At 23.7% G+C, this 72,089-nt stretch overlaps 3 protein-coding genes across 3 annotated transcripts; all 3 read right to left on the bottom strand.

Annotated features, from left to right (window-relative positions):
* Positions 1-29,529: 29,529 nt before the first annotated feature.
* On the bottom strand, positions 29,530-35,774 carry LOC145829047 (uncharacterized). The gene is made up of 7 exons (XM_082936785.1): positions 35,745-35,774; positions 34,998-35,121; positions 32,818-33,285; positions 30,828-30,979; positions 30,437-30,640; positions 29,934-30,038; positions 29,530-29,728 (listed from the first exon to the last, which is right to left on the bottom strand). The coding sequence occupies exons 1-7, from the start codon at positions 35,772-35,774 to the stop codon at positions 29,570-29,572; spliced, it is 1,242 nt and encodes a 413-aa protein (XP_082792911.1). The 3' UTR covers positions 29,530-29,569.
* A 10,886-nt stretch (positions 35,775-46,660) lies between these two features.
* LOC145829046 (serine/threonine-protein kinase pim-3-like) lies at positions 46,661-48,242 on the bottom strand. Its single transcript, XM_082936784.1, has 5 exons — positions 47,933-48,242; positions 47,608-47,748; positions 47,302-47,447; positions 46,995-47,126; positions 46,661-46,756 (listed from the first exon to the last, which is right to left on the bottom strand). Exons 1-5 carry the CDS (start codon positions 48,240-48,242, stop codon positions 46,661-46,663), a joined length of 825 nt encoding a protein of 274 aa, XP_082792910.1.
* A 3,136-nt stretch (positions 48,243-51,378) lies between these two features.
* On the bottom strand, positions 51,379-58,831 carry LOC145829045 (uncharacterized). Its single transcript, XM_082936783.1, has 2 exons — positions 58,171-58,831; positions 51,379-51,557 (listed from the first exon to the last, which is right to left on the bottom strand). Exons 1-2 carry the CDS (start codon positions 58,829-58,831, stop codon positions 51,379-51,381), a joined length of 840 nt encoding a protein of 279 aa, XP_082792909.1.
* Positions 58,832-72,089: the final 13,258 nt, after the last annotated feature.

The raw sequence follows: 72,089 nt of genomic DNA, 5'->3' as shown, positions 1-72,089 counted from the left end.
AAGGTCATTATTTGAAACTTGTTCTAGATACTCTTAAGTTGATGAAGAGCAAAAAAGGTCTTATGTGTTTTTATGGTAGTTTTTGAGTAAAACCTGTTATAAGGGGGCCATAGGTTTTAAATTTTTTTAAAGTGGGTCATTTGAAAAAAATGTTTAGGAAACCCAGCCCTAAACTAACAAATTCAAGGTTATTTTAGAAATCAAGGTTACATGGCAACCCTGTTTATAGTAAGTGGAAAACTAATTAGGTTAAGTATTATTAAATAAAATATGATCAAAACCTATAGAATATCTAAAATAAAAATTAAAGTTTGGATTTCTGTTTAAAATTAATTAAGGCTGAGGTCATTATAAAGTAGAAAAATAATGTAGTAAGGGGTCAAATCTGAAAAAAACTGTGGTTATGGTAAACTTTAGGTGAGCACCAATATCAAGCTGAAATTAAAATACATTTGATGTCTTATTTTATTATAATTTTAGGCTAAAAATTTATCTTTTAGAAATACATGAAAACTGTTAACCTAGCTATAATACATTAAAGATTTATGGCAATAGAACTTAAAATTAAAAAAAAAAAAATTTTGTTATAAGATTGATTATCAAAAAATAAAATTGTTTAAAGTTTACAAAAAAAACAAAATTTGAAAAAGAAGAAATTTTTTATATCAAACCTCTGTGTTTCTTAAACTTTTAATTAGTCTGAGGTTGTGACAAACAAATAATAATTCTAACTAAGTCATATCTAATAAACTTTAGAATTGAAATATATAAAAATATAAAATACCTTTTGTTGATGTAGATTTTCATTATTTTCATTGCATTTTGTTAACAGTTGTGTTTGAGAATATAATTCTATCTGAAAAATATAGAGTTCTGGCGGTAAAAACAGAACAACAGCCAATGAAATTAAGTAAGCAAAAGTGTTATCGTAAATAATATAAATTTGTTTTTTTAACATACAATTTTAATTCTGTACATTTAAAAAACTAATAGTCTAAAATAAGTTGAAAAAACTAACAAACCGCATAATATATTAAGCAACTAAGTTAAATAATCTTATACTAGAATTTAAATATTGCGAACAAAAAGTTCGAAAGGATGTATACTTAAATTTAGCTGTTATATTTTGCATACGTAACGACCGCTTGTTATATATTAGGATCTAGTTGAATTAGTTTTAAACTATAATTCAACAAAAATCGATTAATAAAAGTCGCAAATACGTAAAATATTTGTATTTTTAACTACGAAATACGAAATATTAAAACGGAAAAAAATAACAAGTATAACTTTTGTTTAGGTGCTGATTTGTATTAATAACAATATATCTTATATATAAAATTGTTCGTCTCAGGCTAATACTTTTGTTTTTTAAGCTAAATAATATACCCAAAAATAAGTACTTTTAAAAACTTGGAGGAAATTTTGAATCCTGGAGAAAATCTTCCAAAACGTTTCGTAACCCTGTAGCTAAGAAGTTTACTGCATAATTAAGGTATTTAGTAATTAAATGTAAAAATAGATAAATAACAAATGTATGTAGTGTTAGTAGTTAATTTTTCTTATCTCTTACTAATCTTATTTATGGAACAAATGATTTATAAACTTAACGCTTTATTTATCTAGTAGTATATATTAAGAGTATGAGTGTAATGATGCTATTTTTAATGGTGTAATTTTTGAAACTCAATAATTTTAATTACGCAATTTATTTACCTGACCAAAAAAATGATTGTCTTGATTGTTTTTAATGTTTTTTTTAAGCCTGAAAACTTTCTTAGCTTCAAAAAGATAAAGTATAAAACATACGCCCCTGAATTATAATAACACTTTTACGTGAAATGCAACCATTTTTAACAACTTTTTAGTTTAACAAAAGCAAGATTGAAGAACTAAAGAAAATAAAAATAATAATTTACAAGTATAATATTCACCAACAGAGCTGGATTGGACAGGTTGTCTCCATATCAGCCAGACGATTAAGTTTTATTTTACAGGTTTGTAGGTTATATTGAAGTAGAAATTAAATTATTTTTTAATTAAAAAACTATTATTCTTCTTGTTTAGGGGATTATATTGTAATAGTTTTAAAGTTTTACATTTAATAAAATAAGCTTAATTATTTTACATATTGGAGATAACATTGAAATTAAATTTAAACTCAACATTTATTACAACAAATTCAATTGTTTGACATATTGGAAGATTAAATTTAAACAAAAATTAAATTTATCATTTTATTAAAATAAACTTAATTATCGAACAGATTTGATGATCGTATTTTGATAAAAATAGTGTTTATCATTTAACAGATAAAATTCAGCTATTGTACCTGTTGGGAGATAAAATTAAAAAATTGTTCAATAGAATTGATTCAATTATTATACCGTTTGGGAATTTACATTTAAAAAATATATTTTAATAAAACAAATTGTCAAAATCGTTTGGTAACAGACTTCAACTAGTTTATAACGCTCAAGTAGAAGTTTGATGGGATTGCAGAAGATGATGTGATTGTTGGCTCATTAACAAAAAAACCGTACTCAAATGAGATTCACATAACTTTAAACTCCATATATTAAAATATAAGTATATTAACAGAACGAACCAAGTAGAGAAAAAGACCTTAAAATATTTTTACAAATCTATTTATTTTGTTACATTGTTCAAAGTAGGATAAGAATACAGCTCTACGACCCAAAGAACTAGTACATTTAAACAACTTGTTTATAATTGTTTTAATTGTTTTTAACTATTCTTGTTTAGAATTTTGATAACATTTTTGGAAAAATAGATGTATAATAATAATGGTTGGTCATATTACGGAAAGAATTTCTAAGGACAAGAAAAATCAGTTGAATTTAAGTGCACAATTGTAAAAATTTTCTGATAAAAATAAGACCTAAAATACATTAACTATTTATAAATCAATAATTAACGACTATAATTACTTGCTTAATTCTTAGTAAAATAAAAGTTATTTTAATGTCAATGAGATATATAACATAGTAATTTATAACACCAGTTTTGTTGACATTTTAGTTAAATATTTTACTTTAATGTTTGTTTAATTATTGTAATATGCTAATAAAAAATAGACTGTTATCTGAAAAATAATTTATAAACAGTTATTTTTATATGACTTAATTAAAAAACAAAATTGATATCTAAAAATGATGTTTCACCAGTTAAAACCGTGAAGAAAACGCTCATGCTATTTTTAAAGACCAGTTTTCGACAGTTTATATGAGTATTCTCCGAAACTATTTTTTTAAGGCGAACAATGACATTTTTGTAATGTTATTTTTGAACAAAACATGTCAGAAATTAAAAATCTAAAAAGATTTGCAAAACTACAGACCTTCGGAAAGACGCTATACCATTTTTAAGACCTTTTTTTACTCTTGATTATGACAATTCTCCGAAACAATTTTTTAGGGCCAAAAAATGCTTTTACGTCATTTTTGAACAAAATACGTCATAAATTAAAAATTAATTACTGATTTGCAAAACTAAAGACTTTACGAAAGACGCCCATACCATTTAAAAAAAAACTATTTTTCACTCGTTGTAGGAAAATTCTCCGAAACAAGAAAAAACAAATACTCGGCAAATACTACACTAAATGCTGCAACGTGCAATTTTGTATCTGTTAACACCAAGATTTTAGAAATTTTTATATGTACTTATTCGAAAAATAAATTCACTAAGCGATTATTTTTAACTAGTTTTTAGTATACTTCATGATAAATTATATAAAAATATATATTTTGTCTTTTAAACTTCAACTAAATTGATATATTTTTTTTTAATTTAAATTAAATGTCGATATGAAAAACAATATAAAAACTACTGATAATTTTTTAAACAACTTTATTCTTCTATAACATTTATTATTTAAAAACACACAATTTAAAAATCGTTTTCAACTAGCATATATTTACATTTTCATATTAATTACCAACAAAAACATCGGCGAAAGTCTGCAGAGCAGAAACCTGGACTATCGTATGTCGTGAGACAAGCTAGAGTTAAAAAAAAAGAGTTGATCATGCCAATTCGATCTATTCGGCAGAGAACTCGATCTTTAGACCGAGTTTTCGGTAGACTAAGACCAGTTCCGTCCTAATTAGGACTCATCAGTTCGTCACATCGGAAAAACTTTTGGTCTGATAATCAAATTGGTATGATCAACCCTTTTGCTAAATTAATTGTCAGCAAATAACTTATTTAAAGATAATAAATTGCCAATAATTTGTGTCCTATTAAATTTAACTATAAATAATAAATTAAAAAACTTCAGTTAAAATAAGTCAAAAAAGGATAAAAAGTTCAAAGTTTTATTTAAATAAAAAAGTTAAGTTTATTATAATCAGATGTAATAAGAAGTTATTTTTTTCAATCGTTACAAAAACATACTGTTTAGTCATAGCACTAAATTCACGAAAAGAAGTAGCTTTAACATATATGAAATTTTAACATTTTTTAAATAAAAATTTTTCTATCAAATATTTTAAAATATATTTAATAATAAACTGTCTTTTTTCATTTAAGTTTAATTATACGACGATGGTTCTGCCACCGTATTTATTTTTCCGGGTGTAGACGTTTTATATGGCTTCGCAACGACTTCAAATGTTTAAAAGCTTTTTGACATTGATGACATTTGTGACTTTTTACATTGCTGTGAACTTTCAGGTGAGACGTCAAATTTTCTTTCCTGTAAAATGATGACGCACACTCAGGGCATTTAAACCGCTTTTTTCCAGTATGAGTGATCTTGTGTCTTCTGAGGCTTTGTATGGTTGCAAATGTTTTGAGGCAAACATCGCATTGAGGCCTTGTTTCGTCCGTTTTTGAATCTGAAGCAAGTTCGCTTTTTTCTTTCGCTTCATTTGTATCATTACGACCTAAAATTGATTTTGAGTTTATTTTCATAATGAACTGAATAAGGTATATAAATAAGTAACTTTTTTATAGGATTTATTAATAAAAAATTAAGCAAATTTTGTTTTAAACGCCTTATATCATATCATTTAAACAAGTTTAATACTAAAACTTTAAAAGAGTTATTTCAAATAAAATACACACAATATTTTAGTTAAGTAACAAATTTATAACCATAATAAAAATAAAAAGGAACTTTGTGGTAAGTTGATAAATTACAATCAGAGTTAAAATTCCGTTTTAGTAGAATAATGACCATTAGTTTCATAATATTTGTCAAAAAAATATAAATATAACCAAAAAGCACTTAAAAAACAAATCATTTAATCTAAATATATTTACCTTTCTCTTCAACAGGCGTATCATCAATTTCCATTTTTTCTGCTTTAAGTACGTTTCCTTTCGGACCTGATTTTATTTTATGCTTTATTACTATTAAAATAAAAAGTAAACATTTTTTTAACTGTCACTTTTTGAATAGTTATTCAGTTTATATGTAAATTGAAAACAAATATTTTAGAATTAGCTGTTTTGTTTTTTACGCAGAAAATAAATTCTGTTTAGCTTTATAAATAACATTACAACCTGAAAATTTAAATAAATACCTGAATATAATAAACTAAAAGTATATAAACCATAAAAATAAAGTAACTGTTTTGTTTTTGTTGCATGGTACTTTTCTGAAACATTTTTTTAATGAACTTGTTTATATTTAACATAAAGTACTAAACAAAAATCATCAATTAAAGTATACAAGAAAGTTTTACTATAATTTCGAGTTTATTTATTAAACTTAAATTATTATTTTTTAAACACCAGCTTTATTAACGTAATTAAGTTATCAGGAAATTTTGGGTAAGTTTATGAACTACAAGAAATCAACTAGAGCTTTAATATAAAATGACATTTTTAAACTAGTTTGTCAAAAGCCTAACGATTATACCTCAAAAAAAAAAAATTCATGAAAATAAAATGTAAAATTTACCTTTCTTTTTCACAGGCAGATTATTTAATGTAGCTTCTTTCGGTTTAGATAAACTTTCTTCCAAGCCTATATTTGTTTTGTTGTTTAATTACTATTTGACTTTTAATTTGAACATCAAAGCTTTTATAATTTGTTTAATGTAAATACGTTAGGTAATGTAATATGTAATTTAGATACTGTTTAGGTAACTGAAGTTTATTGCATTTAGTTTATCAAAGTAATAAATTTATGCTTATATTACCACGCACAGTATAAAATGTTAGTTATTTCTATTCTGGATTTCGTAAATAACAAGAGAGTTTGAACATTGACTTTATATTAATTTTTTTCATACTATTTTGGAAGTAGTTAAAATCTTTTTACATGTCTAATTTTAAACTCTACCAATGTTGAACAATTAAATTAGACTTTTTTTTATCAATTCTAAAAATGTAATATTAGAATAATTAATTTGTTGAGTAACTAACCATTTGTCAAAAAAATCAACTTATTTTATTCATATATATTCATTTACATAAGCAAATGTTTATTATTTTGTTGGTATTATTACAAAAGAGAGCAAAAACTAAATAAGAGTTTCCTAAAATTGTTTTTTATAATTGCCTCCTTCAAAGAATTTTAAAAATAGTAGATCTCTTCGTTAAATGTCATATTACATTATTAGTATTACCAACATTATTCTTTATTGTCCCTATATTCAAAATAAATCCAAGGAGACAGATATTGTCCATTTTCGGAATCCTATCCTAGACACTTTTTTGTTTGAAATGAGTAAAAGAGCTTTATAATTTTTTATCATTACCCAAAAAAATATTGAACAGCAATCTAAAGTTAATTCAAGAGCAAGCCTAAATGTAAAAGTATTATAACTGCCAAGAATTATATAGTCGCTTTAAAGGTCTTTCGAAAATAGACCTTTATCTTTTTTTTACAAGGATCTTAACATGAGAGGCTGATTTGTGGATCAGATTGATCACTAGTAAATATTTTTGTTTTATTAGCTTTTGTAACTCTTAGGGAGTTATAGAATGTACCATAATATAAAATTTTGTCTATTCTTCAACTTCTAGTAATGTGAAGTTCAAAAAAAAAAAAAAGCTAATATAAAACTAATGCTAACTTAAAAATGATTAATGCTAACTTGTTAAGTCGTTGAGTGCAACATTCTTTTTATCTTTGTCATTCACATATTCGCCAATATCACTACTGCTTTGTTCGACTTTACTCCCAGCTCCGTAACTTGGTTGTTGTTTATCGATACTTGTAGTTTGTTTATTTAGTTCACCTTTGGTTTTGCAAGTAAGACTTTCATCAGTTTCAGAAAGTCCTTTCTCTGCAACAGGCGTATCATCAGTTTTCATTTTTTCTGCTGTAAGTACGTTTCCTTTCGGACCTGTTTTTATTGTATGCTTTCTTACTATTAAAATAAAAGGTAAACTAATTTCAAATCTATCACTTTTTGAATAGTTATTTAGTTATATAATGTTATTTGAAAATAAATATTTTAGAATTAGCTTATTGTTTTTCTCGCAGAAAATAAATTTAGTTCAGCTTCAGCATTAAAAATAACATTACAGCCTGAAAATTAAAATAATTAATTTTAAGCTGAATATAATAAATTAAAAAGTCTATAAACCATAAAAATAAAGTTACTGTTTTATTTTTGTTGCATGGTACTTTTCTAAAAACATTTTTATTTATTTAAATGAACTTATTTATAGTTAACCTAAAATACTAAACAAATAATCGTTATTTAAAATATACAAAAAGATGTAACGATAATTTAGAGTTTGTTTAGTAGATTTAAGTTGTTTTTTTCAAACAGATATGTTTTGTTTAGTTAACTGAAGTTAATTACATTTAACTTATCAATGTAATATTTTTTTGTCTATATTGGGACAGTATAAATTGATAATTATATTTACTCTGGCTTTAGATAGACAACAACAGAGTTTAAACATTGATTTTATATTAGTTTTGTTCATACTTTTTTGGAAATAGTAGTTAATGAAACTACAGTTTTACTTGTCTAATTTAAAACTCTACCAACGTTTAAAAATCAAATTAGCCTTACTTATCTCAATTCTCCAAAAATAATATCAAAATAATAACTTTGTTTAGTAATTAACCATTTATCAAAAAAAAGCAACTTATTTTATTTTTATATATTCAATTACATAAGCGAATTTTTTTTATTTTGTTGTTGTTATTACAAACCAAAGTAAGAACTAAAATAAGAGTTTCCTAAAACTGTTTTTTTTTATTGCCTCCTTCAATGAGATTGAAAATAGTAGATTCCTTAGTTAAATATCATATACATTATTAGTATTACCACATTATTATTTATTGCCTCTATATGTAAAATAATTCCAACGAGACAGATATTGCCCATTTTCGGAATCCTATCCTAGACACATTTTTTGCTTCAAATGAGTAAAAAATACTTTTATATCGTTACCCCGAATAAATTTAACAGCAATCTGAATAATAAAAGCAAGCTGAAATGTAAAAGTATTATAACTGCTATTAATTATATAGTCGCCTAAAAGGTAAAAAAAGATCTTTATCTTTTTTTTACATAGAATCAAAATTGATCTTAGAATGAGAAGCTGATTTGTGGATCAAACTGATCACTAGTAAATATTTTTATTTTATTAGCTTTTGTAACTGTTAGGGAGTTCTAGAATGTACCATAATATAAAATTTTGTCTATTCTTCAACTTCTAGTATTGTGAAGTTCAAAAAAAAAAAAAAAGCTAATATAAAACTAATGCTAACTTAAAAATGATTAATGCTAACTTGTTAGGTCTTTGAGTGCAGCATTCTTTTTTTCTTTGTCATTCACATATTCGCCAGTATCACTACTGCTATGTTCGACTTTACTCCCAGCTCCGTAACTTAGTTGTTGTTTATCGATACTTGTAGTTTGTTTATTTAGTTCACTTTCTGTTATACAAGTAAGACTTTCATCAGTTTCAGAAAGTCCTTTCTCTGCAACAGGCGTATCATCAGTTTCCATTTTTTCTACTTTAAGTACGTTTCCTTTCAGACCTGTTTTTATTTTATGCTAAATTAACATACCTTAGTAAAAAATCTTGTCTAAGCTTCAACTGCTAGTAAAAAACATGAAGTTAAAGATACAAAAAAAAGACAAAAGAATGATTAATGCTTACCTGATAGGGCGTTGAGTGCAACTTCTCTTTTTTCTTTATCAATCAAGTATTCGCCAGTATCACTACTGCTGTCTTCTGTTTTGCTCCCAGCTCCGCAACTTGGTTGTTGTTTATCGATACTAGAAGTTTGTTTATTTAGTTCACTTTCCGTTTTGCAAGTAAGACTTTCATCACTTTCGGAAAGTCTTCTATAAAACAGAGTATACGCATTAGAGTCCAAAACATACTTTAACTCAGTTTCTTTTACCTTTGTATCGTTGTAATTATTCCACTGGCCATTAGGTTCTTTGCAGTAGGCATAATAATGCCCGTTATTCTTGCTTCGATCGCCCAAAAAAACTATAACGCTGTACAGCTCATACAAAACCGATTTTTCCTGTTTATTATGTACATACGAACTTATGTCAATAATGTTTTTGAACTTTATATGTTCCCAAACTTGCACAACCAAAACTTGTGGGCAAGATGTGATTACTGTTTGTTTAGTCCGGCTTGTTTCTTTGTTGCACTGATCACAAAATTTTTCTGCGTCCAAATGTTTTACAGTAAAGTATTCATTCAGGTTGTCTACAACATCGCCTTTACCTGAGTAAAGGTGAGTAAAGATGATATCAGTTTTTATCTCACTACGGCACGTCTTACATTGACTTATGTCTTTTTGCTTGCAATCAAAAATGTCTTCCAAAAAGTTTTCAGAACAGCTTTCATCGGCGACCCCTCCCATTTTGTCTTTTAAAAGATTTAGAAACTCTATTGGGCAATTTTGCTCATTTAGTTTCATACCAAAACTGTTACCATCAATAATTTTTTTTAAACAGGCAAGTGAATTGATGGGGACTTGCCTCAGTTTCCGAGTTGTATTCAGTTTGTTTGAATTGAAAAATGTTTCTTTTAAATTGCAGTGGAGGCAGCCTTTTTCGCAATTGCAGTTATACTTCAAGAAGTGGTTGTAAACAGAAGGTGTATGCATAAGGGTCTGCATTAAAGAGTTTGCATAGCAATTGTAGTTATGGTTTACCAATCCTGGCATTCTGTTCACTGTTGTTAGATCAGATGGCCATTGCGATTCAATTATTTGAGCCATTTCAGTCTAAATACTTCATTTATTTATTGTCTGTGAACAACATATTTTTCTTAAACAGTTTTAAATATACTAGTTGATTGATATTAATACTATAAACGTTTATACCTTGACTCTATGTTGAAATTTTCGGAAAACTTTCATTAATGATATTTAATTGTATTTTTCTAGTTATAAAAAGTAAAAAAGTATTGAGAACAGATTAAAAGGAAGTCATTGAGTATTGTAAAAAAAGCGATTTTTCAGCTTATATGGAGTGTATAATATTAGTTATCTTTTTTGATAATGTCAATGTAGATCTAAGTTTAAATTTTTGTTAAAAATGACACTAATATTACCTGATCATAAAAACTAATTTAAGTTATGTACAGTTAATTCATAAAAATTACGATGTAGAACTTATTTTCGTTTATCAAATAAAGTCATAGCAGTACAGAATTTTTAAGTATTTGTAATTTTTACTCAACTAAATCACCTTAGTTTACTCGGAATAATTTTTTATAATATCCAGTATATTCTAAAATTGTATGATACTTTTAAAACTAATAAGTTATTTATATTTCAAGATATTTTATTAAAATAAGAAATATTTAATTTAAGACTGATATATATGTATTTTTTTAACTCAAAATAGTTAAACTCTTAATTAAAATTTAATGTAAAGGTTTATTTAAAAATATAAATACGCACATACTAAGATCCGAGTAAAATTCAAAATTTTATTTTAGTTGCCACTTATACTATAAACAAAAATTCTAGCTAAAACCGAAAAAGAAAAACTCAAGCTAAATTGTGTAAAAAATTATATAACCTAAATGCTGCTTAAGAACATCAAAAAGTTTGGTTTTATTACTATGTAACAAGAAAAAAATTCTTAGAGAATGAAAAAAGAAAATAACTATCTACTGGACAAACCCTTTTGTTTCAAATACTTTAAAAGTTCTGTTACTTCTTTGAAAGCATAATATAAATCAACTGAAAAAATTCTATTTTATACACTTGTATTGTAAATTTTAATCTCATAATTTTAAAGTTAAGTATAAAAGTTTTAAAAGTTACCCTTGAGCGTAGTTTTGTATCAAATTTCAGATAAGTTTTTTACGTTAAATGAGTGATACGTTAAATATAAATATAGTTTAGTATTCCTTATTAGATTTTGCATTAAACTAAGGTATGCATTGGTTTATTATTATTATCATAAATTAAAGCTGTCTATTTTTTGTTTTGTTTATAAACAAAAATGAGTCTGTTCAAGCAGATTACTGGTCTAAATTTTTTTTATTTCAATATGTTTTTCTAAGTTTCGATTTTAAAAGTGAAATATTAAAGTTTATAGTTAAAATGCATCTTACCGATACAAATAAAGATTTAACTTTATATAAAAAGTAATTTCAATACTAATATTTAATATTAAATCTGCGTTTTCTTTAGTGTCAACTAAATTTTTAAAAGTAAATTAAATTTTTAAGATAAATAACCTCATTAACAATAAACGTTTTTATGAAAACAAATATAAAATTGAAGTTTTAAATAAAAAACTGTTATGAAAAGAACAGTAGCTATAATATTTTAATAGATAACTCTTCTATATTATCTATTATATTCTAATATGTTTTAATGGATGAATCTTTGTTAGAAATGTCACTAATATCACCTGATTATAAAATTAGTTCAACTTATAAACATTAAATGTGTAAAAAAAATTATGTAAAATTTTATTCTTTTATAAAAATTGAGTACAAAACTTTCAAAAATTTGAACTTTTTACTTTAACAAATTATTTTAGTCTGCAGAAATTTTTTTTAATAAGAATAACACAAGATATTTTCATATTGTATGATATTTGAAACCCAATAGGTTAATAAGATTTAAATTTATTTAAATAAAAAAGGAATTTCAATTTTAGACTGATACATGTTTTTTCAACTAAAAATAATTAAACTCTAAATTACATTTTAATGAAAAGGTTAATTCATAAATATAAAGGAGCATACCCTATTTTCCAAGAGAAAATTGCAAAAATCCATTTTAATTAGGACTTATATTAAAAAGGAAAGTTTTAGCTAAAACTGAAAAATAAATTGCATTATAAAATTATAAAACCTAAATGTTACTAAAAAACGAAAAGGAAATAAGTTTTGTATCTTTGAAACTAACTTGAAAAAAAAAACTAACCACTGTACAAACACACTTATCTAAAATACTTTTAAAAGATCTCTTACTTCTTTGAAAGCATGACAAGAATCATGTGAAAAAGTACTATTTTAAACACTTGTTTTGTTGATTATAAGCCTTTAACTTTTCTTTAATATTTATATTAAATAAATTTAAGTTAGCCTAGGGCGTTGTTTATGTATCAAATTTCAGATAATATTTTGCGTTCAAGAGTTGTGCATTAAATAAACGATTTAAATAAAAATAAGTGTAATATGAGTTTACAATTTTGGTATTACTAATTGAATTCGCCTTCAACCACCATGAAAAATATGGTATTAAAAATAATTATTTAAATTAAAACTCTTTCATTTATATTTTGTTAGGTTTATAAACGAAAAACGGGTTATATTCGTTATTACAACTATATAATTTTAGTATTCGCTTTTCTTAAGTTTTGATAGCACAAAATGAAATACCATAGGTTTATGTAAAAATGTATCTAACTTAAAATTTTAGGTTATGTTTGTTATAAAAAATATTTTCAATTCTTATGTTTAATATTTAGTCTGTAATTTCTTTAGTATCATTTGAAATTTTAAAATAAATTACATTAAATAAAATTATACAATTAGCAGAAGATGTCTTAATGAAAGGAAAATTCAAACTTTATTTTCAAACAAAAAACTCTTATGACAGGAATAGTAGCTATAATAACTTAATAGATAAGTTTTTGATTGAAATGATGCTAATATTTAATGAATATAAAAATCAATTAAACTTATATACAGTCATAGCAGTACAGAACTATCAAATAATTGAAATTTTGTTTAAAATTATAAAAAAAAAAGTAATCCAAGATAGTTTAAAACTTCATAATAATTGAACCAAAAAAGATTCAACATTATTAGTTATTTACTTTTTATAAGAAAATCTTAATTTTAGAAAGATAAATTATTTTTTAACTCAAAACAATTAAATTTTATGTAACAATTTAATATTAAGGTTAATTCTAAAAAAATATAGAAGTATACTCTTATTTCCAAGACAAACTTGTAAAACTCCATTTTAATTGTAACTCATAATAAAAAGTAAAATTCTATCTAAAAAAAAAACAAACTCAAGCTGAATTGCACTAAAATTTTTTTATAACTAGCAAGCTGCTAAAAAAACTTCAAGAATTAAGCTTCGTATCTATATAACTAACTTGGATAGAAAAAATGAAAATAACTAACCACTGAACAAACACTTTTACATAGAATACTTTTAAAAGATCTCTAACGTCTTTGAAAGCATGACAAGAATCATCTGGAGAAATACTGTTGTAAACACTTGTATTGTTGATCTTCTGCTCTTAATTTCTCCTTAAAGCTTCATATAAAAATTTCAAAAGTTAGCCTAGCATAATGATAGTATCAAATTTCAAATAAGTTTTTTTGCTAAAAAGATTTGTGTGTTTAATAAACCATTAATTTTTTTTTATAATCTTAGCTTATAGTTTTAATATTGCTAATTGGATTTGTCATAGAAATCATCTGAAAAATTTCTGTTTTAAACACTTGTATTGTGATTTTAAGCTATTTAAGATGTCAATTTCTCCTAAAACATAATATTAAAATTTTAAAAGTCAGCTAATCTTAGGGCGATGTTTTGTATCATGTTTAAGATAAGATTTTGCTAACAAGATTTGCTTGTTAAATAAGTAAAGTAAAGATATGTATAATCTTAGTTTACAGTTTTAAAATTGCTTATTAAATTTTCCAAAAAAAAGCATGAAAAAAGGTATAAATTTTTATTTAACATAAACTATTTTTATTAGATTAAAATTTCCTTTGTATTTTGATCGTTTTATAAACAATACAATTTACCATAAACACTTATCAAATTTCTAATTTACTCATAAATAAACGAAGTTTTAAAAAATCTATGCGTTAAGCATTAATAGTATAGAACAACGTAATGACTATTCAAATGTAATGAGTCAAAAATGTGCAAGTCATTAAAAGCTGACATTAAAATTTGTAGATTTAAATTATACAAACCTAATTAAAAACAAAATTGTATATTGTACAAAGAAAAATAGTAACTAACGTACAGAAACAATAGAAATGTAAAAAAAAATAAAATTTAAAAACTAAGTTAGATAAAAAGACGAGAACAAAACTTATAATAGTATATCGTAAATTAGCACCCTCGAAAGGAAAATGGTTAAAGAAAGTAATCATTTATTAACGAGGTAAAAACAAAAACACATAAATTATCAATACAACATAAGACTAAATAGTAAAATAAAAATTAAATAAAAAACGACAAAGAAAAGAAAAACCACCGAAACTTTATCAACGCGGCCAATGCATAAACAAAAAACAAAAACCATATAATATCAGTTAATCAGTATTCTAAAATTTTTTAAAATTCTTTTATATTTAAACTAAATAAGTTTCAAGATTTTATGATATTTACTTAAGATAAGAAAATAATAATTTTAGAAATATAAATGTTTTTTTATTTCAAATCAATTAAACTTTAAGTAACAATTTAATGTCAAGTTTAATTCTAAAATATAAAAAAGGCATACCTTAACTTCCAAAATAAAATTGTAAAACTTTAATTTAATAGTAACTTATAATAAAAAGTAAAGTTCTATCTAAAAAAAAACTCAAGCTGAATTGCACTAAAATATTTTTATAACTAGCAAGCTGCTAAAAAAACTTCAAGAATTAAGCTTCGTATCTATATAACTAACTTAGAATTGAACCAAAAAAGATTCAACATTATTAGTTATTTACTTTTTATAAGAAAATCTTAATTTTAGAAAGATAAATTATTTTTTAACTCAAAACAATTAAATTTTATGTAACAATTTAATATTAAGGTTAATTCTAAAAAAATATAGAAGTATACTCTTATTTCCAAGACAAACTTGTAAAACTCCATTGTAATTGTAACTTATAATAAAAAGTAAAATTCTATCTAAAAAAAAAAAAACTCAAGCTGAATTGCACTAAAAATTTTTTATAACTAGCAAGCTGCTAAAAAAACTTCAAGAATTAAGCTTCGTATCTATATAACTAACTTGGATAGAAAAAATGAAAATAACTAACCACTGAACAAACACTTTTACATAGAATACTTTTAAAAGATCTCTAACGTCTTTGAAAGCATGACAAGAATCATCTGGAGAAATACTGTTGTAAACACTTGTATTGTTGATCTTCTGCTCTTAATTTCTCCTTAAAGCTTCATATAAAAATTTCAAAAGTTAGCCTAGCATAATGATAGTATCAAATTTCAAATAAGTTTTTTTGCTAAAAAGATTTGTGTGTTTAATAAACCATTAATTTTTTTTTATAATCTTAGCTTATAGTTTTAATATTGCTAATTGGATTTGTCATAGAAATCATCTGAAAAATTTCTGTTTTAAACACTTGTATTGTGATTTTAAGCTATTTAAGATGTCAATTTCTCCTAAAACATAATATTAAAATTTTAAAAGTCAGCTAATCTTAGGGCGATGTTTTGTATCATGTTTAAGATAAGATTTTGCTAACAAGATTTGCTTGTTAAATAAGTAAAGTAAAGATATGTATAATCTTAGTTTACAGTTTTAAAATTGCTTATTAAATTTGCCAAAAAAAATGCTTGAAAAAAGGTATAAATTTTCATTTAACATAAACTATTTTTATTAGATTAAAATTTCCTTTGTATTTTGATCGTTTTATAAACAATACAATTTACCATAAACACTTATCAAATTTCTAATTTACTCATAAATAAACGAACTTTTAAAAAATCTATGCGTTAAGCATTAATAGTATAGAACAACGTAATGACTATTCAAATGTAATGAGTCAAAAATGTGCAAGTCATTAAAAGCTGACATTAAAATTTGTAGATTTAAATTATACAAACCTAATTAAAAACAAAATTGTATATTGTAAAAAGAAAAATAGTAACTAACGTACAGAAACATTAGAAATGTAAAAAAAAATAAAATTTAAAAACTAAGTTAGATAAAAAGACGAGAACAAAACTTATAATAGTAGATCGTAAATTAGCACCCTCGAAAGGAAAATGGTTAAAGAAAGTAATCATTTATTAACGAGGTAAAAAAAAACACATAAATTATCAATACAACATAAGACTAAATAGTAAAATAAAAATTAAATAAAAAACGACAAAGAAAAGAAAAATCACCGAAACTTTATCAACGCGGCCAATGCATAAACAAAAAACAAAAACCATATAATATCAGTTAATCAGAATTCTAAAATTTTTTAAAATTCTTTTATATTTAAACTAAATAAGTTTCAAGATTTAATGATATTTACTTAAGATAAGAAAATCTTAATTTTAGAAAGATAAATATTTTTTTAACTCAAAACAATTATATTTTAAGTAACAATTTAATGTTAAGTATAGTTGTAAAATATAAAAAAGGCCTACCTTAATTTCCGAGATAAAAATTTTAAATTTTTTTGTAATTGTTACTTATAATAAAAGGTAAAGTTCTATCTAGAATTAAAAAAAATAAAAACTCAAGCTAAATTGCACTAAAAAAATTTATAACCTGAATGCTGCTAAAAAAACTTCCAGAATTAAGCTTCGTATCTAGAAAACTAACTTGGAGAGAAAAAAAGAAACATAACTAACCACTGAAGAAACAATTTTAAATAGAATACTTTTAAAAGATCTCTTACGTCTTTGAAAGCATGATAAGAATCATCTGAAAAAATACTGTTGTAAACACTATTATTGTTGACTTTAAGCTCTTAATTTCTCTTACGAACTTAATATTAAAATTTTCAAAGTCAGCTGAGTTCTGGGTGATGGTTAGTTTCAAATTTCAGATAAGTTTTTTGCTAAAAAAATTTGTAAAATAAACTACTTAAATGAAAAAGTGTATAGTCTTAGCTTACATTTTGTTGTATACTTTTGTTACTTAACACATAAATTTATAAGTGTTCGTTTATTTATGAGTATATCATGGTTTCAACAAGTTTTTAATGTAAATTGCCTTGTTTATAAACCGAACAAAACACAAAGGAAATAGTTTTAATCTAATAAAAACAATTTTAAATATTTTTTTTATACCTTTATTTCATGCTCAACAACATCCTGACTTTAAAATTATTTCAATATCCAAATGTAATAAGTCAAAAATGTGCAAGTCATTAAAAGCCGACATTAAAATTTGTAGATTTAATTAAAACTAATCTTATGAAAAAAAAGAATTAACAATAAAAAAAATACATTGTTACTAATGTACATAAACTTGGAGACTAATTTAGAAAAAACGATGAAAAAAAAAATTATAATAGTAAAGCGTAAATTAGCACCCTCGAAAGGAAAATGAATGTAAAAAATAACAATTTATTAATGAGTTGAAAACAAGAAAAATAAATTATCACAACAACATAGGACTAAAGAATAAAAAAAAAATTCAAACAAAATACGACAAAGAAAACAAAAACCACCGATACTTTATCAACGCAGCTAATGCATAAACAAAACCCAAAAGCATAGCATTGAGTGGATGATTAAAACAACTAGTCATTTAAACTAAGTATAAAAACTTCAAGCTATTACTAATGGAACCATAGTATAGTAGCACTTGAACAGGACAAAAACTAAATAATACAAAAGTAAAAAAGCAAAAGGTAAACTATTTATTATGAAAATAAAAAAAATACTCAAATAGTAAGTATTTTGTTTAATATTTTCTTTTATGTTGTCTTACATTTTAATACTGTATTTTGAGCTTTTTATGCTTTTTTAAACTTTGTAAATTTTATATATTTCTGTTAAATACTTTGCAAAGTAATAAAAATAAAAGAATGAGGTATAAGTTAAGCCTTGAAATCCAAAATTCTAATTGATATTTACTATGCTATTAGATGAATGGTAATTTTTCACGTTTAAATAAGTTTTAAGTTACCCTTAAAAACACAACAAAAAAAGGTTTGTTAGTTTTAAGTAGACAGCTCAAAACATTCTCGGAAATTTGAGTTTATTTAACAAAAACAACTTCTATAGCGTAATTTAGACTAAATTTTCAACACATACTTAGATAAGGCAAACTATTAAATAAACTATAATTTATATAATCACTAAAAAAACTGTTCATAAGCTGTTTTTGCTAATTAGGACATAATCTCTTCAAATGATATTTTTATTCCATTACTGACATATATATCTCGGGTCCGATTGTAAAATAACAGGGATTTCCCTAATATTTGCTAAGTCAGCAATATATTTTTCTTTAAATTTTTACTTAAGTTATACCCTAATCCCTAACCCACCTTACTTAAACAAATTAAAGTTTTACTAAAAAACAAATTTTTAATATCTTAAAGTTAAAAAATTCTGAACTAATTTTTTGCTGATTCAGCAAATTTTATGGAAAACCCGTCAGATTAGAATAATACTCTAATATCACTCAGTAAGTTTGTTCTATTATATATGTTTGTATTTATTCAAAATTGTATATTTTTTCTTGAATTATTTCTTTAATATAGTTTAAAGTATATTAAATTCCAATTTAAATTTCTTAGTACTAAAATTTTTGATCAAAATATTTTAGACTTGTCTTTACTGCCTCTGAAAATTAAAAAAACATCTAATAGTAGCACTCGTTTTATTTAACTGCTATAATGAGCATGAACTTGGCTTGAATGTTTTTTTTTTGTAATTTTTTTTTTAACCAAACTTTTAAACCAAATATTTTAAAATAATTTAATGCTAACTTTCGATTTTTTTTTATTCTAAAGAACAGTCCTTTGTCTTTATTTAAAAAAAATCCATCGAATTGGTGTTTGACTTTTTTAGTGGGGCAAATTTAACAATTTTGCGTTTTTTTTTCAATTTTTTTAATTTTACAAGTTTTGCTCTAAAGTTAATGTATATATTTTCAATTTTTTTTTCTAATATATTTGTTAAACTTAGTTTAAATTTGTAATTAGTTTTTTTTTCAGTTTTTTTTTACTATAAGCCTAAATAACCATTTCAGAAAAATTCCAATTTTGCTCGATTTTCGATTTTTAGGTTTACAGACTTTTATGCAAAAGTATTTTTTTTTTACTTATTTTCATTTTAACAAATTTGTATAGTTAAATTTTATGATTTAATTATATTTGTCTCCCAATTAATTATTGTTTTTAAATATATGACCAATACAAGTTTTACCTGAATTCTTAACAAAGCTATATGAGGGATTTCTTGCTTAAGTGCTAAGAGCTTAAAACTAAATTAAAGAAAAAAAAACTATTAAAAAAGAATAGTTTTGATAAAAGTCTGTAAACCTAAAAATCAAAAATCGTGCAAAGTTGAAATATTTTTTTTTAATTTATTCAATTATTTTTTTAATTTTATAGGCTCATGGTAAAAGAAAAACGAAATTGAATAAAAAAATTCAAGTTCAAACATAGTTTAATAACTATGTTTAGAAAAATGTAAAAAAAAACATTTTTGGAGAAATACTTGTAAAATTAAAAAAATTGAAAAAAACGCAAAATTTTTAATAGGGCTCCACTACAAAAGTCGAACCCCAATTCGATGGATTTTTTTAAATTAAAGACAAAGTACCGTTCTTTAGAATAAAATGAAAAGTTCCAAGTTAGCATTGAAGAATTTGAAAGTAATTGGTTTTTTTTACCATTATATTTAAATATTCTAGTTTCATTACTTTCATATTTTATAAAAAATATCAAAAACTTAGTTTTAAATCATTTTGGAAAGTGTTTCAAAAAAAAAAAAATTAAAATATCTTCTTAAAGGATTTAAAAATCAAAGGATTATAAAAAACAGTTTTTATCATTCAGGGTACTTTTTGACAAAAAGCATAACAACTATAACTTTAGAAGTAATAAAGTTAAATAAATGACCAACTTTAACTGAGTTAGTTCAGATGACAGTTTTTAAATTGTAATTGTGGAATTGTATTTAAATATTAGAATATTGAGATGACATGGTCTTTAATTGTTAAAGTATTAGATATTAAAGATGTACAGACTAAAGATAGATAAAATTTAAAACATAATGCTTAAATTTATGTCTGTACCTGCTTTATTTTATTTGAATATGAAATCTGCTTTTATATTATACCTTTTTGAAAATTTTACAACATATTTCATTTAGTTTTGATTGTATTATTAAAATATTCTTTGATATGATTATAAATAAATTGATCATAGAACTTAACTGTTTTTCAAGCCAAAGTTTTACAAAGGTTTAAACATACTTTTTTTTTTTTGATAATATAATTTATTAAGTAAATAAAAAAATATTTTTATTATTAACAAGGATAAAAAAGATTATAGAACTTTACTATTTCTCAAGATGGACATAATTTCGTGTAATTTTTTTTTATCACTGATAGGCCATCTCAAGCTAGTTTGAAATATTTTAAAACTCAGGAAAACTGAAGAAAGTTTTTATTGTTTCACTTCAGGATGAATTTAATAATTCTGCAAAATCTTAGTCTAGTTTTTATCAAAACTTGGAAATCTCTTGATTTAAAATGCTTATTTATTTAAAATTTACATAAAAATTTTTGAAATTAAATCTATTTTAAATGGATGTAGAAAAACTTAAGGATCACTAAAAATAATTTAAGATGACTAAAGACAGTTTTTAGTAATTAATTTTATTTTTTGCCTTAAAAGTGGGAATCCTGACTTAAGTAGTGAAAAACAACTAAAACAAAAACAACTGGTTCAAGTTTAAGATCATATGACAGATTTTGTTGCAATTATATATCAATTCAAACAATATTATTATATAGAATTAATATCTGAAAAAAAATAGAAAATTAAAAAACTAAAAATAAATAAACTAATAAAAATGCATTCCTTTTTGTTATGTGAACACCTGCTTTAATCTATCTGAATATGAAGCTGACTCAAACAAATATTTTTTTAATATTTGCTTTAATAACACAATTTTTAGTGAAAAGTCATTAAAATTGTTTTCTTTATCAGGACTACAAAGTTATAAAAAAACTTTACTATTTTTCATGCAGAATATAGTTTTGTGCAAGTTTTATTTCTACCATTCATAGAACACATAAGCTATAAAAAAATTATGTCCCAGTAATTTATGTTTTTAAACACCTGGTAGTGAACAAAGTACTTGCACTTATATTCTTATTTGAATAAGCTTTTTTATTTCAGTAAATTAAACAATATTAAAAGTTAAGACAACTAACCAATATATATAATATAATAAATATAAAAAATTACTGCTTTTTGTTCAATACAAATATTTTTAAATATCAATATTAGTTAGCATTTCATATGACTTTTCCACATTTTGGACAGTATATTTTTTTCATGGTATTAATATATGTTTGCCATTTTAATTATAGAAATCCAGATAAACCTCTAAGCAGAGTATAAATTTTTTTTGTAATTTTTAATAAGTTTTTAAAATTTAAAGTTTAAGAAAGAAAATACTTTAATGGTATTTCAAATGTATTTTAGAGTGAATAATACTCACAAAAATATTTAATGTTTGATGTGTATTTGATTCATTTCCTTCACAATTTCAATTTTCTCTTATTAATACTAATATTATAAGAAATCCAGATTTCCTATAGTTTTTGCTCAATATTATAATTTTTTTTTCATTTTTTGTATGGTTTTTCTTTACCAAATTTTCTAAATGTTTAAATTATTATTTTTAGGTATTAAGTTCAGACTACGTACATTGTACATATTAACTTTAAGTATACTTGTATTTTTCTGAACTAAAAAAACACTTTAGTATGATAAATTTTATTTGAAAACTATAAACTTTATTTAAATTTCATTATAGTGATAGAATTGCCACTGGTTTTTGAGAAATTACTTTCAGGTTTTCTGAATTTTCTTTAGGTTTTTGAAAGTACATGTTTTTAAGTCTATTTTTAGTTTAAAGTTAAGTAAAAGTTAATAAACTTTGTTAAATAGTATAAAAACATTAAAAAGATATTAGAAAGCTACATCAAATGTGTTTTTTGAAGTAAATTTTTAGGTGATGACTTAATTTTTTTATCTATATGGTAAATTTTTTGTGTCAAATTAATATTTTTTACTTAACATTTAAAAATTGTTATAATTCAAGTAGAAAAATTTTAATTTGACACAAATAGTTTACCTTATATATAAAAAAAAATTGTGTCATCATCAAAAGATTTATACTAAAAATAAATTTAAAGTAGCTTTACAGTATCTTTACAATGTTTTTATACTATTTAACACAGTTTATTACAGTTTATTACCTTAAACTTAACTTTTGAATAAAAAAAGACCCAAAAACATGTACTTTTAAAAACCATGAAGTAATTTCTCAAAAACCAGTGGCAATCCTATCACTATAATGAAATCTAAATAAAGTTTATAGTTTTCAAATAAAATTTATCATACTAAAATGTTTTTTTAGTTTAAAAAATACCAGTTAACCTTAAGCTACTATATACAATGTACATAGCCTGAACTGTATACCTTAAAAATAATAATTTTAAACATTTAGAAAATTTGGTATAGAAAAACCATTTAAAAGTATAAGAAAGTTATAATATTGAGCAAAAAATATGGGAAAACCTGGAATTTTACCATATTAGTATTATGAAGATAAAACTAAAATTGTATTATCTATATAGTAAATTTATTGTGTTATATCAAATTTTTCTACTCAACACGTAAAAATTGTTTAAAATTCAAGGTTTTTCCTTTTTTTTTTTTCAAAATTTCACAAATTCCAGGTTTTTTTACCCAAAATATCAATTTTCAGGTTTACAGGTAAAGTGGTAACCCTGTTGTAAAAATCACTCTTTAAACCAAAACAAAATCACTAAAAAAAAGATTAAAAATATATATTCAAATTTTTCTGAATAATAAAAAAAAATTATAGTAGAAATTAAGTTTTTGAATGCCTAATCTTTAAAATATTTTAATAATTTTCACAGGACTTTATTTAAAAAAAGGAGGGCATAAAATAAAGTAAAATCCATCTAATATGATTTCTTAGGTAAAATTTCAAATAAAAAAAGTATAATTTAAATAAAATTTAACAAAGAGCATATTTATATTAATTTACAAGGTGAAAAAGTCTTCATAAATTTATGTTTTGTTATGCATTAATCAAGCAGCATAAATAAGTAACTTACATTATTTACAAAATTGACACAAAATCAATGCAAATTATTATTGTAAATTATAAAAGTTTTGCCTTGTCAATGGAGTAGGAACTAAGAAAACTTAATTTTCAGCGATATGGGACATTTGCACAAGTATTTTAGAATTAAAGCAAACATTGTACTAGAATGCCTCTTACTACAATTATAAAATGCTTAAGTTTTAAAAGTAAATTTTAAACTAATTTGTTATACATTTTTATGAAACTTATGAAACTTATGTGTTATTTCCTTTAAATTTAATTTAAACTTTAGCACGGGGTGAAACTTTAGCACAGAGTGACACTTTAGCACGGAGTGATATTTTAGCACGTACTGACACTTTAGCATAGAGTGACACTTTAGCACAGAGTGACACTTTAGCACAGAGTAACACTTTAGCACGGAGTGACACTTTAGCAAGGGGTGATATTTTAGCACGTAGTGACTCTTAAGCACGAAGTGACACATTAGCACGGAGTGACACTTTAGCACGGCGTCATTTTAGCACGTAGTGACACTTTATCACGGAGTGACATATTAGCACGGCGTCAATTTAGCACATGGTGACACTTTAGCACGGAGTGACACTTTAGCACGGGGTGACATTTTAGCACGTAGTGACACTTTAGCACGGAGTGACATTTTAGCACGGCGTCACTATAGCATGTAGTGTCATAGAACGGCGTCAATTTAGCACAGTGTGACACTTTAGCACGGAGTGACACTTTAGCACGGGGTGACATTTTAGCACGTAGTGACACTTTAGCACGAAGTGACATTTTAGCACAACGTCACTTTAGCATGTAGTGTCATAGCACGGCGTGAATTTAGCACAGTGTGACACTTTAGCACGGAGTGACACTTTAGCACGGAGTGACACTTTAGCACGTGGTGACATTTTAGCACGTGGTGACACTTTAGCACGGAGTGACATTTTAGCACGGCGTCACTTTAGCACGTAGTCTCTTATTATCACGGAGTGACATATTAGCACGGTCTATCTTTAGCACATGGTTACACTTTAGCACGGAGTGACACTTCAGCACGGCGTTCTTTTAGCATGGACTAACACTCTTTTTTATGCCTACATGACATTTTTGGTGTTGTGTTTAAAATTATAAAAACAAACTATGCACCATGTAAAATGAAAGTTAAAAAGTTTTAAATATGTTTAAAGTTAAAGCTTTAATTAAAAACCTATCTTATCTTTTTTGTAATAATATCAAAGCAGATTAAAAAAATTTATTAACTTAATTACCAAAACATTTTAACGAAGGCATTTTTAAAACTTTTAGTTTTATGTTTTAAACATACAACTATTTATATAAACCTAGCCACATAAATAAGCTCAAGGTTTTTTATACCATTTTAGTTAGAAGATATAAATATTAATAAATGCTGATAAATAAACTGCCTTCGTTTTTTTTTAAACACCGATAACTAAAAACTTCAAATGCATATAATAACATATTTTAATTTTGTTTTCAACCTAAAAAACCATAGTTTTTCAATATTTAATTATCAAACTTCAATAAACAAAATAGATAATGTATTTTTTTTAAATATTTATAAGTAGTATTTTTATGCAAAAACTTTTAAGAGATTCAAAAATTAAGTATTTTTTTATTAATTTTTATTACTAAAGTCCTCATAAAATACTAAAACGCTAACATAATTAAAAAAAATTCAAATGAGTGGCAACTCTAAGCAAAGTTAAGTAAGTATTTGTTAAAGCATATTTTTTTTTTGATTATATTCAGTTTTGGATAGTAATATAATGTAACATAAAAAATATTATAGCTTAATTAAATCAAAATCGTTAAAATTTTAACAAATCATCTAACTTAACTTTTAAAATTTCTAAAGCTTACCTGAGATCAGACATGGTATAATCAAGATGGCAGTTAAATACAGCTGTTTTAATTGTAAACACGCGCTTTAAAGCTCTATAGTAAATTGAGAGAAATTTGGAGAAATAAAAGAAACTAAAGTGAAAAGTGAGTGGTACGCTGGAGCGCGCTCGAGTTATTCTCTTCATTTATGAACTTTACAAATAGACGCAAAGTTTTAGCGCAAAAGTGAGAGAGCTAGAAGAAAAAAGAAATTTATAAGCCAAAATCGTACGCTTGAGTAATTCACTTAATTTTAAAACTTTAATAATGCATGTTAATTTTTTAAGTTTTAACTAACTTTCACGTCTTGTCTTATATTTCTTAAAGTCAAAATTTTTTTTTGTTCCTGCAAAAATTTTATTAAAGTGAAAAACTACATAAGTGTTTAATTTACAATTTACTTACTTATTTTAACAATTTTTTTTCTTATGAAAATTTTTATCAAAAAATTATTTGTTTATATACCTTAAATTTTTATTAAATGAAAAAAAATAAGGTCAGTTTAACTGGTTTGTTAAAGATTTAAGCTTAATTTACTTTTTTAAACTAAATTAAAAATATTTTCTGCTATAAGTTTTATAACAATCTAATTATACTAAAGCTTTTGCAGTAAGAATATTCGCAGCTAAAAATGTTAACTTAGTGAAAAGATATTTTATTAGATAATAATGACTATGATATAAAGCAAAGACTGAAATTGTACATTTAAAGGAATTCATGTTAAACTACTTTAATTTGTTTCATAAAATAAAACTTTATTTAAGAGAAAAAAAATCTAAAAGGTTACTAGTATTACTTATTTCATTTATCTTTAAGTTTTAAACCATTTTCAATGTTTAATTTGTAAGTATAGTTAACTAAAAAGAAATTTATTTTTGTAAGTTGCTTATGTACTTCTAGGTTTATTCATTTAATTCAAGTTTCAAAGTTTGTGAAAAAATAAAAACTAGGATATATTGTAATTAAAAAAATTATACAAACCTTCGACACTACAAAATATTATACTAATACAAGCTATATACTCTACATACTTTTTTGATATATATATAAAGAGCTTGGATTAATTTTATATGTTTATTAATAAAAGAACAAGTGCATAACATAAGGACAGTTTACAGCACTATGACTTAAACTAATTTGTATTGCAATAATTAGCAGTTATGGCAATTAAAAAAAAATCTATATTGGTAAATAAAGAAGATTGTTTAAAAAAAAAGCTGATTTGAAGTAAAAATGTTTTGTTTAAAAACCTAAAATTTTAAATAAAAATTTTAAAAAATACAAAAGTTAATACGGAAATTTAAAATAACAATTTTAAGTATTAAAAAATACTTAATAAAAACTAAGAAAATGAGAAATTTTAAAGTTTGTAAGGCAAAAGAAATTTAGCATAATACTCATATGATAAAAAATTAGCGCGATTAACGGTTGGATTATTATTGAACTTATTATTGTTACTACAAAAAATGTAAAAAAGTACAAATAGTCTAAGAAATTTTAGCAATTAATGTACAAAACTTTGTAAATAAACAAATTTGAAATTTTTGAATAAAATACAGTCACAACAAATTTAAACAGTAGAATGCTTTAACAGTCACTCAAGTAAAAGTGTTTTTAAAATAGTGAATTGACTTTAAATGAAAAGCATTTTTTTTTTTGAAAAAAATTAACTGCTTTTTAACACGCAAAAATTTTGTTGAAATTTTATATTACATTGTTTGCTGCAAACATTGTCAAATTTGAAGGTTTAAATTTGCTGTACTCTTCGTTTGTCAAGATTTCATTGACATCTTGGCTTCTTGGTTTGTACAAACTAGACTTACCAACTTCTTCTATCAATGTATCTGAAAGTGGAAATTTGTCACAGCATAACTCCATTCTTTTGCAGGTTGATCTGAGAAAAATAGAATTTATTATAATTTTGGGTAATAATTGGCTTAAGAATGTAAAAAGTAATTGTAGGAACTTTTTATTACTAATGTTTGAATTGAACCTTTGAATGAAAAAGAGTAATTTATAAACCATACATTGAGTTATAATTTTGTACTTTACCAATATTATATTTATGATAAAAATATTCAACAAACAGATTAACACTATACTTTACTTTATCTAAAAAGACAACAACCTATATAATATTTAAATGATAAGCAAACGCCAAGCTTTTTAACCTTGTACAAATAGTTTTAATTAGAATAAAAAATTTAAAAAACTACCTAAACTAAAATTTGTTAAAAAAGTTCTAGTAACTTTTACTAGTGATATATATTATTGAATTTTACTGATAATATACCGATAAATTTAGCAAAAAAATGTTTCAATTCTTATTATGCATTTATTCTTCCCTTACATTTAAAATAAAAGAAAAAAATTATATAAAACAAATCGTTGTAATACAAAATATTAATTTAATTGGATTACATTAAAAAAAACAAGTTATTAATAGGGCCTTTATGTCTCCTATAATAAAATATGTTTTTTAAAAATAAAAATCAAAATGATAAGGTTTGTTGAATAATAACAAAACAAAATTCAAAAATTTCTTGTTTCAAGGATCCGGGTACACAAAAAGACCTCTCGGTCATCGAGTTGCATACCCAACTTTAACTAAAATTAAATAATCTAAATAATGATTAAAAACTTTACAGTTTAAATAACACATTAAAATTTCATTTCTATGAAATAAATAGTTTAAAATAAAAAGACATAAATCCAAATACATTAAATTTTTACTTACCTAATAATCATTAAGGAGTTTAACAAAATATGGCCCATATTAGATTGTCTATTGTTTTTCGAGATATTCATCAAGGAAAAGTCTCGCTCGATTTGCGCATTACTAAAAGGTATCGTTTGTAGTTTCATCATTAACTCCTTAAGTTCTTGGTATTCAACGCGAACACTGCTCCAAAAGTTAACGTTTGTTGATTTATCTGTTAAGAATAAACTGATAACTTTTTATGTACATAATCAATTGTAAGTGTACTCTTACAATAATAAATCATGTTTTTATTTTATCAGAACTTAGTTTTCGGTAGATTTACAATGTTTACTAAATTACAAAACTTTTTTAACATTAACACTGAAAATTTTAATTTATATTTAAGTAGTAGGTTACTATTGTTATTTTCCTTTAGCTAACCGATACTTGTTTGATGACGTCCATGCAAACTTTTGTATTGAAGTGAGATAGTATCTCTGTGGTTTCCTTCAAACAATTTTTTAATTTTTGGATGTTCTAAAAACTTCTCAATATCCGGCATCCGTCTATTTAAGGCCTTTAAAAAATTATAAGTTTTAATGATATTTAAATAAGTTATTTTATTTTTTGAAGATATATTTAATACCAACTAACATCGTTTACAACTTCATACTGAGCCATAAATTCAAGATTTTGCAGCATTCTTTTTTCCAATTCAATTATAAACACTACAACAAAACTTTGAAAAATATTTTTACCTGTATTAAAACAATTAATTATACAAATGTTGGAATTATAGGAAAATTAGTTACAGATTAGAACCGTAGCGTGTCATTAACAGAAATTTTTTTACGTGTAATACACAACATTAAGTAAATTACTTAAGTAAAGTATGAGAATTTACTGAAAAAAAAAAAAACGATTATGTAAAAAAAAAACACAGTTATTATAATAACTTGTATTTTGACTTAAAATTTTTTCAAGTAAAGTAAAAAAAATTTCAGAAATTATTCTCATTAAACAAATCCTATTTAAAAAAAATCAATTAAGTTTAGTTGTTAATAAACCCAATTGACTAAACAACGTGAATTTTAATTAGTTTAACCTCTGCCTTCTTACTAATGGATAAATTTGCATAAACTTCGTTTACTTCTACATGAAAGATAGGTTCTTCCAAAAAGTTAGCTACAAAAAAATGTAAATTTTAGTAACTACAACTTAGTTTATATAGCAAAATAATAATTTAACAATTAATTTGGTAAAAAAATAAAATATAGATAATAATTACTTATATCGTTTACTTTGTATAAAATCCAATCTAAATTTGAATCTACTAAACCTTTAACAAAATGTTAGTAATGTTTTGTTATAAGAACGTTATTGTACGTTTGTTTGCGTTACTAATTAAAAAATAATGTTTATTTACGCCAAAATGTTGTAGATATAAAATCAAACGAAACTTTATTATTAATAGCCTAAAATTAAAAATTATTCTTAGTTGCCTTGTGATCTAAATTAAGCTTACTTGAATTTGGTTGGTAAATGAGGTCTTTTAGATGCTGTATAAGTTTTGTTATTGCTAATCCAAACTTAAAAGGTTCTACTTTACTTTTTTGTAGAAGAATATTAACAGAATTTACCTGATGAATAAAAATAATTAATTATTACACTGTAAAAATTTAGTCTTGCTTTACATTTAATACTTACAGCTAAACTTGGCATGACTACAAAATAAGTAATTAAAAATAAACATTTAAATCAAATTAGAATGATTGAAATTAGTTATGTTATAGTGCTTAGGGTGTTAATTCATTATTAAGCAGATAATAGGTCTTAGAAACTAACTTTCTCTAAAATTTTGCCCATAAATTTAAAAACAAAATTTAATCTATTGCTATTTAGCATTTTTCGAATACTTTCAGCATGTAAATCGTTTCTTCTTCTTTCTGGCTAATATACAAACAAATGTTATAGGTAAGAATAAAAATTTCGATAACAAACATCATTATAGTTAATAAACACTAATACTTATAAAACAAGGCTCATTAACAAAGAAAGTTTTGTTTAAAAAGATATATATTCTTATTAAATCTATGTTAATTAATTTGTGCTTTTAAACATTTATTATATATCTTCTGATTATATATTTGATTTAATAAAATGTTACCTTAGTAAACATATGATTACTAAGTTTCAGGGCAGATTGAATTTTAAATTTATAGATATTTGTAAAAATATAATTGTAAAAATGCTAAATAATTTAAAACAGGATTGTTTTAAGTTTTATACTAATAATTTTTCTAGTTATTAAAGCGTCTTGAAGTTTATAGTAATAGTTTAATACCTACTTCATTAAAAAAAGCTTTGAGTACTTCCCAATTCAATAAAATTCTTTCAATGCATGGAAAGTGTGATATCCATCTAGTTTTGCTTAAGGCTTTAAATTTTAACGGAATTTCACCCGTCATACACACACCTAAATTTTCAAAGTCACTTCTTCTTGTGTTAGATAACTTGAAGTAGTTGAACGTTTTCTTAATAAGCTCCTCAACCTTATTTAATTTAAAAGTATACACACTTTTATTCAACAACAATGGTTTTTTTTAATACTAAAAATAAATATAAGATAAAATAAATAAATATAAAAAAACAACTTTGTAACTTGAATAAATGCAGCTTACTAAAATTCTCATTCAACAATTGAATTAATAATTTATATAAAATAGTTTTAATACTTACTTCATTAGGTATTGTAGCTTTGGTTGCATTTAAACATGCATTTTGCAAAGCATGATTTGTACAGGATATTGTTATAAGCCTGGGATTATCTTTTTTCAGAATTTGTCCTACTTCATTCTTAACTCCTGTCATGGAAGCAGCTCCGTCTGTACCTAAAAATATATTTACTAAGTTAAAAAAAAAAAAAATATTTTTCTTAAATTATAAGACCAGTTCGTGCTTAAATTTATACTTTTCTTAAACAATTGAATTAAATCAAATTAAGTCTATTAATAAAGATAGATCATTGTAAGATATTAAAACTAGTTTATAAAAGTTAGCAAGAATACACAGAGAATAGCTGAAATAAACAAAAATTAACTTACTATCAATATCTAAATTTAAAATTAAAAACACGTTAGTAGTACATATTTAATAAATACATAACTAGAATACAAAAATGAAAAAAACAGTAACAGTTCATATATACTTACATATTGAAACTACATTTTTTAACTGAACATTATACATCTTTAAGACTCTTTTGAATGCGTTAGCAATAGATAACGCTGATTTGTCTCTTCCAAGGTCTTTGAGGTGTAAAAATGTAGATACTGAAGTTTTCTTTATTTTGCTTAGATAACAAATACTAACACCTGTGATTCAAACATAAAGCTTTCTAATTTTTTTTATTATAAGTTTAACAACTGTAAAATTTTGAATGAAAAGAACTTATAATCTGTATACTTTGGAATAAAAAAAAATATAATTTTTTTAAAATTATCTGTTGGTAACTACTACTCATGCTTTTTTAAATAGATATCTAAGAAAGTTAAAAAATACCAAATATAGTCGAACTTTTAAGTACAAAAAATCTGTGAAATTAAAGGACTACCACTTTGTTCTAGTTAAACAACTGAAGGTAGTAGAACAAAAGTTTAAGAAAGTATAGCTTTAATTGTAATTACAACCGCTATATATAAAAGGAAAACTGTTATAATCATTTGAACATAAACTGCTTCCGGTTAACCACTCGGTATTTTTAAAATTTTTTCCAGGTTTTCTAAATTTCTTCCACGTTTTTAAAATTACACATATTAAGGTCTGTTTAAAGTTAATAGTTAAGTTTAATGTTAAAACTGTATTAAAGAGTATAAAAACATGGAAAAGGTACACTAAAGCTGCTTTATAAATGGTTCATTAATAAAAAAAAATTGATGATGACAAAAAACTTTGAAAAATAGGGTATAATTTTCTATTCAAATCCAAATTTTATTACTATACAAGTAAAAATTATTGAAAATATCAGGTTTTTCAACGTCTTTTAAAGATTTATGTACAAAATTCCAGGTATTTTTATGCCTAAAATTTTAACTCCATGTTTTTCCTGGTTTCTAGGTGAAGTGGCAACCCTGCTCGTTAAAGCAACAAATTGCTAATTTATTCATTATTTTCTTTATTAATTAAAATTTTTGCTGTTTAATAAATATTATAATAATTAAATCATTCCCCTTATTAGAAAAATAAAATCAACAATATTTTGACATATTTCTTAAACTATTAAATAAAAGTCAACACAAAAATCAAATATATGTTAGAAATGAAACTGACTTAGTTTACTAGAACGAGTTTACTGTATAATTATTAAAAAAAATCAAAGTAACTCTAACTTTAATTTTATGTAAATTTTAATTTATTAACCTATTAAATTCTGTAAAATAAAAACTTTTTCCTTTAACTGTCATTAAACCTACTTACATCTGAATAATCTAACAATGTCCAACTCATTGCATAACAAAATATTTTCTTTTACAGCTAACGTGTTACAAGAATTAATCTATATTAGAAAAATAAAACAAAGAACAATGTGTTTAAAGCTTTATTCATGTTTGAAATTTAAATTTAATAAGCTTTTTGTATTAAAATATTTTTATATTCAACAGAATGTATGTAAATTAATAACAAACTTAAACTTAATTAAATTAACAAAGCTTAAAAGTAATTTTCTTACCTAGAAAACTTTGTCCAGCAGTATCTGTACTCTCATCCAGATAGAAAGAACAATGCTTCACCATAAAATCAGTTATGATTAGTCTTCTGCAAATTGGTGCGAGAGTATTGCACAGAATCATTTTTGCTATCCTCCTTTTAAGCGTTGCTGATTCGTGAGCTGTCCCAAGTGTCTTCATGACATCTATCTGGTGTTCGCCTGCTAGCAAGTTCCCGTGAAGAGCTTGTTGCAATGCTAACCGGACTTCTGTCTGGCGTACGTTTTCTTTAAGGAAATTGTTGAATTGCTGTTTAAAAGATTTTTCCATCCTAAACTGATTTATTGAGTTGTGGTTATTTGTGACTGGAGATGCGCGTTTATGTCGGTCAGAATAAGAATGAACTTTTAAGTTGCTCTTTTTTGCTTGTAGTTCTACATTGCACCACTTGCAATAAGCTTTAGTTTCACAATTTGTTGGAGCAATCCAATCTAATAAGTAAAACAGCATTACACATAGTTGACATAACAGATATAACTAATAAAACATTAAACACTATTTATATTTGTTTATAAATAAGTTGTGTATCTAATATTTATTTTATTAATAAGTGAACAATTGAGATTTCAATGATTTAACAAAAACGTTTCACAATAAACTAAACAGTTTAATAGATGTAATAGTGTTGCCTTGTATTTTCAAATTTTTTTCAAAGTATTTCAAAATTCTTACAGAATTTTAAAAGTTCACAATTTTAATCTTTATTTGGTCGAAAATTAGGTTCAAAGTAAGATACTGTGTTAAATAGTATGACAACATTAAAAAGATACTTTAAACTTACAATAAATGTGTTGGTAGATAAAAAATTTTTAGATGAAGAAAAAAAAAATTATTTATATTATAAATTTTTGTGTCAAATCGAAAATTTAACTACTGACAATGCTTAAAATGTTAAAATTTCCAGGTTTTTTTTTAATTTGAAGTTTTTCCGATTTTTTTTCAAAAATACAAACATTCCTGGTTTTTTTTTTGGGTTAATTTGACAAATTATAGGCTTCCAGGTAAAGTGGCTAGCCTGATGTAAGCATCACAGTTCAACTTGAGCTAGTTAAGTATGTATTTACTTTTAAAACGTGCTTTTTAAAGTTTTGTTTCACTACAAGACCAATAAATAACAATTTTTTTTTAATTTATTTATTCTTAATTAATAAAAGCTTTAGTTAAATCTATCTTATAAATCTAAGCTTACAAATGGGATAATAAATTTGCTTATAATAAAATTGTTATTTATATCACAACTTTTATCAAAAATTTATATTTAAATTTAATCAATGCAGTGAAATAATTCTTTTTTGAAATAAAAAAACTAAGTAGATCTGTCTAGTAATTAAATCAGTCAAAGCTAATCTTCTTAGCATTTATAAAATAGTAAATAAAAATTTTCTTTTTGTATTTGAAAGCATTATACTAAAAAGTTTTATAAAGAATTCTTGATATTACCACAAACCATTTGTCAGAAAAATGTTTTTAATATTCAAATAAATGTATTTTATGACAAAAATTAAAATTTTTTTTTTGTTTAACAAACAAAAATCATGATAATTTGTAAGGTGTAAAACCAAAAAATTGTTGTAAATAAATAATTTGCCCATCTCACCGCCTTATGGCCTCTATGAACCATTTTACTTAAATAATAAAATTAGAAATTCAATTTTTGTCTATGAAGCGAACTTTGTTTTATACTAACAAATTTTGGTTTTAATTTTATAATAAAATTAACAGTTTAATTTGTGTGTTGTTATTATAAAATGTATTTTAAGTATATTTATTTAAATAAAGTAGTCAAAGGTTAGTACTAAAGTAAAAAAAATGTCATGCTAAAGTATTGTTAATTATTAAATTATTAAAACAAAATGTTAATTTTTAGGTAAAAAGTGAATTGGAATTTTTGACTTTAGATGATAAAATTTTTTGTGCATTATTGAAATAAAATTACAAAAAATACTTTAAAAACTATTTAAAAATTATTTTTTTTTCAAAAATTACAATGGAAAAATTAATTTAATTCTATAAAAACATGAGAACTTTCCTTTATAATATTTAATAAAAAAGCTCAGTATTAAAAAAAAATTGTTGTTGAATTCAAAATTGAAATACTCAAATGTGTATTCTTAAATACTACAAATTGTTAGAGATAAAAAACCTTTTAACTTATAAACAGATTCCCAAGATTTCTGGTACCTCATCTTTTTAGGTGGTGGAAAATCTAAAGTTGGTAAATCTTCTTGGTCTGGAGTTTCATCTAAAATAATTTCAACGGTTGTTACCTACGAAAATGTAACTGCTAAAGTAATGTGTTTAGTGTGTAACTTAATAACTATTTGTAAATCCAAGAAAAAAAAAACCATTAGAGACTTACCTTAACTACTACAGAATAGCATGGTTGCCACAAGTCAAGCTGAGAAATTTTTCCTGACTTTTTCCTGACATTTTACTAAAGTTTTCCTGACTTTTTTCAAGATTTTTCTGACTTTTTACTATAATTTTACTAAAAAAGGCATTGAAAATTAAGTAATTTTGTAAAATTTAAGGAAAATTTTGCAATTTTAGTCTGACTTTAAATAATTTTTAATTAATTTTTCACTAATCGAAGGCTTTGAAATAAAAGGAAATAAATAAATTTGAACTGACAATATCTGAGGTTTTTATAAATTTTTTTCCTGACTTTTTCCTGAATTTTTTCAAAAACCCCCCATTTTGACCTGAATTTTCCTGACTTTTGTCATTTTTCTTAGTTTTTCCTGATTTCCTGAATTTTCCTGACTATGTGGCAACCCTGAGAATAGCCACCTGATTTTTATTTAAATTTTTTACATGATTTCAAAAAATCTTCAAAAATACACATTTTAGAGTCTAGCTTTAGTTTAAAGTTAAATTTATTGTAATAAACTGTTTGGAATAGTACAAGGTTGCCACTCATGTTTATAAATTTTTCCTGGTTTTTCAAATCTCTACAAGGCTTTTAAAATTACATGTATTTTGGTTTATTTTCAGTTTAAAGTTATGTCTAATATAAAAAACTGTGTTAAATAATAAAAAAACATTGTATATGTACTATAAAGTTAATTAAAATGTGTATTATAACTAAAAAATTTTAATTGAAATCTTATTTATATGATAGTTTTTTTGTGTCAAGTTAAAATTGTACTACTTAACATGCTGAAATTGTTAAAAACTGTATGTTTTTCTAAGTCTTTGGTTAAAAATTTCTCAAATTCCAGTTTTTTTTTGCCTTAGTTGTTAAGTATCAGGTTTCCAGGTAAAAACAGATTTCCAGGTAAAGTGGCAACCCTGATAGCATAAGCCATTGAAAAATACTTAAGTTTATTGAAATGCGTTTTATGAAAAAAATTTTTTTTTGCTGATAAAAAAAAACTTATTTATATGATAGATTTTTGAATCAAGTTAAATTTTATTACCGAACTATGTAAACTTGTTAAGAATTTCAGGTTTTTTAGGTTTATTGTTAACAAATGTAGGTTTTTTTTAAATTATATCTAATTTCAGCTTTGCTAAAGTTTTAATTGCCTTAATTGTAAAAGTACAGAATTTTTAATTTCTAGGTAAAATAGCAACCCTATAGTTATTATCCACTCTTTAAACAATTTCCTGACTTTTTATTACAATTTTCCTGACTTTTCTAAATCAAATTATCAATTTAAACAAATAATATGATACATATTCAAACACTTGGAATTAATAAAGCCTTCAATTTTATATTTCAGTTTATCAATATTTATAAAATTAGTAGTAAATATTTTACCCTTATTTATGTAAAAAATATTAAAAAACAACTATTCTACAATAAACTATAAATAATTAAACTTAACCATGAAGTTCACCTCTTTTATAATTTATTTTAAAAATTTAAACAATTTAAAAACAAAATTATAATGAGGTAAATTATAAACATAAACTTATTACCCAAAACACTAAACCTAGTGATTAATTAGAATGAAATTATTTATTTACTTAAACAAAAAACAATTCAATTCTAACATATGCTAGATAAACAAACTTATGTGTATTATCATTGTTTTACTAAAAAATGCTACAGATTATCAAACTGCTTACAAAAACTGTTTGTTCTAGTAGGATAGTTTAAAAAAATTTTAATAGAAACATTTTGCAGTTTTATAAAGGATAATCATTTAATTTTACCAGATGAAGGCATTAAGTAATTTTGTAAAATTCTTGGAAATTTTTTCAATTTTAATCACACTTTGAAGAATTTAAATTAATTTTTTACCATTCAAAGACTTGTTTTTGAATATAAGGAATTCAGTGAATTTAAACTGACAAAATCTGGTATTTTTTAATATTTAGTCAAACTTCCTGACTGTTTAAAAAAAAAACCATACTATTCTTGTTATTTATCTTTTTTTTCTGCTTTTCCTGAGTTTTTTGACTTTTCCTGACCTTGTTTCAACTCTGCTTAATTTACAAAACTAGTTTTAAAAACCTTGAGTTGTACACTAAAACTTTCAAGTATAATTTTTTTTTTAGATAAACTACCTAATTATAATAAAAAAAGACTCAATAAATTTGTCACATTAAAAATTTTAAATAGATTTAATCTAAGCAAATAGTAGTTTCAAGTTTGTAAACAAAAATAATAAATTATATTCAAATTACTTTTAAGTGAAATCTATGTCTTAATAAAATAATTTATAATGAATCTTAAAAAATTATAATAATCAAACTTTATTTTTAAGTTTAAAAATTCAAATAATTTGATAAAAGTAGGATATAAGAAAAAATAATTTGTCTATTGCATCTAATTTTTGAAAAAAAAAATCAAATAATAAATTAATTTAACATCGATTAGTTCCAAAGCTACAATGTTTTTAGTTTATTAACCTTTTAAATAAGTGGAAGATACTTTTCTTTAGTTTTTCTAACCAAACATTACCTACTACTACAAGGTTAAAAGGTAGTTATGATTAAATTAACAATACAGTGAATAATATTAACCTTATGAAAATAAAAAACATAAACTTACATTTAAGGCATTCATACTTATAAAAACTATATGCTTTTAAATATGTTGGTGTAATTGAATATATGAAACTTTTATGTTCTCAACTTGTAAAATACAGCTTTTGCTTCTTTCATAAGAAATTTTAATTCTATTGCCATGCTTTTTATTTTTTATTCTACTGCGGGGATTTTGTGCTCTGCGATTTTACATCTCTGCCTGAGATATTCAGAAAATGTGAAATTAAACTAACTTTAGTTGAGCTACAAATTTTTAAAATATTAAATTATATGAACTTTGACTGGGCTAACTAAAGGTTTATGATTTCAAACTAACCTGAGTAAGTATTGTGACAACCCTGAAAACCTTTAATTCAATTTTGAATAAATAAATAGTAATACTTTGTCTATTTATATTTAAATTGTTTAATAATTCTATTAAGTTAATAATTTTGGTGCTAAAAACCTAATAAATGTACTAAATTTTGTTTATAGTTAAAGTGTTTAGTTAATTTCCCTTAATGTAAAAAAATATTTATCCTGTTTATTTACTTTTAAGACTTTTCAAACTAAAAGTTCACACATATCTACTATTTCAATTTTGTTACTATTTAGATATACAAATATAGAATGTACAATTAATTTTGCTACAATCTAAGGTAGGTATTTTAACAGGTAAAAGTTTAAGCATGTTAATGAACACAAAAAAAGAAAAGAATATTATAATTTAGGAAAAACAAGTAAATTTTAATCATTAACAATAGTGATAAACCTAGTATTTAAACTAGTTCGTTCAAAAAATTGCGAAATTTAGATTAGACATCAAACAACTATTAATTAAATAATTTAAATTTTAATTTTCGAATAAAATACTTTATAATGCACATTACAGTATTTTTAAATAATTTTATACTATTTGTTTTTTTTTATTATAATTTTATTACAAAAAAAAAATTACAATAAACTATACTTAAAATAGTCAGAAAACCTAGACTTTATTTCTTAAATTACAGTCAACCTTTATTTTTAAAAATAAACATGAAAAATTCTTCTAAATTTTAAATAAAATTTCAAATATAAGTTTTAAGTTATATTTTTTTATAAATAATTATAGTTTTAATATTATAATGTTAAAAAAAAATCTTTTATTCAACTTCAAATGTGATGTACAATGAATAAAATAAAGGAAAACATAATTCTTAACTTTTTTTTTTTTATAAATTTAAGTTTTACTATTAATATTTATTTAATGTTAACAACTCAAGTAATCTAAAGTTGTTGATGATTTTTGATCACAATTATATATTTTTTCCAGACTGAAGATTTAATAGCTATTTTCGCCTAATTTTCTAAATTTAAGCTGAAAGCTTCATTCAAAATATATTTTCATATGTTATATTTAAAATCACGTAAGGAAAAAGGGTTTTGTTTTAAATTCAAACATTATTTTAGTAGTCAAACTTAAATTTTTTGTCAATTATTTTTCTGTTATACTTTTTTGCAATTCTCTTGTAAACAAAGTATTTAATTCATCTCAACTACTACAAAATATTTTAATGCTTGAAATGTTGTCTAAAGCAATTAAAACTTGTTTTTAACTTTACGTAGGTAAAAATAAAATAAAACTTTTTTTAGAATATAACTTTAATTTATAAACAATTTAACAATTCCAGAATAAAAATAGTATATTTTAGAACACTAATTGTCCCTTTTAAATTAAAAACAATTAAAATCAAAGATAAAAAAAAATTAATGATAATAAACTGTTAAAATAATGATGTAGTGTTACTTAAAATGTGATTTGTATTTAATAAAACTGTAAATATTTTATAAATCCTTGTTAAATCTAATTAAAATCTCTTATATACTATAACTTTAGTTTCTTTAATATACTAAAATTATTTTTAATTCCAGGGTTTTCCATGATCTTTATAAAAAAATTCCACTTTTTAAAAATAAAAGTATGGTTTTACTCAAGTAAAATTTAACTTACCTTTTTAATTCTTTTTTTTAAGTAAAATTGTCACCATAGCTGTTTACTTAGGCTTACCGTGAATTACTATCATTTTAAACTATAGATTAAAAAAAAAGTCTAGTACTGTAATTATTAATATAAATTTAAACTTCTTTTGAACTTAATCTGAATAAAACAAAAATCACATAACTTTACAAACACAAATAAAAATTTAAGTTTTATTTGGTACCTCATTTTTAATAAGAAGAAAGAAAATATGAATTAAAAAAAAACAAAACTAACCAAAGAAATATTTGAAAAGTCCATAAAAGTATTTTGTCATGGCATGAATTTTGAACAAAAAGGAGCAAACTTAAAACAAATATACAAAGTATCTTGTGTGCCTGTTGAATATTTTTCTTTTTTGTTTAGTTTTAAACAAAGAGAGTGTTAAAATTTTCTTCTTTTATTTTTGGTTTTGAGCCTAATGAGAATTTTAAAAAATTAATTAGATGAAAAAGTCATGACCTGTCACATTTCTTAATAGTCGCAAACATAGGATAGATTCATTTAACCACAATACTACTCTAACTAGATTATTAAATTAAGCTAGGATGAAAACATCAACTATATTTTCAAACAAAAGACTTTAAAGATAAATGTTCTATAAACTATGTTAAGTTTCCATAATTTTATTGTGAAGTGGGAGTACTCACTGAAGAACTTATCAACTTATACACATTTTGTTAAAATTATTAACTATGCGAGGTTTCAGAACAACTGTATTTCTTAAGTTTGTATTCAATTAAGCCTGATGTTGTGAAGTTATAAGTTTGGAGCAAGTTTGGTATAAAGCAGTGTTATATTTACTCAAGCGTGAAATTGTTTTTATAAAACAAGTAAAAGTTTGCACGATTCAGTGCTTAACTGGCATGATAACTATAAGCAATATGAACAATTGTTGGGAGTTTTCAAGTTAAAGCAACAAAACTATTAGAAAATATCTTTTATGTGCTAAAACTGTAAAATAAAAAGTATTTACGTACTTTAAAACCACTTTATATAAAATAAAAAAACCTTTTAAAAGGCAAGCTTTTATTAAATTGAGTTTTAATAAAGAACAACACACAGTGTTGATAAAATTAAGAATATTTAAAAGTTTCTGATTGCTGAATTATCCTATATATATTTTTAAAAGATAATTAGAGTCAAACAACTAAAAAGTTTTTGTCTTTTGTTAATTTTCTAAAGTACTGAAAAAAAGCCATATTGTACCACTTTTCTATGGGATCAAGCACCATTCATACTTACCAAACATAAAAAAATAACTATATGAAAACTATATACTCTGAGCTAAATTATGAAGTATAAAACTTTATTGTAGGAGTACAGTAAAGTTACAATTAGGCGTGAAAACTAATGAAATTAGTAAAAACGGTACAAATTAGACTGTAATTAGAATGACGCTTGTATTTATAATATCTATTTTTAAAACTTTTGTTTATCATAAAAAAGTTTAAGTTTAATAAATATAAGGAGAATTCACATAAATGTTGTAAAAAGTCTTATGACGTAAATTTTTCGTTTTCTCAGTTTCTGTTTTTAATTAAGGTATTATTGCCAAGTCAAAAATAAAAATTTAAGATTTACTGACTAAAAAAGTTTTTTTGTTAAACATAATAAGTTTATTGTTAATGAAAATACTAGCATAAGAGAATTCACTCCAGCAAGTAACATTTATAAATCAATTTTAAGTTAGTTAGTTTATGTAACACCACAATACAGGGTTTCCACTCTCTTAGTATTCTCAGGATAACTCAGGAAAGTTATTGATTTATTAAATATTTTTTTAAATCATTTCAATTTTCTTACTTAATTTTAACTCTGAAAAGTTTGCTCTTCTTAATTTCTATTATTATTTAATTAAATAAAAATAACAAATAAAAATGTGACACTAGATTACTTCAAAATTGTTGTTTAGAGAGAATCAAAACTTTTCTAATGAATATTTAATTTCTTATTTAGTTTATCTATAAACTTAATTTAAATTAAGTGACAAAGAGAAATAAAATAGAACCACTAAAAGAGTAAATAATAAATACTTGTTTAGTGTTGAACTTTTCTTGAAGAAACTTGAAGTATTTTATTTTAGATACTAATTCTATATAAATAACTATAAAATAACAGGTTAACCAGTCTTATAGGAAAAATTACTTTCTAGGTGATTAGGTGTTTTTATAGTAGGTATATATATTTTCTAAAATACTTAATAGTCTGCAAGTTTTAACACACGACTTTGAAGTCTGTAATGAAATGGTTTTGACAATAGTTGAAGTTTATTGATTGAATATAAGACTTAATTTAGTGATAACTATTTAAAAAATATTAAAAGTTAATTCCCTTTAGCTTAAAGTTTTTGTTTTTTGTTTATTTTAACATTGAATTTTTATGATATTTATTAAAATATTTGATACAAAGTAAACCTTAATTTGATAGAGTATTAATGAGGATACTTGTTGACATTATTTACTTCTATATTATATTAGAAGTACTGAGCAGTTTATCATAAACAAACTAGCTAATAATAATAATAATAATAATAATAATAATAATAATAATAATAATAATAATATAACTTTATTTATCTTTACTAATTAAGAATTTTATTTTTTATATGAAAGAATGAGTAAATTAGTAGAAATTTTTGTTTTTAGTTCATATTGGCTTAGCTTAATTTTAATAAAACTTAAAAAATTACTGTACAAAATCAATGTGTACAAAGATTTCAGATCTTTCTTACTAATCACTACTAATCCTATAACTAATTTAAAAGACCTGTTTGTATATATTTTTATGAATTCAATTTTATTAATTATTAAAACTCATATTTTCCTTGTTTATCCTGGTGATAAGAATAATTCTGCGGTAAAACTTAGTAATTGTTTTTCCTAAAAATAATAAATTACTAATAATAGTTTTTAGGAAACATTTCATAACAGATTCATAAAGTAAAGTGCAGAGTAGCTATTGATTTAGATCAAATATTCAACCTATTATTTAAAAATTTCTTAATAATTTTATGTCTACACTTAGGGATGACAATTTAATATATACTGTTAATGATTTCTTCTTTATAAGAAGTTTTTTTTTTGTTTCAATCGTTCTATTAATGCATGTTGATAAGATTTATTATTTCCATTACAAATAGTTGTTATTTGAATATCCTTGATACAAACTATTTATCTTGTTGCTATCAAACTATTTTAAATGCCAGTTCTTGATTTCTGTTTGTTGATTTTACAATTTAACGATATGCCAAATTCATTCTTTATTAAGGGATAGATTATTTTAACTTAGTCCGTAATATTTTCATTAAATAAGAAAGTTTTAATTTGATATTTTATTAAATTAACAAGAATATTCCTTTAGAAAATGTTTGCTAATTTTTCACAACTTATGTTTATATGCATAGTATAGTAGCATTATTTCAAAATACCGTAAACATTTACAATTTTCTTAATGTATTTAAATTTTGGAAATATTCCTAACTATTGACACTTTAAAAGTAGTCCAAAAAATAACTCAGAGTTAGACAATGTTAAAAACGATTTTTTTTTTTTTTTTTTCTTGTTACAGAACTAATAAAAGATAACAACTTTTGTTTTAGTTTTTAAGATATTAATAAGTATATACTTAAACTTCCTAGCTTTAAGTTAAAATATTATTTAAAAAATAGTTGCTAGATCTAAAAAATATATACAAAAATAATGGAAGAATTAGAACCAACACCCGGTTTTTATGCTCAAAACGGATATGGAGACTATGAAAAGCTATTTCTCCATCATGCAACAGTTAGTATGCTTAATATTTATGTTTATATTAATAATGTAATCTAATTAAATAAATTTTATTTTATACTTTTCATAAAAGAAAAATAAACAACATTTTGGTATAAACAAATCTTTTGCATTTTAATAATAGTTTAAATTATACAGTTTATATGCAGAAGTGTCTGCAAAAACTAATTGATTGTTTTTTAATATAAACTTACAACATTACATAAAAATTTATTAGGCCCTTAACAACTATGAGTGGCCTAAAGTTAATGTCTACTTTTGTTAATCTGTCAACAGTTCAACACAATACGAATGAAGACCTAAGTTTAGAATAACAATAACATTTCCAAATGAGTTATAAACGGTGTTAATTCATAATAACTAGCTATAAGTAAATTTTTTGACCCACTAAGTTTTGCAATCTTTACTTTTTTCTTTTTAATTAAAAGTTTTATTCTAAAAGCGCCATTTTCATTTAAGCCACGTTTAAATGATAATTTGTAGTTTGCTACCTTAGCTGAACGCAGGCCAGTAAAATCTTATTGCAAAGTAGATTTTTGTATGTTATATTAAAATATAACATTTAAATAGACTAAAGACCTTGATATACTGCGAAAAGACATTTCAAAAACTCACGAAGAAAGAAAGTTAGTGATTCGTCGGTTAGAAGAAGAAGACCAGGTTAACGTTTTAAAAAACTTTGCAAGAAGTAAATCAATTAAGCTCTTTATTTTGCTGCATCACATAAAGTGTTACAATCCGCAAAAAGAAGATGAATCGTTCAAGAACAAAATTGAAGAGATCAGGCTAGATGTTGACCGACAAGTTGAAGAAATGAATGATTTAATTGCAGCGAAAAAGAAAGAACTCAACAAAGCACTTTCGTCTGAGAGGATTCAACAGTTTCATCAGTTCGAAGCTGATGAGTCTCACGTAGGAAATCAGTGTCAAGTGTGTCTTGAAGAAGTTAAAGTCGGAAAACTGATGAAGCAACTGGACTGCGGAGGCCAGCATTTATTTTGCTGTGATTTGCATCGATACATGGTTCGCTGAACACAACCCTTGTCCTATCTGCAGACATGTTTTTATATGATTCTAAGGCAAATAAATGTTTTAATAATAAATTAGTATATCAAATACTTTTAGTCTTTTATTATAAGTATTTTTGGTTTTGTTAAAAGCTTATTAAAAAGTGTTAATTATAGCCTTCGCAAATGTTGTAGTATATTAAACTTTTGGTGCTAGTTTAACTCCTTCTTGTTTAACTATACATTAAAATTAATTCAATCAGTTCTAACTGACTTATTAAATCCATGGACACACTTTTATTTCCCATCCGATCAATAATAAAAAATATAAGTTATAATGCAAATCGATTACTACTAGTATTATTTCCAGTTACAAAACCAAATTAACCAGCTTATATCAGATCCGAAATAGTACAACTGTGTTCTATTACAGTATATTATACATTTACATGATGAGTATAATCTAATCAGGTCAATTGCAATATATCGTAAATTTAAAAGTTATATACTAAGTCTAACAACAAAACATTAATATATATATATATATTTATATCTATACGATGATTGAAATAGGTAAAATTTACATTTTTGCTTTTCAATCCTTGCTCGAAGTTATTAACTTTTTTTTTAGTTGTATATTATCTAGAGTTAGTTTAGTTTGTTTTGATTAAAAAATGTAGAGCTGTTATCAAAAACGTGTTTTGTCAACTATATAACTGTTCAAAACCATTAAAGTTTATTTTTAGAAGAGTACTTTCAGTTTTTCTTGTTTAAAATTTTCTCAGCTGCTAAATTTAAAAGTTTAAACTTAGCTTCAAAGTGTGTGATTTCTTATACAATCAAAAAAAAAATTAGAAATAAAAATTTAAAGTCTCAACGTACTAAAGGTGCTATCCCTAGATTTTATGTTGCATTAAATCAAAAACATTTAAATCTTTACTTATAATGAATAACTAATATACGCTTTCCAAACATAAATTATATTTGATGTTTAAAAAATTTTAACTATTTTTGAAAGTTTTACTTAACGTTAAAGCCCTATTATAAAAATAAAGAGCTTATTCAAACAACTTTTAGTCATTTATTTAAAATAAAAGATTTAAATTCGAAATGAAATTAAAACAAGTTAAACTTTAAATGCCTATAATTCCGTAAAATATATTATATAGTCTTTTTAATTCAGAACTTTTTTTTTTTTATTTTAACAAATGTACTTATTTCTTTAGAAAATAAGTTAGAAATGTTAATTTTACAATTAACGTGTATTTTCTACAGTGTAAGTTAGCTTTGTTTTAAACCATACTCAAACTTTCATTTCCGTTCAGTAGTTTTCTAGAAATTGGTCTAGTTTAAAAGCCTTGATGTTTTCTTAGTCCGGTAGAACTACAAAAACCATTTCTTCTTAAGAATCTTTAAATGTGTAAAAAATAATCACACTACCAGGTAGTAGAAAAAAATTTAAAAAAAAATTAAAAAATCTAGATTAACGTTAATAAAAACATAAAATAGTACTAAACAAAATTTAAAACCGCTTAAGTAATAATAATTTTATTTGATAGAATAGAATAAACAAAAAGTTAAATGAATTTTGTAAAATTTAAAACTTTAATTTGTTTATAAATCAGAATCACGATTTTTTTTTGCTAGAAAATTGCTATGCTTTTAAACAGAATAAAACAATAAACATTTTAGATATATTATTTTATTTGGGTCATCTTCACTGTATAAATTTTATCAATATTTATTTAATTACATTAGACTTTTATTACTCATGTTAATCTTCCTAAATGATTTCTTCATTTCTTAACTAAGGATTTTGTAACCAAAAGTGGTTCCATACACTTATTTTATTGAGCCTTTCAAAGCGGTCTTTATGCAGCGCTTCATCCAAAAAGGACCTCAATTGCAACGACAAGTCGCCACAATAAACTTGTTTCTTTTTCATAATCTCCATGGGATTTCTAAAAGCCTTGTTGCCTTGCACCATATAGTAAAGAACCAGGTTTGCGCCTTAAAAGTCCAACTGTTCACCATTGTAGCGCATAGTGTTGAAATACTCCGGTGGATAGTACAACATTGTACCCTTAAAATCTTCAAAGTCAGCATTCTAGAAAGCATCAAGTTTTTTAGTTTTTTAGAAGAAATTCACAAGGTGTAATTTTTTATATGATATAAAAAAAAGTTTTATTTGTACTTTAAAGCTTAAAACAAGAATGTTTTTTTCTTCGTTTAGATTTTTTTAATCATTACAATACAATACTAAAATATAAGTAATGTAACTAACACAATACTCAGCTTTACGTTATAGTTATTTAATAATGTACTGCAATTTGTATATAACCTACCTGTTTATAAACTGCGCAGCCGAAATCAATGAGTTTTATAATTAAGTTTCGTGGATTAATCAGGATATTTTCCGGCTTGACATCGCGATGAACAACTCCGTTTGAGTGAATCACTTCCAAAGTGTTCAGTAACTGTTTTATATTCGAATGTAACATCTTTATTTAAAATAAAGATTTAATTAATTAAAATTTATAAAGAAACAAACAGTTAATTTAAATCTTTATAGTAAACCTATATCTATACATCTATTAATGAAAAAACATTTAAATAGTTTTAGTAACACATGTTAACAAAGAAAATATGTACATCAATGTAAATCTTTTTAGCGATTTTTTCTGACAAAGCCCCTTTTTCGTGGATGTATTGCTTCATAGTAATAAAGCCCTTCGGTTTTTCAGTCACGATCAAAAAACACTTTTCATATTGAAACCACTCGAATACCTTAACAAAACCTTTAAAAATATAATGATAAATAGTTTAGATTGCATAAAATCGTTTGAAAAATTGAAACTTGAATAACAAAAACCGGTGTATTACAACTATTAACTAACGAATGTTATTATCTTTTTAAAGTAGTCTAACTATTAAAAGACTCAAAATAACAAAACAAACCTGGATAATCTTTATTTCTCATTGCCTTGTAATAATATACCAACTCCTCTGGTAGATTTTGTCCGCCACAAACACTTTCTTTGTAAGATCCCGCGGTTAAATATTTCACTGCTACTTCAAATCCAGTCTTACTATTTTTAGCTAAAATAATTGTTATTTTAGAATTTGTTTTTATTAAATTAACTATTTTGGTTTTGCTTGCTAAATATATGTAGTTGTGAAGTCATTATTTCGGACCAAAGCCTAAATTAATCTTTTATAAAGTTTTTTGTTTCAAGATGTTGAATCTTTTACATTAAATAGAAAAACTCAATTTATGACTAACCTGTGTATACACTACCCTGGCCACCTTGACCTAACTTGGGGCCCATTTGATATTTATCTTCAAACTTGTAACCATAACTAGAAGAAATGAACTTATTGCTTTCATTCAAAAGTTGATTAATTGTATTTGCTTGCCCGACTAGGTTTAATTTCCTCTCGTTAGTTTGATTGGTTTTATTGTATTTCGGACCTCTTTTCAACATTTCAGCGAAAGTAGGTTTGCAAGGTTTCTTTTGTTGGTTAGGACTCTTAAACAGACATGACGTTTTATCTTGCTTGTTGTAGTTGATGGAAAAATTTTGTGCGCACATTTTTTCATTTGTAATTGTTTTATTAAAAGTAAATGCTGATAAATGGTTAATTTTACATAATAAACTTGATATTTTTATTACTTATGATTAATTTATAATTTAAATTTATGTATAATTTAATGTAGATATAAAAAAATATATATATAGCAATCTTTTGTTAAATTTTAAAGTAACTGTTATATAAACTAATCAAAACTTTTCTATAGTTCTATAGCGTATTACTTTAAATCTAAAAAAACCTACACTAAGTTTGTTTAAAGACATATTTAGCTTTAAAATTTAGGCTTAAATCATGGTTTTTTAGCTATAACTGATTCAATAATTTTAAATTAGTTCTGATTAAGTTTAGTAAGAACTTGTTATTAGTGGATTAACAAAAAGTACCTACTTAAACTAACTTTACTTTAACTGATTTTATTAATTAATAATACAATATGCCAAGCCTGAGATCATCTCATAGTTATGTTCTAAAAGTCTAAAATAGTTTAAACACTGAAAACTAAGATTAAAAAGTGAAAGTATTATAAGAAAAGAACTATAAGTAAATAGTTTATTAAACTTACTAATAAATGAACATGCTATAAAAGTTAGCATGAAATTTATAATATACCAAATTTAACTAGGATTTGCAAAGCTTGAATTTTTGAAGTCAACTGAACCAAAAGTAACTACTTTATGTATAATTTTTTCGTTTGATTTAGAAGTAAACATATACCAGGAATTTTAGTTTAGTAGAAAAGTAGCACAATAAACAATTTGTCTAACTTGTGAAAATAATTTAATTTAAAAATAGATAAGTTCTCAAGAAATTGAATTCAACCAAGGACCACTTTTAAGTTCCTAAAATTTCTACAACAAGTAAGATCACGATAATTGCGTGTTTATGCAGAAATGGTAGATCTTTTAAGCAAAATACTCATACAAAACAGATTTCTTTTTATAAGTTCTAGTAAATTAAGATATAAAACAAAAAAATTCTTTTAGAGCAATCATACTTTTTATAAATATGTATAAGCAGAGTTTATAATAGTTATACAAACTAAGTAAATAAAAATGTTCTTACAAGTTTAGTTAAGTTTCTTTAGAACCAAAATTAAAAATCTTTATATAAACATTTTACAGGGAATTGTTATTAAATTAGAGAGAGAGTATTTGAAAAAAAAATAAGAAATATCTAGTGTGTTTTTAAAAAATATATTTTAAATGTTATTTATTCAAATGTTTATTTAAATATTATGTTTGTTTTGAGGTTAGAATGAATACCATTATTAATTATCAAGTCAAAAAAATTCTTTATAATTTTAAGTTTTATTATAATCAATTAAACAGGAATGAACAAGTTTCAAATAAAAAATTAAAGTTACTTGTCAAAATTAAAACATTTAATTAGAATAAAGGCTTCACTTTTTATGTCAAAATATCAATTGGAAAACAGTTCTTTTACTACTTCTCACGATTAGAATAGAGTTTGTTAAATTTATTTTTTGCTGGAAGAAAACTAGAAATTATTTAATTGGCATTATCAAACTTCTTTAGAAATAAATAATTGTTATTTTATCATTATTCTATAAAAGTTTAACTAAAATTTCTTTTAAAACTAAATACAAAAATTAGACAAAAAAAGTTGTATCAAGTATATGAGTAAATAAATACAATTTTGCATAATTCATTTTTCCAGATATAAAGAACAAATGTAATCCGAGAAATGAACAAAACACTTTTTGTTCTAAATTTATATGACATGCTTGAGTAACTATAAAGTAATTTTCAAGTATAAAATGGTGTCTAAGCTATGTATTATAATTTTGATAACTATAGAAAAAATATTTAAAAAAAATCTTTCATGTTGTAGTAAAATATTAAGTTAAATGATAAATTTATAAAATTTATATAGCTATTTTACAGCGGCTTAGATTTTCAGGAATGCTTATTTTTTGAGAAAAGTATTAACTTTCATAAAAACAGTTCAAACTTGGAATTATACAAACTAAAACAAAAAATATTGCCCTTTATACTAGACTAACTCTATAGCAGTAATTTAGTTTTTGATAAGTTTATTATATCAAAGTACAATATTTTGATTAAGATGATAAAAACTTAAAAAGTTTATTAATGTTTACTTACTGGAAGAATTATAAACTGTATTTTTTAAGCTTATAAAATTAAAAAAACTTTGAACAAATACAAAAAATTATAAATTAAATCTAATGAGATAAGCAATGCAAGAAAAAACTAAAATTAACATTTAGAAAGTACACTATACTACATACGATAATATTGTAAACACAATTATTACACAAAAAAAACATAAGTAAATAAATATTCATACTTGAAAATATAAAATCATTTATTTGTACACTTAAATGAGTTAAAAATTAAAACTAAAAGTTAATGAGTTTTTCAAAGACAAATAAAAAAACATTTTTAAAAACATAACTAACTACTTAAAATTATTTTTGTATGGTAATTGTTTTACAATTATTTTACTTTGTGTAATTTAGAAAACATTGCTTATCATTTTAATTTCTTCAAGTACTAAAATATTAACTTATTTATTTAGCAAGAGAGGAAAACAATTAAAACTTAGATAATGATTTGTACACCAACATTGTAAAAACCCATTTTTGTACACCAACATTTTAAGAACCCATATTTGTAATTCTTTCAGTGCTGTATTAATTCAAAAATCCTAAAAGTCCTAAAAAAGAAAATAATTTCTAATTTGCATAATAATATTTAATAGTTATTATTTTTAAAAATCCTTAAAAAAACTTATTTTTTATTATAAAAACTATTCTAAGTTTAAAAAAATCAGCAAATATTGAGTAACAAATTTCTACTAAAGTTCTATTTTGTTAAAGTATATTTATAATAAGTTATTTTAGTTTTTGGTATGAGTCAGTTACAAAAGTGAATCTTTAAAAATCTTTTGTCTTAAAATAAACAAACGTTCATAATGTATTGAGCGTTCTGTTTTTTAAGCAACAAAAGTGTTCTGCAATCTTTTCTTGTTCAGTATTAATAACTAAACTCTAAATAACTGCTTTAGTGAACTTACTTTTCTGGACATTCAAAATGTAATGCAATTACAGACTCTTAAGATGTTGGTTAAGGTTTCTTTATTCTCAACCAACTATTAGGTTGAAACTACCCTTAAAAGCCGTTTTTCTTCATCACTGTAAACTTCAGAAAGTGTAAGTTTCTTATTATGGCCTCTGTAGTCCCCCTGTGGCTTCCTTACTACTACTATCAACCTTTGGACCTTTTGCATTCTAGGGTCTCCTAAATTTCCGAATGAGCTTACTAGGGAAAACCCTTAAACAGTATAAACTTGAACCTGACTTTAGTTGTAAAACTTTTACCATAACCTCATTCATGCGTATCCGTATAAAACTGCATGAGTACGAAGTTGTCCTAGAAGTTAGTCCTACTAATTTAACTCATTCTACAAAAACTGTATAAATTCAAAGTAATTATTATTCAAACAATTTTATTATGGTTAACTAAACTACTACCTATGGACTGGGTAAGGAATATCTTTTATATTTGCTTAAAATCTTAATGTTTTCTGAGAAAATATCTAAGTTGTTATTTTTGTAGTCGAATTTATTTGACAATCAATCAAGTATGTCAATTTAAATTAAAACTGAAAAACTGTTTCTTCACTTTAAGAAATAGTTTTTTTTGTGTTTTATTTACGGAAAAACTGCACTGTGTATAGTTATATCATATTTTTTCAAAACCTATAAAAAAAAGGTTTTAATAGTTTTATATTTACCTTAAAAAGTAAGAACTTTAAATTATGGTTGCATTATTCTAGTTTTTTTTTAATATTTAGTTTTAATATGGTTCGTAATCATAGTTCAGAATTTCCAAAGCGCTGAATAATGAAATTCTACTAGTTCCTCTTTTCTTCTTCATTAACAAAAAAAGATTTATTTATTTTTTGTCACAAAAAAGTATAGGGTTTTGATTGATTTTGTATTATAATGCAATGACTCTTACATACTGCTAAATTGTTATATAAAAAAAAAAATTTGAAGAATTTTTCATCTTTGAAATTGATATTAAAATTCTCTCTAATTTCAAAATCACATAAAAAAACTAAATAAATTTTTTTTTGTTTAACGTTTAAATTAAAAAAAAAAAGTTTATTAGATGTTTTTACTGTTTTATTGCCTTCATTTTTATTAAAAATTTCGTTGTTGATTATTTAAGTTTTGCTTTCAAGAAACTTTGCTTTCTACTCTAATCTTTATTTTTTTTCTTTTCTTCAAAAATTATGTTTATAACTATAATCTATGTTTTTGGGTTTTATTGTTCATTTAAGATTTTTTTTACTATGATGAAGTTCTAAAGTATTTTTAGTGTTTAAAAATATTTATGTTGATAAAAAACTTTTATTTAGCTTTGCATAAAACTTGTATACACTAAGCTAATATGTACAGTGTACACATACTTGTCTGGATACCTGGTAAAACAAAAAAAAAAAGAACTTTTAAAAACTTATTTGGTAGAAAGTATGAAAAAATTAAGATATAAATAATTTTGAGCAAAAATCATAGAGATACTTAGTACTTTTACCTTTTTAGTATTAAAAAGATGAAATTGAGAATATAAAGGAAATAATTACAATACATATTAAAAAATAAATTTTAACCAAAAAAAAATAACAGAAATCATAAAAATTTTTTTACATAAAGATTGGCAGCCTTTTATAAAAACAGGTTTAGGTGTATTTAAAAATGATTTTGGACGGGCGCGTTTATAAAAAGTTAAAAAATAACAATATTTTGTTCAGTTTACAATGAATAAATATATAAATTGAACAGTACATAAACATGACTGAATTAAATATTTATTTTCATAAGTTTATCAAATAACTTAGTGTTGCTGATTTAAAAAAATTTTTTTAAAAGTCGATTGCAAAATATTTTCTGCTTTGTGATATGGACGCAAACTGTTGTTTGCTTTTTTTTAAACTTAATTTTTCTAATTTGTTCAAAAAAAAGTTTTCAGTCCATAATTGATAGAAATAGTTTTTTTATTTATTTCTTATATGAATGCCCAACTTTTTCTTTATATAGTAGCAACCGAATAGTCTTGTGGTAATTCTACAGTTAGTAAAAAAAATATTTAATTTAATCACTATTACAGTACTTTTGTTCATTATTAATTATTATTGATAGTTTGAAAAAAATAAGACAAAAAAATACACACAATGTACATGCGCAGCTTTTCTAAAACCATAGTTTATAAAAATAAAATACATGTAAAATATACATCTAAAAATTTAAATAATCTAATTAATAACAGACAATTAATGTCAAAAAATAGCAAGCCAAAACTTTATAATTATACTTTAAGTAGATATTTATGCTAACTTGAGTTTCGCTTGTTTAGAGTTGTAAAACTACAAATATTTGAAACTAAATAAGCTAAGTTGAAAATAAGCTAACTATAACTAACGTGAACGGTTTTTTTAGTTTTTAGTATTTTCAATTCTAACACAGGATTCAACAACTTATTCATTACCTTTAATTTCTCTTTTTGAATCGTACAAAATGTGCAAAAGTTGAATGCTTTAACTAAAATGTAGTTTTCGTTATTACTCAAAAAGCAGAAAACCTACAGAATCTAGTTTACTTAAGTTTGTCTAACTGGTCTTCAAGTAAAACATTTCTCAATAACTTTTATGAGTATTAACTATTCTAGAATGTTTAAAAGTTAAAATTTGTCATCAAAATACAAAGCAAACATGACTTACTAAAATAAAAGCTTTAGATGCTAAAAATTTGCCTAAATAAGTTTGATTTACAAATTACTAAAAGGAAAAAACATATTTTATTTTGGAGTATTATATATATAACAGCAAATTTTCTTTAAAACTAACTTTAACGGCTAACCCAATAAATTTTTGCTACAAATAATAAAATTTATGCAATTTTTACAAATCTAAGTCGTATAATTACACATACAATGAGTGTTTTGTTAATTAATATTAAATGTTTAGCTACCACTTTTTATGTAAACGACCGTAAAAGAAAAACATAGCTTTTAAAACAAAAATAGATATTAAATAATATCTACTAAGTTTATTTATTTTTTTTTTCTCATGATTAAAACAAAAACTAAAATGCCATATAAGTTTTTTCCATACGGAAATAACGAAGAAAATATAGTATACTGGTTAAGAACTTAAGAAGTAATATATTTACATACGTTTTTAGTTTAAATTTTAAAATTTCATTAACTAAACTTAAATGTAGGCAGTCGAAGTAAAATACACAAAAAAAAAACATGTTGAGTTAAAACCAAAATCTAATCATTTTAAACGTCAAACTGCTTCTATAAAGGAATGTTTTTAGTATAACTTACTTTTTGATTTAATTACTTGTAAACACTATTTTTTTATTTATCACTTAATTAAAAAAGTTTTTAACACATTCAGTTTCAAAGTAATCTTATTTTAATTTTCACCTCCAGTCAAAAAATATTTAAAAGGAAAACTAAAAGTGTGCTGCGAATGATTAATATATTTGACAATCTTTAAATTTTTTTTTTTTATAGTTATCTAATCTTTTGATACACGTAGAAGAGACTATAAAAAACAGGAAACTAACTTTTTATCTTACTTGTGATTTAATAACAAAAACTTTAAACCATTTTATTTTTTTCAGTTGTAAGCAGCTTATTTTGTTTATCTAAAAACTGAGATAAGTAACTAGTCTTTATATTATTTGAGTATTAAATCGAATTTTTTAATTACTTAACTTATACTTTTTATATATTTGTTGTGTTTTTAACTGCATAAACAGTTTTGTAATAGTTATTTATGTTTAAAAGTGTTAAATTTTAATAGAACAACTTTTATATCGTTAAAATTTGCTTTATTTAGTTAATTGATATAGCCTAGACAAAACTTAAAATTAATTGACTTTGTACAAACAAATTTAGCGAACAAGCAAACATTTTTGTTACAAACATGTGTTATTTAATTTAAATAATTTTTTAGTAAAGTAGTTTATTCTATATTTAGTTTTTAGTAGTATTGGGATTTTAAATATTACTTAAACAAGTTTTTAGTAGTATGTCGATTTCAAATATTAAATTAACAAGTTTTTAACAGTTTTAGCTTCATAGTATTCTTTTAAAACTTTTACTGCTCGTCAATAAAATAATTAAAAGGAAAATCAAAACTGTGCTGCGAAAGATTATTGTATTTTAATAATTAAAAACTAGTTTTTGTTGTTATCTTATATTTTAATACGCGTAGCATAAGCTCTAAAAACAAAAAAATAACGTTTTATCTTACTTGTGATGTGATAACATAAATTCTAAAACTAATTTATCTTTTTTAATTGTAAACAACTTAATTAGTATATTTAAAAATTGATATAAGTAACTAGCTTCAAAAAAGTATATCTTTATAATATTAAATCTAATTAATTATATACTTAATTTAAACTTTTCATTTGTTACGTTAATTACTCATGCACTTTTCTTATTTATGTTAAAAAGAGTTTGATTGTATTAAAAAATTTTTCATGATAAAAAAATGTGTTATTTTTTTAGTTTATTGCTATAGCTCAGACAAAACTTAAAATTAACTGACTTTGTAACAAAATTTATTTCACGAAAAAGCACAAATTTTTGTTACAAAAATGTGTTATTTAGCTTAAATAATTTTTTAAGTAAATTAAACTCAATTTATTTTTAGTTTTAGTAGTATGGCGATTAAAAATATTATTTAAACTTAACAATATTAACAGTATATGGAAATAAAATACAAAAGCATTTGTATTATAAAACAACGTAATTTAAGAGTAAAAGCAAAAATTACATAATGTACTGTATTTTTGTTTACATGATCATTTCGTTATTAATTGCTTCAGCATGTGCATTAGAGTGCGATCCAAGATTTTCAGGTAGTGGAGATTTCTTCGAAATTAAGGAATTCAAAAACTTTTATAAGTTTACGACTACAACCCCTGGTTTGTTATAATTAAACTACAAAAATATTATAAAGTTATTAAAAAATACGTTATGGTGTATAAACTATTTTTGTAGATTTTTAAAACAAAACTGGTAAATCAACTAGATAATTTTAATAATACTACGTAAGTATCGCTTATACATGCTTTGTTTTCAATAAATTTGTATAAAAAGATTAAGTTCTTATAAGAAGTTTTAATTAAACTAATATATTTGTTTAAATATTACATACAAGTACTTTATACAGCTAGTACTGAATTTTAGTAAAAACTATTACCAAAAAAATTCAATGGTTGTAAAATACTTTCATTGCTATTTAAGTCTTAATTTAATTAGTAGTGTTCTTTAAAATTAAACTTAAAATGTAAACTATTTATTTATATTTGTTTTTGTATTTTTTTAGTTACAAAAAAATTCTAATAGTTTTTTTATTAATTCTATCCGTACAAAAAGTAAGACAGTATTAAAAGTCAAAATCAATAAGTCTTTTTATTCTGAGTATGAAAATTAGTTTAATCTTATATTACCAGATCTTGTAACCAGATCTACTTATGTACATCATGTAAAACAAGCATACGATGTACAAAACCATATAAAAGAGATATCCTACAGAGATTCATCTGAAAAACCATACAAATTAAAAAGTTATATAAACTACAAAGAAAATCGTCGGTACGATTTCAATTGTGAGTCAAACCAAACTTTAAAATTAAGTTATAGTATGAAGTTTATTAACAAATATTACTTTTATTCTACATTAAAAATTGTTTCAGTTTTAAAAAATAAAAGAAATTATTTTTGTATTGTTTACAAAACTTTGTTTAAATATATATACTTATAAGTTGTTCAATTTTGTATATAAGGATAAAATACTAGTAGTACTAATAATAAATTCCTATATTAAAAAATCTCTCTTCAAGTAAAATAATGAGTTGATTTTAATTTTTTTTAGTATTTTGATAAAGTTTGCCTCTAATAAAATTTAGTAGGTAAAATTATTGTATATTTTTGTTTTGTTAGTAAAAAATTACTAAAAATATATAACAGACTACATTTCATTTTCTTTAAATTTATTTAAGTACTTTCAAGTAGGACTCGTCAGAAATAGTTTCCTACTGAACTGGAATGAATACAAATTGAAATAAAATTGTACTGCAGTTTAAAGTTTTAAGATATAAAATGACGTAATAATCAAATGTTAAGAACTAAATAAGTGCTAATGCTAAACAAATTTGGTATACTAATAAAACTTGGTAGAATTAAAACAATCTAAATAAAGAAGCGATAAAAATTTTAAATTGAAATAAAGTTTTACAAGAAACTAATTACTTTAAAATTACTAATATAAGGATTTAAAAAGTCTAGTTTGGTAAACGAACTTTTTCTGCTTACATAAACTGGGCCTAAAAGATTGAATACATAAGGCTTCCAGAATATGCAATTGAAAAGAGTTCTCCGCTCTCACTAAGTCTGAAAAATTGTCCTTATTATAATTTTTAACACACTCAGGATTGTCCAACAAATGTTGCCCAATCGCCAAGAAGTATTTTTTAGTTGGTTTCTAAGAACGGCCATCAAACCACTTTTTCAAGACTTTTGGAACATGTTGATCGATTCTTACATGAAACCTTTGAGATGTTTTTCCCACGTAGTCACTACCACAGTGACAACTAAATTTATAGATGATGTTACTTTTTTCATGGGTGGGAGAAACATCTTTGTAAATTCCACTTAGAGGTCGATCAGTATACAAAACTGTTATTAATGAAGAGAGCTGAAAACTTGGCTTATTTCCTATGAAATTTTCTTAAAAAACCTCTCAGAAATTTTTCCAAGGTAAGGAAGTTTTAAGTATACTGGACACTTCTGAGGGCCAATCATTTTTAAAGCTGTTGAATTTTAGCTCTTGTTATAACTTTCGAAACTAAGTTACCTGGATAACCAAGCGAAAGGAAAGTGTTTTGAAGTGTTTTCAACTCGCCTTCAAGAAAGCAAGGAGAACAAAGTCTGGTGAAAAGCTTCACCATACCCGTTGAAACTCCTAACATCTGCTTGACTGGACCAAAAGATGCCCACGGAACATATAATGCTTCTGAATTTAATTTACGATGAATTTTAGTTAAAAGTTCCCCCTCAACTGATCGTTGGACACAAACATCTAAAAAGTTTAACGAATTGTTGTGTTCTTCTTCTTTTGTAAAACTAAGATTTTTGTGAAGATTATTAAGATCATTAAGAAAACTGGAGCTCTCTTGTCTATTTTCAAACATAACAAAAGTGTCATCTACGTATCGAAGATACATGAGAGGACTTTTACAGTTCAAAAATAACTTACTTTCTAGGTAACCAACAAAAATATTAGCCAAGATAGGACCTAAAGGTGAACCCATTGCAACCCCATCTATTTGTTTATACATTTTACCATCAAAACTAAACTCAACACCTAACACAGCCATGTGTAACATTTCTTTGCACACAAATTCCGGCATCTGAGGGTGTTTTAAATCGGAATGATACAATACCTTTAAGCAAATTTCAATAACCTCCACTACTGGAATATTAGTGAACAAGCTTTTGATATCATATGAAATCATATAGCTACAAAAAAAATACAATTATTTTTTTTCAAAGACCAAAGCAAAACTGAAAAGTGCAAAATTGACTATATGACGTATAATGAATCAACAATTTTCCATCATAATTTTTCTTTGAACAATTTGGATAGCACGGAAGGATTGTTTCTAAATAGGAAATACCCTGCTATAGTTTTAAGAGTGAGCAATCTCTTTTATTTTTACTTTATTTCAATATTTTAGTAATTCAAATTGTACAATATGCAATAAAAACTTTTAAGTTTTTTATTATTTTTACAATTTATTTCAATTATTGTCATTTTATTACTTTAAGTGTATTTATTTAATACGTATAAAATTTCTCTAATATAAAATATTTGAAACAGAAAAAAAGTCTAAACTCAAAAATAAATGAAACTTATGAAAATGAGCACTACTCTATGTGTTTTCTTTCCGATGACAAACACGTTAAATATAAAGTTGAAGTTGAAAAAATGAGCATTTCCAGTTCTCACATCTTAAATATTGTCATCCAATTAACTGTAAGTTTACATTAGTAGTTAAGAATTTTTTTTAAATACGAAAAACTTCTAAAGTTATTTTTTTTAAGTTAAAAATAGTAAAATAAATATTTTTTTTATTTATGAAGTATCTGAAATGTGTCAATGGTAAAACATGGCATTAATGTAAATTATGTTATATAATCATACTTATTGTAAAATTTTTTTAAATTTTTGTGATATGCGTTATAGTGCTAAAAGTAAGGCAATGATAAGTATTAAAAACTATTCCTTGAATTTTAAGTTTCTTATCAAATAAAAGCATTTTGTTTAAATGATCTAAACGTATTATTTTTTTTAAATATTAAGGTTTAATGTTTTAAAGCAATACGGATTTCTTTAGTCATAAATTGACAAATATGTTTGGTATCTTAAAAGTAAAAAGAAAATACTAGTTTAATGTTCGACAGGTCACGTTTAAAAATGGAGGAGATAGATTTTTAAGCTACCTACTATACAACTTCTCAACTTACAAAGAACACGATATAGGAGAACCTTACAAAGTTTTGTGTGAAGGTAAAATACTCAGTATTTCAAAGTTAAAAGTAATTTCGCTAGAAAACGGTTGATGAATTTAAAAAAAAATTGTTTTAATCTAGTATAATTAATACATATTAGCTGGTTTGTACGTAAACATATAAACAAGTATCCACAAATACTTTTATTATAAAACATACTATAGAAAGCTGTCCTAAATAACTTTTCTTTTTAAACGACTTAAAAATTGTAATAACCATGTCAATTTTTGCTTGGAAACAAAAAAAAACAGTTTACAAAAATTTGTAGGCAGAAGAGAAAGTGATTATCCGAATGTAAGACTGCCACATCAAAACAGTGGCAAGCTACATTTATTAGCAAGCAAAATTTTTAACGGAAGAGAATTAAGACCGTCACTGTCTATTGACTTTTACTTTGATAGCAGTACACAATTGTTTCGCTTAGATGTTGATAAGGACACTGAATAGTAAGTGATAAACTTTTATGATAACCATAAGTTTTACATATTAATAGCCTCATCATAGTTTTGTACTTAATACTAATCTTTATCATATTGTTTATAAATAAAAGATAAGATAAAATCAAAGAGATAAAGTAACCATTACTTTTTGTATTTTGTGAATTTAACTAAAATTAAAACAATAAACTAAAATTAACAAACAAAAACAAAATAATTTACAGTGTATACGACCCCGTTAGCCAGATTTATTACAAATATTCAAAAAATAAATGTAGTGTTTTAGAAGAAAATCAAATGTTTTATGAAGAGATTTTTACAAAAACGGATACTTTTGTTAGTTTTTTTTATGTATACTAAAAGTGAGAAAGTCATTTAGCTTACAACTAACATAGTGATCTCAGTTGTAGATCAGTTTAACTATTTAATGCTATGTATTATTATATTTAGTGATAACATTTGAAACTAACTTGAATTAAAGTTATTTAATCATGTAAGTTTAAATAAATGTTTTACTAAAATAAAAATAGATTTATAATTTTATAAAATACACTTTCTTTTTGGAAACAATTTTAGTTTGTAAATTTTATACCTTTGTAATATAATATTTGTACATAATTAAGTTAACAATCTTTTTTTTTTGCTTACTGCAGTATTTAATGTTATATATATATAAATAACATGGTTGTACGTTTTTGTCAGTTTTCACCCCACGGGTTTGTAGGAATACTTTTATTTAGAAATTACGAGTATGCAAACTCTCATAAAGAAAAGCCACATAACAGTATCGTGGAACACTATTATATTGAAAAACAAGGAAGTAAACAGGTAAGCTGTTTTATAAATTGTTAAACAAGAAACTAAATATGTAAACTTTTAATTTTGTTAATTCAACTTTTAGGTGAAATATGTTTACAAAATATACTATAACTATATTCATCTACCGACTTATTCTACAGCTTAGTTTAAGTTAGTAATTTTTCAGTATATAATAATTAGCGTAATTCACTTTAGATCAAAATGGCCCTTCTCTTTTATTTTCAATCACATAGATAATTTCTATTTCTAACTTCAACAAATTTAGTTTTTGGTTTTTTTATTTTTATTTTTGTCAACTAGTATCTTTTCTAAATACAAAAATATTTCAGCCAAAAACCAAGTTAGGTGTTTTAAAGCGTTTGTACATTAGATTAAGAGTAGGAAGATTTCATAAAACAAACTTACTAGTAAAATATTTTGGCGTACTTTCTACGTAAAAGTTAAAAATTTTAAAGATCAGCATATTCAAAAAATATTTACAACGTTTTGTGTAACTACTCATTACAATATAAGCATAATTCTAATAAAATGATCAAAAATTAGCATTACTGTTTGCATACACTAACTTTAAACAGAAGCAAATACAAATCCTAATGATTACAAAAATGCGTAGTCTTATTTATTTTTAACAAATTGTTTAGTGAGATAAAAATACGTCGCGGCGAAAGTCTCTAATTTTGCGTAATTAGATTCGGCCGCAGAGCGTAGGTTGTTATAGATTAATATTAGTCATTTAAATTCACTGCCAAAAACTAAAAATAATGTTTAAATGTTTATATTTTTGAATATTTTTTTTTGATTAGTAAAGTAACGGTAAGTTTTATTTAGTTTGTGTTTCGTTTAAATTTAAGTACACAATTTAATGACTTTAAACAAACTTTTGGTTTTACATAAACCAAGTAAAAGGTTTTGAACAAAGTGAAATAAGCACTAATTTAAATATTTTTTACTTGCATAAAAATAAAGTTAGTTTTTGTTTGAATAGTTTTAAAATGTTATAGTAAAAACACGAAACCGGTGATTGAACAATAAATTAAGTAATTCTAAAATAACTTAAGATACATTATTTCATTAACAAGTAAAATCTTTAAGCAGAAATACTGGACAGAAAACATATTAACTGTGAAGCAAGATGTTAAAACTTAAGAAATCTTACCAACACAAATCGAACACAGAATGTATTATGACATTGATGTAAGAACAGAAAAAATATTAAGCTTTGTTATAAGTAATTTGTTTAATTTAAAACGATTTTATAAAGTCCTACAAATAATTTCATATTCCTAAGTTACCTGTAAAAAGTAATAAGAAAGTATTATCTAACTAACTAAAAGTTTTACAGTAGTGATTTTTTGACGTTATTTAATTTATTTTTATACTTTAATTTCAGATGTACAATTCTACACTAGTACTTATAGAAAAATTCGACTCAAACGTAAAAGATGAAGACTTTTACGTTTCAAAGTGTTATACGAACGTTACACCAACTAACTTTACTGTTGAATTTGATAAAGTTTCACACGAACAACTAGAAATAGTAAAGAAACAATTTCCTTTGTTCAATGTTAGTCAAGCGGAGATTGCTGTGAAAATTTTCTAGAAATCTTAAAAGTAACATTAATTAAAAGTAAACTTTAACAAACCCTTAGTATTTGTTGAATTGTAATTTTTTCAAAATTACTAAATGTTTATAAAAGTTTTGTTAAAGTTCTAAAAAGTATAAACAAAGAACTTTGAAAAAGAACTATATTTAAAATTTAAGATACTTGGGATTAAATACTGACTTTACTTTTTACAGACTATTTCCTTGATAAAGTAGTCAGGAAAACAAACATTTCTCGTTTGCGAATTGTCAACTACATAAATTATCACACTAAATATGACAGCACTTTGTTTGTTACGTTTTCAGTATATCCGCTGTTTTCAACACCACAAAATGTTTCATCAACAAGTAAGTTTGTATGAGTTTATCGCTTTTTAAACTAAAATATTATTAAAGTTTTCAATTAGCGAATTTCAAAATAACAAGTTGCACAAACGAACGTATTATCTGTTTTTATACTGATAGTTAAATTTTCCATAATACTAAACAACATGTTTAGATAGAGTACATTTTGTTAACCACGTTATTTCTCTTGGAGGATTTTAGATTTTATTTTTGATAAAAACCGCTGAAAATTTCAATAAAATATTTTTATCGCAAAATTACGTCATAATCTACTACTCACGCCAAATGCCGGTAGGACTTTTTATGTGTACTATTTTATGGGCACTATTTTATGTGTAGAATTGCTGCATTCAATTTTTGATGTGATGTCATCAAAATTATGTGTAGTATTTAGATGTTGCTGCAATTAAGTTGCTGCAATTAAATGAAAAATAAATTACTGTCCAGGCCTTATATAAATATTATGGATAGTTTTTGTAGTTTTTAGTTTATAAACAAAAAAATAAAATATAACTTGAATGAACATAAACCAATAGTATGATTTATTTTTACATTTATTTGAGTTATATTTTGTAAACTGACAGAAGTAGTGGCTAAACTTATAAAAGGTTATGGATAGATTTTTTTAAGTAATTTTTAATAAAGAAAAAAAAAAAACTTGAATACACTTAAACAAATTGTTTGATTTATATGTATATTTATGTAATTTATTGTTTTTATATTAACAGAATTAATAGCTAGTCATATAATAAGTAATTTTGTTTTTTTTTTTATTTAAGATGTTATAAACAAAATTTATAAATTAAACTTGAACACACATGAACTGTTTGATTTAAATCTGAAATTGTTTGATTTATAGTTGTATATACGTAATTTGTATTTAGTAAACTTATAGAGTAGAGGTTCGACCTTATGTGTACTACATTATGGGCACTATTTTATGTGTAGAATTGCTTCAATCAATTATGCCCATAATTTGATGTGATTTCATTCAAACTATGGGTAGTATTGAGATGTAGCTGCAATTAAGTTGCTGAAATTAAATGAAAAATAAAATACTGTCTAGATCTTAAACAAATAAAATATAACTTGAATAAACATAAACCAATAGTATGATTTATTTTTACATTTATTTGAGTTATATTTTGTAAACTGACAGAAGTAGTGGCTAGACTTATAAAAGATTATGGGTAGATTTTTTTAAGAAATTTTTAATAAAGAAAAAAAAAAACTTGAACACACATAAACCAATTGTTTGATTTATAGTTGTATATATGTGATTTATATTTAGTAAACTTATAAAAGTAGTGGTTTGCTCTTATGTGTACTATTTTATGGGCACTATTTTATGTGTAGAATTGCTTCAATCAATTATATTCAATGGGTAGTATTTAGATGTTGCTACAACTAAATGAAAAATAAAATACTTTCTAAGCCTTATATAAATATTATGGATAGTTTTTGTTGTTTTAAAATTATAAACAAACAAATAAAAAATAACTTGAATACACATAAACCAATAGTTTGATTTATTTGTACATTTATTTAAATAATATTTTGTAAACTAACAGAAGTAGTGGATAGACTTATTAAAAGATTATGGATAGTTTTTTTATGTAATATTTAATAAAAAAAGCTTGAATACACTTAAACCAATTTTTGGATTTAAAAGTAGACAGTATCTTATTTTTACTTAATTGCAGCAACATCTAAATACTACCCATAATTTAAATAAAACCACATAAGTTAATTGAAGCAATTCTACACATAAAAGAGTGCCCATAAAATAGTACACATAAGGCCAAACCACTACTTCTATAAGTTTACTAAATGTAAATTACATATATACAACTATAAATTAAACAATTGGTTTATGTGTGTTAAATTTAAATTTTGTTTATAAAATCTTAAATAAAGAAATATCCAAAATATTTATAATATGCCATGCCATTACTTCTGGTAGAATAAAAAATATAAATTATATAAATATACTATTAGATCAAATAATTGGTTTAAGTGTAATCAAGCTTTTTTTTTCTTTATTAAATCTTAAAAAAAAATATCCATAATCTTTTAATTAGTCTAGCCACTACTTCTGCTAGTTTACAAAATACAATTTAAATAATTGTACAACTAAATCAAACTATTGGTGTATGTGTATTCAAGTTTTTTTTTATTTGTTTGTCTATAAATTTAAAACTACAAAAACTATCACTAACATTTATATAAGGTCAGGAGCAGGACTGTATTTTATTTTTATTTAATTACAGCAACATCTAAATACTACCCATAATTTAAATGAAGTCATATAAAACTATGGTCATAATTGATTGATGCAATTCTACACATAAAATAGTGCCCATAAAATAGTACACATAAGAGCAAACCACTACTTTTATAAGTTTACTAAATATAAATTACATATATAAAACTACAAATCAAACAATTGGTTTATGTGTGTGCAATTTTTATTTTTTTATTTTTATTATTATTATTATTAAGTTCATTGTCCAACAAAGGACCTAGGCATTAAAACCTAGGCCACTTAAACTGAAAGACACTGAAAAGAAAAAAACAAATTACAGTGATTAAATAAACATAAATATAAAACTTATACAAAGTACAAACTGAATAAATTAAAACTTTCACAATTCAACATTCCAAAGTCACCAATCTCTAATTATACGTTCCAAAGCAACAAATCCCTGTAACAAGCATTTCTGTCAAATCTTCAGAACCTGTCTTCATCACGCAGAACACTGATCTGAGCTACTATTTGCCACTCGTTATGACGGCAAATTCAGTCAAAAATCACTTCAAAAATGTGGCAGCAACAGTTCACAAATCTAGCTTAGGAATCAACTGAGTATCCAATAATTTCAAAATCTAAAGCCCAAAGCACATTAAAAACAGCCCTTCCGAAAAAATCAAAGTTGAAAAGTACCTAAAATCTATAAGGGGAAGGTGTAGCTTACAGATTAAACTACCAATAAACTACATACCACACACCAAATCAATGGCTAAAGAGATGAACAAAACTAATCACTCATAAATTTTACTGGTAAATATTTTATTTAAATAAAATCTTTTTAAGTTTAATCGAAAATCTTTAAGATTTTTGCACGATACTAGTTCATTTGGAAGTTTGTTCCACATTTTTACCGAACGATAGAAAAAAGATTCGTGCCAACCAACATAGTTGAAATGATATTTGCATGCATATTTTCTATTATTACCTCTGAGTGAGTAATTATTTTCATAAGGTTTAAAGAAAGTTTGAGAATCAATAGTAGTTTCATTGTTAATCAGTTTAAAAAAAGTAATTAGATCAAATTCAAGTCTTCTGTATTCTAAAGTTTTTATATTAAGCTGTGTTAGTCTGTCTATGTAAGACGTATATGAAATGTTGCACCGATTAAAGATTAATCTCGTAAATTTTCTTTGAATAGATTCTAGTTGGTTGATGTCTTTTATAGAATATGGAGACCATAAAGGTGTGTTGTATTCCATCTTAGGACGGATGTAAACTAGGTACATTTTTTTAAGAATTACCAAATCCGTAGATATAAAGCTTTTAAGAACTTGAAAAGATAAAATTGATGCAGTACCGTAAATATAGTTAATATGATGGTTCCATTTTTAATTATCTGAAATAAAAATTCCAAGGTCTTTGAATACCTCAGTTTTAGGTAAGATTGCATTGTTTATTTTAAAATCAAACGTTGGAATAGGTGTACTTTTGTGAATATTCAAAACATGACATTTTGTTTATAAAATCTTAAATAAATTTTTTCTCAAAATATTTATAATATGCCAAGCCATTACTTCTGTTAGTATAAAAAATATAAGTTACATAAATATAGTTTTATATCAAACAATTGGTTTAAGTGTATTCAAGTTTTTTTTTCTTTATTAAATTAAAAATATCCATAATCTTTTAATAAGTCTAGCCTATACTTCTGTTAGTTTACAAAATATAGTTTAAATAAATGTACAAATAAATCAAACTATTGGTTTATGTGTATTCAAGTTATTTTTTATTTGTTTGTTTATAAATTTAAAACTTCAAAAACTATCTTTAATATTTATATAAGGCCTGGACCGTAATTTATTTTTCATTTAATTGCAGCAACTTAATTGCAGCAACATCTAAATACTAAACATAATTTTGATGACATCACATCAAAAATTGAATGCAGCAATTCTACACATAAAATAGTGCCCATAAAATAGTACTAATAAAAAGACCTACCCCGCCAAATGAAACATTTTTATCAGTAGTACGTGATATGTTTTACAACCATTTCTTAACTAGTACAACAAAAAGTTTCATTCTTAATTTTCTTTGTTTGCTAAGTTAAAAGTCAAATAGATAAAGCTAGCCATATAATTTTAATTTCATCCTAGATCAATCTGAAGTACTTCACAATTTATCCGTAGCAAACTTTAATAAGATACTAAAGAAACTGATTCAAACAAGAAACTTCACCATTTGATACAGTACCAAGAACAAAATGGTATTTAACTTTTTGGTTTATAAATGATGTTTGAAAGTGAAAAAATGTTTTGTAGATGTTAAATAAAAAATGTTTTTTATCAGAATTGCTGAAAAAAATTTTTATTTCAATATATCCTAAGTATGCTAAAATAAATATATTTTTTTATTTCGACATACTTAGTAAGTACTGAAACCGAAATTTTGTTTCTGCAAATAGTGAATAAAGCAAAAATCATAAAAAAAGTTTTTTAGAATTAAAATACACTTTGTTATATGAATTTTTACGACTTGGTTTTATTTAGAATATCACCCTGAAGGCTGTCGTCTTACATGAAAACGATTTGAAGAACAGTTCAAAAAGCGACAAAAATATTACTTCATGGATACTTCTTATAACAACACTATTAGTATTATTATTTTGTTTGTTGTTTTTAAATTTAGGAAAAAAATTCCTCTGTGTCAAAAAGTTGATATCGATCAAATTAGACTTTTGCTAACAAGTGATAGACATTTTGATTAAGATACTTTTTCGAGCAATCTTAGCTTTTGAAACGTAGTAAAAAACACTTATAATTATTAAGTGTAGTATTTTAAAATTTTTTAACTACAAACATATTAAATTTAAAAAAAAAGTTAGTTTAAGTAATAACTTAAGAATTTTTTCATCACGAAAATCAATTTTAAGAGGTAAACACAAACTGAATTTTAATTTTTGAAAACATTTTATAACAATAATAAAGAGTAACTTCGAAATATCTGATATAAATTTGCAGTTAAATTTGCTTTGATTTAGTTTTTTATGCTTTTACTTTTATTTTTAATATTACTTCATTTCAACGACGCCTGCAGCTTTTCAATTTTTACTCAATCGTAGTATGATGATGTAGTATATGATGTGATAACAGCCTAAAGTGGAGTCACATAAACGTTAAGGGGAATCCCGTTGTATAAAACATTTTGAAAAATAATTTATCAAGTTTATAAAATGTAGTAACAATGCTTGTAACTACAAGTTGTAAGGTTCAAAATAATAAATTTAAACTCTGACAAGTTAAAACATTATAAAAGGTTTTAAAGGAAAACTGCTCTTCAAATAAATTGAATTTGGAAACATTTAAAAAATGCTCATGCTCATAACTTATATAAAAAAATCATCATTATTAGAAAGCCAATTTTTATTATGTATTAAAATTTCAATTAGTTATGTATATTTTTAATTTTTTCAGGTAGAAAATTAAATAATGTATTTAGATGTTAAGTAAACTTTTTTATATTGTTTAACGAAAACAAGACGAATAAGACTTTAACAAAATATTAAGCTTAGTAAGTTGTTTATAAAACATTGCCAAATCCTTAATTACACTGAAAATACAAATTTTTAAATTTACTAAGTGTTCAATTTAATGTTAAGAAGCAAAATAGAGGGTGGAGTAAATCTGATGGTTGTCTACCATATAAAATTGAAATATCCTAGAAATAAAATGATAAATTGTGATTAAAGTCTTAAAATACTTAAAGATTTTTCTCAAAAAGTTTTCTTTTTAGTTTAATTTTTGTATTCTGTTTTATATATTTGAATGTTATAATGAATTTTTAAATGACTTGATTAAATTTCAAATTTTATGATTCTATTAAGTAATATAGTTTATAACCAAGACATTACTATATTCAAATTACTATTTATTCAAACACAAGTTTATCATTTTTTCAAAAACAAAAATTAGGTCAAAAATTTTTTCTAGTTTTTAGAAATGTCTCTTTGACTCAATTTTGGAACATTTTTGCTGGTCACTCTTTACTCAAAAAAAAAAAAAAAACAACAGATTGAGTCTTAATGAAATGGGTAAATAAGAATTTTTGAAACAACCTATCTGCAAAATTTAATTTAATAATGTCTTGAATTATTAAAGTCTAGGATCGTTTGTATAGTAGCCATATACAAAGTAGCCTACAAATGTGTATAATTGTGTTAACCATTAAAATAATAAAACTGGTTTACCTGTGTTATTAAATTAGTCCAGTTTTATAAGCTAAGTCTTATTAAAAATATCTTAAAAGACTCTCCTTTTGTAACAATTTAATGTTTTAACTGTATACTTATTAATTATTCAAAATTTAGCTAAATGACTTTAGACTAGTAAAACACATTTTACATATTATTTTAGAACTTAACAGTTATATAATGTTTTCTTTTTAATATTTAACACTTTATTTACTCTAATTAGGTCTTCTTTGATTTCTTAAATAAGTTCTTCTGTTGTTTGATAAATATTTTTGTTTCAATTTTCGTTTTGATGAATCATGTTTTTCAAGAATTCTAGAAGTTATGATTTTATAGCTTAAGTTTAGAAGTGTACAAGTTTTTCTAAAAACAGCTGTATTTAAATCAAAATCTAATTAATGTCTTTTATTCACTAAAAAAAGTTAACAAAGTATTATGTAAAATAATCCTAAAAATTTAAAAATAAGTTTTGTGTAATAAGTATAATAAGTATATTAAAATAATATTGAAATAATTGATCTAAATCATCTAATTGTTATAACAAAGAATCATTAAGAACAGTTTTAATAAAATATTCATTAAAAAAATTTGATGGATTTCCTTCATTAAAAAAGTTTTCAGCTCAAATTTCCCATATCCTACAATATAAAAGCAAAGAATAAAATTATGGCTTTTAAAGCATTTAAATAGTCAATGGAAATGTACATTAATTTTTGTGGTGGACTTTAGATAAAATGATCGTGCTAAGAATTAATGTTTCAGTTTTAAAATTTGTTTTTATCATGTAGAAATTTCACATCAGTAGATAAGTTGTTTTTATAGTATCATCCATAAAGTCTATACTAAGATATTTTATACAACCAAAAACAGTTTCAATTAAATTTTAAGATAAATTCAGTTAAAAAAAAGTTTCAGATACATACTGTGAGTGGCATTCTTAGGCTAGTATGAACTTTTTTGAAATCTCATGCTAGTGTTGATATCCTTTAAGTATCTCATACCAGTTTGTATGCCTTAATTATTTCTTTTTTCTTACAAATATTGACGTTTAAAATTCTTCTGTAATTATTTAGGTATCTTTTTGTATTTAAACTTAATTATTTTTAATTTTATTCAAAAATTTGCTAACAAAATGTTTTGTTTCTATTTTATTATAAACTCTAACTAGTCTGAGGTAACACAGGCTGACTATTTTGGCTCAAAGAGATTCTGATTATTATTAACTTAGCTAAATTATAATTACTTCAACTTAGTAATTAGAATTGTTAAAAGCAAAGTATACATTTGTAAGTTGTTTAAAAAGTAGGAAAAACATCTATCTAACTAACTAATGAATTTTTATTAAGTATTAAGTAATAAGAAACATTAAATATTTATTTTTATAGCTTATTACTAACAAAACAATATTTTACTCCTATATTTGCATATAGGAGATCCTCAGCTGTTATTAACAAATCTAAAAAAAAATTTGAACAAATAAATGGAAGTAAAATAAAATAAAAAACAAAATATTGAAATAGGTATTTAAGTCAAGAACTTTAGATTGATTAATTTAAAAAAAGTAACAATATTAGTGAAAAAGCATGTACAATTATGATTCCTAAGATTTATTTAATCCAAAATACTAAATAAATATTATTTGTTATTATATGATAGTTAAGTTTATAACAGCCTATTTAATATAAAACACTAAAATATTTATTTGTCAGAGCTAATTAAAAATGATAACTGTCGAAATTGAAGCACCTACTAGAAAGAATAAACAAAAATAATCTTCTAAATGGAAATCTTTTCCTGAATTTAAAGGTAAAGTATTTGATTATTGCTTTACATAAATAAGACTTACCTATTAAATACAGAAAATGATTATACTAATAGACTGGATTATGCCTGATCTTTCTAGTTCATACCACGTAAGTTGTAGATATTGTAAGAAGAGATAAAAAGCGAAATGCTCAATTCTTAAATTGCATGCTAGTACTAGCCAACATTTGAAAAAAAATAGTTTTAACTAATCATCCTAACAAAAATTTTGAATAATAATTTAAAACATGTTAAGGGCATAGGGATGTAGATCACCATTTTTACAATTTAGTCTTTTAATATTGAATTTTTAATAAGCTACAAGTTGCTTTCCACAAATTTAAAAACATAAAATTACTTTTTGTGATATAGCAGGTCAAATTGGACGGCAACAATAGGTTCCTTTTGGGAGGGGCAAACTAAAACAGCAAAAAAAAAGACTAATTCAATAAAAATCTATCTTCTTCTACGTTTTTCAAAATAAATGTCACAAACTTTCAGAATATGCTCCTTGCAATTAAAAAAAAATTAAATCGGAAGAGAATTAAAACATATAAAAAAAAATAATTTGTGACAAAAAAACTAAAAAAAAAACAGTTAGTTTTTTTTTATTTTTTTATAATTTAATTTTTTTAATTTTAAGACATTCTTTCTGACAAAGTTTTGAAGTACTTTAAACAACATATCCTGAAAG

The sequence above is a fragment of the Thalia democratica genome, chromosome 2 (genome assembly GCF_965202585.1).
Source record: "Thalia democratica chromosome 2, ktThaDemo2.hap1.1, whole genome shotgun sequence".
Lineage (NCBI taxonomy): Eukaryota > Metazoa > Chordata > Thaliacea > Salpida > Salpidae > Thalia > Thalia democratica.
The sequence above is the reverse complement of the archived record's forward strand: the minus strand, read 5'-3'. Positions and strand labels throughout refer to the sequence as shown.

What these genes read in the sequence shown, in the direction of transcription:
- LOC145829047 (XM_082936785.1), bottom strand. Translation starts at nt 35,774, where the DNA reads ATGAGTGGCAACCTTGTACTATTCCAAACA. An exon ending in TGCTGGACAAAGTTTTCTAG is followed by an intron (nt 30,980 to 32,817) that starts GTAAGAAAATTA and finishes ATATATTTTTAG; the next exon opens with GTACAGACGGAGCTGCTTCC. An exon ending in TGGGCAAAATTTTAGAGAAA is followed by an intron (nt 29,729 to 29,933) that starts GTTAGTTTCTAA and finishes TTTATTCATCAG; the next exon opens with GTAAATTCTGTTAATATTCT.
- LOC145829046 (XM_082936784.1), bottom strand. Translation starts at nt 48,242, where the DNA reads ATGTGCGCACAAAATTTTTCCATCAACTACAACAAGCAAGATAAAACG. An exon ending in GAGAAATAAAGATTATCCAG is followed by an intron (nt 47,448 to 47,607) that starts GTTTGTTTTGTT and finishes ATATTTTTAAAG; the next exon opens with GTTTTGTTAAGGTATTCGAG. An exon ending in CTAAAAAGATTTACATTGAT is followed by an intron (nt 47,127 to 47,301) that starts GTACATATTTTC and finishes AATATAAAACAG; the next exon opens with TTACTGAACACTTTGGAAGT.
- LOC145829045 (XM_082936783.1), bottom strand. Translation starts at nt 58,831, where the DNA reads ATGATTTCATATGATATCAAAAGCTTGTTCACTAATATTCCAGTAGTG. An exon ending in CCTTTCGCTTGGTTATCCAG is followed by an intron (nt 51,558 to 58,170) that starts GTAACTTAGTTT and finishes ATACTGTTTAAG; the next exon opens with GGTTTTCCCTAGTAAGCTCA.